Source organism: Solanum lycopersicum, chromosome 4 (assembly GCF_036512215.1).
Source record: "Solanum lycopersicum chromosome 4, SLM_r2.1".
Classification (NCBI taxonomy): domain Eukaryota; kingdom Viridiplantae; phylum Streptophyta; class Magnoliopsida; order Solanales; family Solanaceae; genus Solanum; species Solanum lycopersicum.
Window position 1 is genome coordinate 62524430 of NC_090803.1, and position 68882 is coordinate 62593311.

At 29.5% G+C, this 68882-nt stretch overlaps 5 protein-coding genes across 9 annotated transcripts; 2 read left to right on the top strand and 3 right to left on the bottom strand.

The window, feature by feature from the left end:
- Nucleotides 1-14930: 14930 nt before the first annotated feature.
- Nucleotides 14931-16381, top strand: LOC101244662 (E3 ubiquitin-protein ligase ATL15). The gene has a single exon (XM_004238486.5). It carries the CDS (start codon nucleotides 15095-15097, stop codon nucleotides 16265-16267), a length of 1173 nt encoding a protein of 390 aa, XP_004238534.3. The 5' UTR covers nucleotides 14931-15094; the 3' UTR covers nucleotides 16268-16381.
- Nucleotides 16382-18199: 1818 nt separating this feature from the next.
- On the top strand, nucleotides 18200-19596 carry LOC101268757 (putative clathrin assembly protein At4g40080). The gene has a single exon (XM_004237910.5). It carries the CDS (start codon nucleotides 18382-18384, stop codon nucleotides 19396-19398), a length of 1017 nt encoding a protein of 338 aa, XP_004237958.2. The 5' UTR covers nucleotides 18200-18381; the 3' UTR covers nucleotides 19399-19596.
- Nucleotides 19597-20241: 645 nt separating this feature from the next.
- Nucleotides 20242-23937, bottom strand: LOC101243781 (protein DETOXIFICATION 27-like). 2 transcript variants are annotated; one of them, XR_003246598.2, is made up of 8 exons: nucleotides 23546-23937; nucleotides 22091-22632; nucleotides 21655-21741; nucleotides 21402-21458; nucleotides 20972-21210; nucleotides 20758-20893; nucleotides 20548-20637; nucleotides 20242-20413 (listed from the first exon to the last, which is right to left on the bottom strand). XR_003246598.2 is itself a non-coding variant. In XM_004237911.5 (8 exons), exons 1-8 carry the CDS (start codon nucleotides 23858-23860, stop codon nucleotides 20351-20353), a joined length of 1512 nt encoding a protein of 503 aa, XP_004237959.2. In that variant the 5' UTR covers nucleotides 23861-23933; the 3' UTR covers nucleotides 20242-20350. The 2 variants fall into 2 exon arrangements, 1 of the variants encoding a protein (XP_004237959.2); XM_004237911.5 differs by having other exon boundaries at nucleotides 20758-20876; nucleotides 23546-23933.
- A 10703-nt stretch (nucleotides 23938-34640) lies between these two features.
- DDTFR18 (ripening regulated protein DDTFR18) lies at nucleotides 34641-46353 on the bottom strand. 2 transcript variants are annotated; one of them, XM_069296355.1, is made up of 9 exons: nucleotides 45596-46353; nucleotides 44810-45398; nucleotides 43847-44388; nucleotides 43620-43706; nucleotides 43381-43437; nucleotides 35488-35726; nucleotides 35269-35387; nucleotides 34971-35060; nucleotides 34641-34857 (listed from the first exon to the last, which is right to left on the bottom strand). In XM_069296355.1, exons 2-9 carry the CDS (start codon nucleotides 45071-45073, stop codon nucleotides 34795-34797), a joined length of 1461 nt encoding a protein of 486 aa, XP_069152456.1. In that variant the 5' UTR covers nucleotides 45074-45398; nucleotides 45596-46353; the 3' UTR covers nucleotides 34641-34794.
- An 8191-nt stretch (nucleotides 46354-54544) lies between these two features.
- Nucleotides 54545-58615, bottom strand: LOC101244073 (protein DETOXIFICATION 27). 3 transcript variants are annotated; one of them, XR_741247.4, is made up of 9 exons: nucleotides 57969-58396; nucleotides 57009-57550; nucleotides 56822-56908; nucleotides 56682-56738; nucleotides 56196-56434; nucleotides 55652-55770; nucleotides 55422-55512; nucleotides 54976-55087; nucleotides 54545-54888 (listed from the first exon to the last, which is right to left on the bottom strand). XR_741247.4 is itself a non-coding variant. In XM_010321891.4 (9 exons), the coding sequence occupies exons 1-7, from the start codon at nucleotides 58293-58295 to the stop codon at nucleotides 55426-55428; spliced, it is 1458 nt and encodes a 485-aa protein (XP_010320193.2). In that variant the 5' UTR covers nucleotides 58296-58387; the 3' UTR covers nucleotides 54545-54888; nucleotides 54976-55010; nucleotides 55422-55425. The 3 variants fall into 3 exon arrangements, 2 of the variants coding, with proteins under 2 accessions (XP_010320193.2, XP_004237960.2); XM_010321891.4 differs by having other exon boundaries at nucleotides 54976-55010; nucleotides 57969-58387; XM_004237912.4 differs by lacking the exon at nucleotides 54976-55087 and having other exon boundaries at nucleotides 57969-58615.
- Between the last annotated feature and the right edge of the window lie 10267 nt (nucleotides 58616-68882).

Here is a 68882-nt window from a genome sequence, read left to right on the forward strand (position 1 = left end):
AAACTAACACTATTGCATCCCAGGCGGAGCTAAAGTGACTTAGGTTGATACCGTGTTTTTGTGCTAAGAAAATTATATATAGAAAATAATTATTTTTAAATAATTATTAAGTCATTCAAATAAGACTTTTTAAAATAAAATAATAATTTGAAAAGTAAAATGGATTAGTAGGTATGACATATAAAGTGATTTGATTAAAGTTTTTTAAATTAAGAAAAATATATATATACTTGCACATAGAGCATATCTTGATGATAATAACTTATAGAAGCAAAACTTGAAAATCTAACCAAAGCCTTTTCATCTTACTTTGAGAAAAATAACAAGGTGGGATGTACAAGTAAGAATAAGCTTCTAGTACTGTTCAATTAATATGTCTATATATGGTCACTATTTATGTAAATATTTTCTTTTTTTCAAATTTATTAATTGGGGGTTTTTGTGAAAGGGGAAATGAAAGAAATTATAGAAAAGAGAATTACATCTTTAAAAATTGAAACTTAAATAATCAATCATTGAAGCAATTAGAAATATTATCAAATAAGGTTGAGTTCAGATATTCATTCTAACATTAACTCACCAACCAATAAACTATCAAGAATGATATGGCAAAGGAGTACCAAGATTGATCTTGACCTCATGAACATATTACCCAAAGATTGAATAATTGAATATGATTAGGAATAATGAGATTATATATGTACAAATAAGAGCATTAATTGAAGTGGATATTCAACTATGTACAACCAAACTGAAATTAATATTGGGACCAATGATATCGTCATTTAATATCCTAAATGTTATACCCAAGTGGATGCATTGTATGATATATGCAAAAAAAAAGTTTAGCCTAAATATTGCATAACTTTGGTTTTATTTGGTCATAGTTGGACCCTGTCCACATAACAAATGAAATAAATAAATAAATAAAAAATAAAGAATCTAATGCTGACGAAAAGTTGATGATAGCTCAGAGATTCTACCAAGATCTGGAAAAAAGTGTTCTCTGCATATAGCTTGCTTGTGTTTGAGTGTCTATACTCTTACTATGCAAGAGAGGAAAATAATAGCGATGAAGCGAAAATTTAAAATTTATAACTATAATAATTTACTATTGAAGTAATAAGTCATAATTTGTTTTAGTCATAAGTTTGCAATTAAAATATTTATCCATATTTCATAAAATTTTCAAATATAATCTATAGTTTAAACCAAAAATTATTGAATGACCCATATCTGCTTCTGCGTGTAATTAGTTTTTTTACATCATTAGTACAATTTGATTAGTTATAAGTTATAACAATATGTTGTTGTAGGTTAATTTTATCTATCTTATAAACATTATTATGCGGAATTTAAAGTCAGAATAGAGAATTAAAAAAAATTAATCCTTTCATCCCTAATAAAATGTTACAGTTTCATTTTTCGAAAGTCAATTTTCCTCCTCTTTAAAGTTTTATTTGACTATATTAACTCAATATTTTATATTATTCATAAATTATATGATAAAGACTACTAAATATTTTAGAAAATATTGCTTTTTTTTTATCAAAATATCTATAGACAATATTTTCTCTAGGAGAAGACGTCTCTTTAAAAATAAGAAAAATTACTTTCGTAATAAAAATAAAGAAAACACGTTACATATGTTACATTCTATGTTTTTTACTCCTCCGACCCATCTGATCCATCCACCGCTCCCCCTCTAATATCCACCCACCATCTCATTTCGTCTTCTCGACGATTTGCTAGATAACATATAAATGCTATTTAGATAATATTTTATCAATTAAAAGTCGTATAATTTAAGTTTTTGATAAATGAAACATGATAACTAATATGGAGCGGAAAAAAAATTCGATAAATAATAGTATGAGGTGTCTCAGGTTGGTTTTTGGAATATATATCAGTTGAAGCAGAGGAATCCATGTGACTAATCAACAGAAACAGAGTACTCTGTTTATCTTCTACGATGATGCCTCTCTTTCCTTCTTACTTTCCCAAGACTCCTGTCCTCTTTTTTTTTCTCTTCAATCTAATTAATTAATTAACCAAATTACATTAATTAATTAAAACATTCTTTAGCTTTATTTTACAACTAATTAAATTTAAAAAAATTCTCTCCTCTTAACAAGACATTCTCTCTAGGGTTTCATGTTTTCCTCGATTGCCCTTTTCAATGGAATATTAATTTGGCTCATTTCCTCTCTAATTAATTCTTGTTTCATTCCTTTCACATCTTTTTTATTATATTTTTTTAATTAAGGGACACAATTTGCCAAAAAATACCAACTGGCAAATACTTCGAATGTATCATTAAATACAATTTTTAGTTGTTTAGGGTTGAAGTGGTGATTAGCAAGTGGTGATTAGGGAATAATTAGTGCAACTTGATTTAAGAATTAAATTTACAAAAAAAATAAAATGTTAAATGTGTATGATTCGTTTTGTGATTTTCTATGACGAAAGTCATATGGATTCTTTTCTGGAAAATTACTCTTCCTCGTAGCAGGTTTTATGTCCTTTTCCTATTATTAATTATTAGAAAATTGTACTTTTGTAATTTGTGGTCTGGATCACTGTCCTTTTTGGCACAATTCTATATTTTTTTGTGAAATCAGTTTTGCCTCGTCACAGAAATCATTATAGTAATTCTATCTTTTTTAATGAAGGAAAAATTTGTCGTGAATAAATTACTGGCAAGGCTTAAAAATAGAAGAAAAATGGAAAGTGAAAAAAAAATAGACATGGAAATAGAAATGAAGGGGACTGAACATGAACTAGAGAGATTTACAACAATAACAATAATAATTTATTTAATGTAATTCGAGATTTGAGAAAAATAGTATGTCTTGTACATGTAAATTTTATTTTTATCTCAAGAGCCATATACATTTTTCTAATACATCTATTTGATTTAGAAAATTTTCGGAATATAATTTTCAAAGAAAACTATAGGAAAATTACTTTATGCATCGCACTTCAATTATCGATGAGTCTTTATGAATTATGATAGGTATCTAAAAGCCGAGTTATTTTGGATCAATGTCAATTTATGAAGAAAAGTGTGTTACTTTATGCGTCACACTTCAACATTCTCTTTTTTTTATTCTGATATTCTCATTTTATCATTAATGATACGTTTCTTATGATTTATTTAGCATTATAAAATTATAAAAGATATTTGTTATATTAAAAAGACGTTCAAGTCAAAATATTAAAATTTAAAATATATTATTAATAATCGTAAGTTTTGTGTTGAAACTTCAAACAAACTAAAGTACATAAATTGAAATGAGGGAGTATATGAGAAAAAGAAAACGACTCTTAAACGACTCGAAGAGCCCTAAGGCCCCAATGAATTAAGAGACTATATCCTTTTTATCCTTATTAAGCATCAAATTACTAGTTCAATTAAGATTTGTATTACAAAACAAAGACAATAAAATAAATAAACTAGCGACATGTATCACGTTGTCTCTAATTTTTATTATACATTAAAAAAATTGTTTGTTTGATATATGTTATGAGTTATTTACTTATGTTACTTATACATTACGTATTTTTACTACAATTTTGAAAAGATTGATACTAAGTTATCTAAAGTCTACTACTGATTTCAAGCTTATCTACAAAGTTGTAAAATGATCATTAACAACAATACGATAAATTTATAACAATTTGTCACTTTTTTATTGATAGAGTTACCATACTAAAAATACTAAATTAATATTTAGGTTCTATCGCCATTACAAACACTACTAAACGTAGCCTTCTTTTCATGTCTAATTAAGCTATATATATACCTATCTTTCATTTTAATTCACTAAAAATCTTAATTGTACCTAGCATGTCCTTGTTATGATTACAACTCATCATCTAATAAAGAACCAAAAGAGACCTTACTTTAAGATTAATCAATTAATAAACCCTAATAGCATGTGTTATTAGCGCAAAGCACGGTCAAGGCTTGAAACTAATTAAAACCTGCATGGTCATGTGGGCACGTACATATTAAATATATTTAATGCATGTGTTTAAGCTAATTAATAATATAGTTCCTATGGACTAGCTGAAGAAATTCTCAAGTTAGGAGCCTCAAATTCTGGGAAGCTGCTTGTTTGCTCTTTTGTTGGCATCTGAATGAAGCATATTCTTTGTTAATTACAAGATATAATTTATTAATTAGTTTTAATTACTTTAATTGTGTCATACAGATTAATATAGATGATCAGCTTTTCTTGATCTTTGAGTTCAACTAAGGCTTGTTGCGAAAAGGTGACCGTGCAAATAACATAATCAGAGCTAGATCTTGAATTTATTGGTTCTAAATTCTATTAAAAAAAAATACACATCTTACTTGATTCTAGATGATTTATTTTTATATATATCTTAATGTAAATATTATTTTTAACCAATGTAGTTAGAACTTAGAACTCTAGCCTCGCCACTTAGGGTAATTTTAATGTAATCAAATAAGAAAGAGAAAAAATAGCCTCTATAGTCAAATGGGAGTATTGTTTTATTTACCGTCTTTTATGTTAATATACTAATTATTAAGATAAGATTATATATGGGCTAATTAACGTACTTTTGGCATGGTGAAAGGTCCCTTTTAGATGATGATGGAATTGTTAACCGTCTAAAAGTTTTACTGAAAATGTCGGTGATATATAAATGCTATTTTACTACTATTTGAAAAAAAGGAAACATATTATGATATATTTTATTTTTATATATGGTTTTGTAACATGAATACCATCTTAATATTCATCAATAGTAATGTTAAACCGGAAACAATTATTTAGGTGAAGTAAGGAATATTTTGGTACATGATAGTGTCATTTTAAACCGTCCATCTATTAATTCAATCTATTTTTCAATTCATTTTAATTATATATTAAATTAATATACCGTCTGAATTGACTCAAAAATCATATTAAAATATTTTCTTTATTTGATAGTTATAATTTTATTAGATATTAATTTTTTTTTTAAAAATAATAATAAAGAATTTAAAATTTAGTAAGAGTTCAGATAAATAGATTATAACCTATTTTAGCACATTTCAGCGTAAATAATATTTGACGGGTTATATTCAGCTCAACCAACTCAATTAACATTTTTAGATTTAAAAATATATGAGTTATGCAAGTTGAATTATGAGATACGTACAAGTTGAGTTTGGTCCATATAACAATAATTATACGCTAGCATTTGAGTTTATTCGCTAATTGGATCATTAGATTAGCACGTTCTTGTTGTTGTTGGGCTAATTACAACAAATTAATTTTTTACATTCTTTTAGAGTATGATATCGTCTGTTGTTTCTAAAGCTAATTTCCTTATCCAACCAAGTTCCACAAAGCTTATTATGACGAATCACAATCCACAAATCAATTTCTAAGCTAAGATTCACATTTCTAGTGTGTGTTTGTTTCCAAGCTACCTTTCATGACATGATTAAGGAAGTAAATGGAGGTCCAACCATTTATTGTCTTTGTACTCCCTCTATCAAACAATTGTTCTTATACTAATTGCTGGGCTAAATTAGTTAATTATCTAATTATACAAATATAAATTATATTTTATATCTGTATTTCAAGTTAGATATATCTAAATACATGTTATTTTTCTAACAAATATACAAAAATAGGGAAATAGGCGAGTGAAAACAACAGGCAAGAGAGCGAGATTTGTTTATGTATCCATATACATGGGAAACACACTAGATATATGTAGTTTTACGTATCTGATGTATTTCGAATATATCCGAGATACCAAATACATAGGAGAGTGACGAGCGAGATGAGAGGGAGGCGAGTGAGATTTGTATATATCCCAGATACATGCAAATCCATTTGAATATGATTATGTAGAACAAATTACAGAATTTTTTCTTATGTATCTAAAGTTACATGTATCTAGATGCACTAAAATCTTATCAGATTCGTAATATTGCAAACTAGTGTGTATCTAAGTAATTAGTTCCTAAACTAGTAAGTTTTCAAGTTCCCTTATATATACTTGTAAAATAATGAAATATTTGTATGATTTTCCTGATTTCCTCAATCACCAACTTGGAATTTTGTTTCATACGTACACATAACCATTATAAAAGGAGACATATAACAATTGTAATAGTTATGCCTTTTGCCATAGAACTTGAGATTTATATAATAATAAAACTATTTGAAATCAATATACAAACTGCATCCATCATTAAAGTTGATTATTCATTGAAGGCAAATATTTTCTAGAGGGGGAAATTATAAGACAAAGAAGTGATGGATGTGATTTATAAAGATTAGACAAAGACACAAATATGCAAGAGCTCATTAAAAAATTAATTACTCAAATGGGATATATATCTAATAATAAACCTATAGATTAGATTAATAAATAATTGAGTTTGAGTGAGAGAAAGTCATAAAAAGGTCCAACAAATTCAAGCATCCATAGATTTTTAAATATGTCACTAAAGTTTGAAATAAGTTGTTGAACAAAAGGTTTAATTTTTTTTTTTGCCAACTATTCTTTATAAGAATATTAATTTCTAAATTCTCGGATTTTTGTCATTATGTAAATAGGATAAAAAGGCTATAAAATAATGTGTCTAAACTAAAATTATTATCCCCTTTCATTGAATCTGAAAATCTATTCCCTCATCATTGATCGTTTAATCAACTTTTTTCTTTTTCGAAAACAAATAAAAAAGGAAAGTTAGGAGAAACAGACAAAATTGTCATAATCTTGCACTTTAAAGTTGATGAAATAAATCATGTCCACTAAATTCTACATCAAAAGTGAATTAAATATTCTGTCGAATTTATTTTATTTTTGGTTGAAACTGATGATAAATGTTTTCTCAAGAATAATATTTGTTAATGATTAATAATAATGTTAATAAATATAATCCGATAGTTTTCAACATGTAATCTACTACTTATCTAGTACTTAAGTTAACATTGTTGTACAATTTTAGTTAGAGAAAAGTGATTATTATGACATTCTAGCGTTAAAAATAAATTATTATTATTTACATATGTCTCGAAAGAAAAGTAAACAAATCGTTATCAGAAATTAATGTTGATATGCAGTTGCATAGCAGTTCACCGATCGCAAACTCATTGCGACGTGTAATTTGAAAGTATCAAAGTATTTAAAAGTGAAAATAATGACTAAATATTGATTAAATTATCAGTTTTAAGTTGATATAATTTTCAAAACCAAAAATGTAGCAATTCATTTTTTTCGATAGAAAATGTTTACTTGGATTTGTGTATCTGGCAGTCAAGCCCCATAAAATGCGCCTGATTTAAATATTTTCGATGAATATTATCTATCATTATGATTAGTTAAAACGTTTTTCATAAATCAAACTTTAACGAAATCAAACTGTATGAAAGAGAATTTCATTTATAAAGGCAACCCAATCACAAGATTTTTTCCAAAAAAAAGGTTAGCTGTCATTGGAAAATAATTAGAGAGATGAAATAGTAATTTAAAAAGTTGATTAATGACTATTAATTAATTCAATGACAACATAAAGTGAATATATGTTGGAAAATGTGAATTTTAACTTATAACAACAAAAAGAATATCCTAATCACATCATTAATTAGAAAGTTGAATTTATTAAAATAAAATTGCAAGGTTATGCAGATCAGATTTTCCAAGTGTATTTTCAGTTTTGCAATATAGTAGAACTACCAACAAATTAAAGTATTTTCAAATGTTTTGGTTTAAATATTTCAGTAAAAAAACTAAAAGTACAAATTTTTTGAGCTTTGTAAATTTGTGAGGAAAATACATGTTTTTTCTTTTCAAAAAAATATCTCAAAATAAGCTTCATATTGACGAAATAATGCAAAATTTAATTAGACGAAATTTCTTCTTCCTTGTTTTTTTTTTCTAAATAAATTTTAGTTCTAGCAACCTACTCAACCCATCCGTATTTGGATGAATTTTTGAGTGCATGCTCATTTTTGTGTTAATTTGGGTGTAGTACAAGTTTGTACATGTCAGTTGGTTGTCTATATACTAAAAAATATATGAAAATAACTAAGTTTATAAATAATAAATCAATGTTCTTTTATTATATCGATGACAATCTTATTTTTATTCGATAAAGAAAATAATTTGTGAATTTTCCTCAAGAGTGGAGGATCATTTCGACATATTTCCACTCAAAAAAATTATTAATTGAGATTACCAAACCTAATCATCATCAATATAGCAGGTTCAACTCACCCAAATTTGGAGAGATTGTTGGGTGGATAATCATAGGCAGATTAATTTGAACATAGTACAAGTTAACACATGTAAACGATTGGATCAATTTGAAATAAATAACATTCAAATTGGCCATAGAATAATCAGAGCATAAACAAAATTATAAAGGGACAAACAGACAAATGGAAGAATGATTTTAAGTTGGTGATAAAATTATTAAAATGTATTATTTACTCATAATTGATATATCCATCTTGATTCAAGAAGAAAAACTTGCCATTTCCTTAAATTTGTTAGTAAATTTAATTTAGACAATCGTACGTTACTTAGCATATTTCAACTAAGAGGAAATAAATAACACAAAGCACAGGTCTTGTTCTGAAAGGTACGATCCTAGACCCTAGACAGTAGAAAGTAGAACAAGTTGGAGTCTACCTATGAAACAGATAGATCAAAGAAAGAAAATTGATGTGGTTCTTATGACACTTTTGATGATCTTGATTCGGACGAGAAAGATGGAAAATCATTAATATTATTATTGGTGCTAATTGCATGTCGAACAATAGTTTTCGTAATTGCATTTTCTGTAACATGTATTTTAAATGACACGCGAATTAAATAAAATGTGATTTGTTCTAGATACACAAAATTCAAGCACGATTCACATTTATCTGGGATATATTAACTCTATCGCTTGCGTCTCTCCTTTCAGGCTTAACACTCTTTATATATATATATATATATTATTTTTACTAATTCATGTGTGTGTATCAATATCATATATCTATATATTATTAATAAATAAAAATGATTTTCATCTAATAATGTACGTGTGGGAACAGAAAAGACAGAAATTCGTCTGATTCATTTGGATGGGCTTTAGGACATGAAGCCCGACAAGATGTGTCAGCTAGTGGGCCAATATTGTTCCTCCTTAGGCCCGCTAAAACAACGGCTGTGTGAAAACACCTGAAAAACCAGGGCTTCCTCTTTCTCTTTTGTATGTGCTCTTCTTTCGTAATCTAGTCCTCGTTTTAATTTGTTTGTCTTACTCTTTTTTACATTAATTTCTTAGTTCTAACATTTAACATCATATATGTTTATATATGCTTAAAATCATAAAGTTTAAAGGTTTATTTTATTGATTTGTGTGTATAGTTAAAAATCAGATAAATAAATTAAAACGAAAGAAGTACAAAAACAGATACTAGTACTTTTTTTTTTTTTTTCCTTTTTCTAATTATATAATACAAAGAAAGAAAGAGACAGCAAACAATTTTCTCACTGTATTGTTGTTATTTGTGGGGCTAGAAATGATATTAACCGGTGGTTCATCTGAATTTTATGCTGGCTGATTTGATCGGTACTCTCTATACGATCTTGATATTTTTAGGTAAAAAGATTTTCACCCATCTAGCTGTAATTGCTATCGATATATACTCAATATATTGTGTATAATATAGTGTATACACATCGATTATGAGTGTATCGTGTAAATTTATATCGAAACTTGGGGTTATTTTTCGTTGCGAGCTTTGTGGGGTAAAAATACATATTTTTAGTGATGAATAAATTGGTTTCATAGAAGAAAATAATTTTGGTTGAAGAGAAAATAGGAGTCAAGTTTTGGACAAGAAAAAATATTTTTGGGCCAACATTGATTGAAAATACGATATGGGGGAAATAAAGACAACGTTTGCCTTGTGGACAGTCGTGTCTTTAGTTTGGTTTGCAGTTTGTAAATTGAAATATATATATATATATATATATAAAAGTAAAGTTAATATATATCTCAAATGTTTGTTCAGCATGTTCAGTTTTCTTTTTATTATCTTAGATAGTTGAAAGTTATTGCTAAAAATATCAGTTCATAGATTAGTTTTTGATAAGTTAATGTTATCTATTTTGTCATTCTCTCTCTAATATATTGTGTTTTGCTAATGCTTATATTGGTAAAATACAATTTAATAGGATTGTGTGTCATGTATAGTGTTTGATTAAGTTCTGAAAGGTTTTTGTTTGGATTCTCAAATAGTATTATGTTTGGCGTATACAAATTAGAACTTTTATTATTATGAGTTATATCACTTCCCTAATTTCGTGAAATCATAAAATTATATCATCTGTCGGATACATTTCCTCATTATCGAATACATTCATATCACCTCTTGAACACATCCTTTCTATTAAGTAATGTATCATTTGGAATGTATCAAACAACCAAAGATGTATGAGAGTAATGAAAAATTTTATTTCTTTTGTACTTAGAAAAAATTTCGGAAAAAAATATAAGTAGCCCTATGAAATTTTTGTACTTTTTGATACTAGTCATTCTTTAGAAAGGCAAATTCAATTTATGTTCTTTGAATATTAAGATCTTTTTTCAAGAGATTTGTTGACTACCATAAAATTTCTATATATTAAATAAGGGTATTGAAATTAGTTAAGCACTTTTTGTACATGCGTAGAGAATTTAATTAAAATCTATGGAAGTCTTGGTATATTTAAGAGAAAATGGTCTAAAACTCTTTTAATTTATATTTGAAATTTCAACTACACACTTTAACTTTACGGGTGTTTTATTACTTCTGAATTTTATATTTCTCTATTTTCTACACACTTAAATGCTATCCACAACACATGAAACAAACAAATATTTTAGCGTGATTGTACGCGCAGGATCCCCCACTTTTCAACTCTCAATTCCAGTTTTTTCTCAATTTCCCTCCTAAAACGTAAAAGACCCATAAAAAAATATTATTTTTTTTCATCTCCTTCTCCATTTGTATATGCATTTCTGTTGATGATTGAAGAAATTTGTTGTGTATTTTCAACTTGATTTCATAGTTTATCGACTAATTTAGTAAAATGTTAGTTCTTTATCCTTTATATCAAGTTTTTATTGTATCCCTTGAGTTTTTATTGATTTGTGAAATTAAGAGTAACAGTGGATCTGATTCATCTATACAAAGCTTATTCAAGTTTTCATTTCCCATTTTTGATGAATGTAAAGAAAATTCAAAATTCAAATTAGAGACCTAAATAAGAAATTAGAGCAGATTACAAACCTCAAATTCAAGATATGAAGTAGAAATGAATATAAATAACTAAACCCTACTTATTTTTTTAGCGAAAATCGTAATTTTTTTTTAATAAAAGGACAAGTGTTAATGGTGGAAAAGAAGAAACAATGATTTATTTGATACTGGGGAAGATGATTGTTGGAGAAAGAGAAATTTTTTATCAAAATTTAAGGTGTTCTCAGCTTCTCACGCGCCTAGAGGAGGTGTTCTCACCACCTATGACAGGTCAGTATAAAAAATAGAAAAAATATGAACTTCGAAAGTAATAAGACACCTATAAAATTAAAATGTGTAGTTGGAATTTCGAATATAAACGGAGTCTTAGACCATTTTCTCTGTATTCTATTCAATCATCCAATGGATTTGTGAATAATAACAAGTTTTTTATTAATAAATGATTGACATATGTGTATGATATTCATGGATTCCTGTACTTGAGTTTCATTGGTTCCTTGATCAGAATTTGATGATGATTGTAATATATTCTTCATAATTTGTCCTTATGTCATTATAGCCAAATACAAGTTTATCAAAATGAAAAAAAAATCATGATCACTTTAATGAATATCACAGATACAATCTTCAAAATTTCTTCTTATGCCATACTAGTCAAACACAGATTTATCGAGACGAAAAAAAAAATTGATTTTAGTATAAGATTCACCAAAAAAAATTAATCAGATTAATTTGATTCAAATTCTTTAAAATATGAAGAATGAAATTTAATGACATTAGTGAAAAAATCATCCTCGAAAAGTTCATATATAAAACGATATCTAACAAAGGTAATTTCATATTCATAAAGATCAAAGCCGGAGCTTTTGTTTAAAGATAAAGGAGTATTTAGAAAAAAAAAATAAAAAATAAAAATTACAATGGCATGTATTAAGGCTTTATAGGACTAAGCAAATATGGGACTTGGGCTTTGAATAAAGTGGATTCTTTTCAGTTTATGAAATCCAACTACATGGCAAAAGCCCAAGTGATGTAGAATTGCACTATGAATCCATTTATGTACTTGGAGTTAATTTTCCCATTAAGGAGTTAAATCAAATTTCATTAACTATCATTTTGATTAATGTGCCCAATATATATTGATCTTACAATATACTAATCTACTGATCCAATAAAATTATGTCAAGCTCAACAATTAATGATGTGTTATATAGGAAAAAACATGATTTACCCTGCCTGTCATTACTCTCTTACTTTTTTGATTGAAAATGGGTATCCCATATTTTACTTAAAATATTGCTAACAAAATCACATTTTCTTGGTTTGCATAATTATAACACCATGCTGTTTGAAGTACAAATGCAATAACAAGTGATTAGTACTTAACAATCATTTGATTAATTTCCACTTATTCATCATAGAAACAGACACGGTTAACGCTAATTAACTTGCAGAAATCTAGCAAGTGAATCAATTCGATGATTATATGTCAATGGTTTTACTTAATAGAGAGATTAAAATGGCTATTCAGTTACTTAAAAATGACTAGATTAATTTAGACGTCGTTCTACATCATGATTAGAATTTTATTGTAAAATATATACATATGTTAACTTAAAGAAGAGAAAGGACTTGAAGTAATCTATGTCAACATCAATACATTACATGTCCGATGTGAAAGATTAAAGGATAAACTTACTCAATAAGCAAACTTATATTCAATGATTTTGGTGAAAATAATTTCTTAATATAGTAAAGGGTAGTTATTGACGTGATCAAAGGCTTTTACTAGATCACCGACGGATATAATAGGATGAATAAGATATCTCAATTTTTAATCAGAAGACCTGGTTCGAACTACGAATAGAAAAAATTCCTAGTAAGAAGTTCAGTTCCTCCATATTTATACCTAAACAGTATTAAATCTGAATTAGTTAGGATAAAAACGTATCAGCAAGTATTACCCATTTCTTTTGTCAATCACAGATGAAAACATTGCTAGCGTAGTTGCCAAGAACAGTTTTTTTTTAAAACATTGTTACTTTGACCAGTGAAAGTTTTCTTGATTCTACCAAATAAATAAAAATATAATTTCATTTGTTTTTTCCTTTTTTTTTGTTTGGCTACTATAGAATGAAGATATATTAGTCAGTAGTCAAGTTCTATATATAATTTTGTTTTAATCATCTAATTAGCAAATTAATAACCTAAAATAAATGGAGTAGCTAGGGTTTAATTTAATTGTGCTCCATAGCAAAGTGCAAACATTTGCAAAAAATTGCCAGACGCATCTCTCCCAAATATCTCGCTCGCCACTCTCCTCCAATTTCTCGCTTGCTTCCTCACTTTTTATACAAACACAACTGTATAAAAATTGTTTCTAATTGTATAAAGCAGAGAAAATTATATAAATACATATATTTTTGTTTCCCTCTCTCCCTCTTTCAGATCTCGCTCACCACTCTCCCACATCTCGCTCGACACCCTCGCCTTTCTTACTTATACAAACAGAATAGAAATGTATATATTGCGATTCTGTTTGTATAAACCGTGAAAAAATTGTATATACACATGCAAGTACAGATATTTTTGTCCTATACACTTATAATTATACAATAAAAATACTCCCCTGCCCAGTTTCTTTTGCCTTTATCTCTTTCTCGTTTTATACAATTTTCAAATTGTATTTAATTTCTCTCTTTCTCGTTTTATACAATTTGATTCAATTGTATATTACTTGTCAAGTCTCTTTTGTCTTTATCTCTTTCTCATTTTATACAAATTCAAATTGTATATAATCGTTCTATACACTTATAACAATACAATTCATTTTATACACTTCGTTTTTATACAGTTCTCTGTCCAAATGTATTTCTCTTTCTTGTTTTATACACTTCATTTTATACAATTTGCTTTAATTGTATATGTATAGCGAATTATACAGTTTCTATGTTTGCTATGAAGCGCAATTATGCAAACTTTACTATAACATACAAATATAAATTTTTTATTTGCTATATGTAAAAGTTCCCCATTAAATTATTATCTTATATAAATAGTATGAAAAAAAAATTCTTCTGAGATATCCTGACTTATCCTATCTCGCTCGCAAAACAAAACCCATATAGTAATTTCTTTCGAAAAATGATTTGAGTTGCTCCCAAATACTTGACTAAAATAAACAAATTGAAAAATCTTTTTAAATCTTTGAATCGTTTAATGATTAGGTCTACCTAATTAGTAGGAAACATGAACGCCACGAACCAATTATTCCCTTTCCTTTGTCAAGACCACAAATGATTTAACTCTTCTATTGTAGGATAAAAATCAGCTAAGAGTTTATTTTTTAACCAGTAGCAAAATCATATCTCATAACTTTCATTAAAAAAAATTTAACTATTCATATAAAAAAAAATATGAATAAGAGAAACATACTCAATATATATATATATATATATAAAGGCTTTTTAATTGAAATTTTCAACTATAAACAAGTATAGTAAAGTCACCTTCATTATTAATTTCCATTGCAACAAAGAAACTAATTTCATATTTATATATACAACGTAATTTTTTGACCCTTTAATCGCATTCGGGCCACCAACTCACTCAACTAGTCAAAAGAAATCATAATTGTTTCTATGTCCCTTAAAACAAACGAAACCTTTCAGCCCCACGTCCTTAACTAAAATGCCCCTCTACTTGTATATATATATTTGTTTATATATTTTCGATCCACGTCCGGCACTTAACTTATAACAAATCAAAATCAAATGACAATTACTTGTCCATCATTTATTTGATTGTGTTTTTTTTTTCTAATGAAGATGATAATCGAGCTAAGCCATGGTTTCTGCTCGATTTCCCTTTGTTTATTCCTGCTCGCGATGCATGTTATATCGCAATCAGAAATAACACCATCACCACCACCATTTTCATTTGATACGAAAATAAAAATCAACCCACCTACGGCTATCATTTTAGTTACACTTATCAGTGTTTTCTTCGCTATGGGAATCGTTTCAGTCTACGTCCGTCAATGCGCCGACCGCCGCTTCGCCGGCGACTTCGAATTAGCAGACGAAGATTCTGGACGACGCGGCGCTCGATCGCATGGACTAGACCCAGTCGTAATTACCTCTTTCCCTATGTTTTTTTACTCTGATGTTAAACATCACAAAATTGGGAAATCAGTGTTAGAATGTGCGATTTGTTTAAACGAATTCGAAGATGCTGAAGCTCTTCGACTTCTTCCTAAATGCTCTCATGTTTTTCATCCAAATTGCATCGACGCTTGGTTATTTTCTCATATTTCCTGCCCTGTTTGTCGTGCCAATTTACTCCCTGACCCCAGCGATTTCGATAAAATCGCCACTCCGGTTTATTACTCGAATTCCGGTTCACCTGACCTGGAATTCGGTAACTCGGTAACTATAGATATCAACAATATTGCTTCACCTGAAGTGATAAATGTAGCACAAACACCTGTACATAATCGTCCACCAAGGACGAATTCGAAAATTACTGGAAAATTTCCAAGGTCTCACTCGACGGGTCACTCACCGGTTCGACCCGATGAAGATCGCGAGCGGTTTACGTTAAGGTTACCGGAGGAGGTTCGAGAGAAATTGATTAATTCAGGTTCGAGTCGAGCACAAACCAACTCGATATTTCCAAGCGAAAGAAGTATGCCAAAAGGTTACAGAAGTAGTAGCGTGGGAACCGGTTCAACACGTATTAATCATGAAAATTATGAGCGGTTTAATGAGGAAGGCCGGGTAGACCGGTGGGGGTTTATACCGGTTCCACCATTCTTTTCAAGAGGCGGTTCAACCCGCTCGTCTAAGGATGGCAACGGAGCCGGAGATGATATAACGGCGGTTTCTAAGAATTTGTTTAAGACTGTTAAGTCGCCGTTCGATCGCATTTTTGAGAAAAATAGTAGTGGTGAAGGATCGTTTGATAAACTTAGGTCAGGTAGTACAAGTAGTTAGTTGACATACTTACATGATATTCTTTTTTTAACGTATATACTCTATCATGATATTATTATTTCAATTTTAATGACCGAGGAAAAGATGCAGAAATTTAAATTGTTCAGGATCAAATTTCCTGCTTGAGCTAGCATAAGGGCCAATGAATTATTACTACTACGAAACACCTTCTAATCATATTAATCAATTTGGTTGTTTTTCTTTTTCTTGACCTTAGTCATAAAAGTGATTATAATGATACTTTAGCAACAAGCAAAATGTCCATTACATCAAGTCTGCAAAACTTTGAATATTTTGATTTGAGATTTCCTTTGTTAGAACTTAGAAATAGACGGATGATGCATAATTTACCATTTTGATGAATGAAATTGAATTTAAATAAAACTAGACATGCAATCCTTTTATAAAGTTGGAGTTAACGAATGAGTTTGAGATCATTTTTAGCATCACAGTTTGAGTTGAGATTTTACTTCCTTTGTTCTTAATTATTTGTTCACTTTAAGTTAGAGCTTTTACTTAGATCTTACATTAACAAATCCTTTAATTTTCTTGAGGTTTCTGCTTGACAGAGAAGTTAACTATGATAACCTTTTTCAATGAGTCTCCCGCTATTTTATTTGGATACTATAATTTAATCATATTTATTTTTTAATTTTTCTTTTTCATCATATCCATTTAGAAACAACTTCATAAATGTGGTGTTTGAAGTATTTGAACCTTTTCTTTCACGAGTCTTTCCAGGATTTTATTTGGATACTATTATACACTAATTAATTAATATTCAATTTTCTTTTATTTTTTTTTCTATCCATTTTGAAACAACTTCACATGTATGGTGAATTTTTTTTTTTATTATATATATATAAGTTCAAGCAAAAGTGCTTAAACTCCAACCATATAAACTTTGAATTCGCATATTTAAAATTGTTTTGAAGTGAAAAAATTCATAAATTTTATGTGATACTAAATTATATAGTAGAGTTCTTACAATATACTTTTTTGACGAAATTTCGTTTTGCATTTAATTACAATAAGAAAGATAAATTTAACTTATTAAAAAAATATTTCTTTTGCAACTTCCATCAAAGTTTCTTATAAATTTAATCAAAGTCGTAGCATCTAAATGCAATATGAAACATGATTATATAGGAATATGATTTCTACTTTTTCCACGCAAAACAGTGGACGTTGTCACTTGTCATATGGATGGGGTCATTTTGTATGACAAAGTATTTCAACAATTAGTAAGGTCAAGGTGGCTCCTTATTATTTAAAAATAAATAAGAGGTACACACCCACATAATTCCTATTACCAGACACAAAGTCATTGCCTATGTATTTCTGACCTTTTCCTCGTCTACCTTCTTCTACTCCACTTGCTCATTATTATTTGAATACAATCACATTTATTTATTTTTTAAAAAATATGGGCTAATAATTAAGTGACACTTGATAAAAACTTATTACGACTGGTTTTAATTAATTTTTTCTTATCTTCTCTCATGTATGAATGTTCAAATGATATTTTATCTTTAAAAAATAGGTTTACACGTATACAATAGGCCAACATCGCTTAGAAATAATATTCCTACATTTGATCAACTCAATTATCTTAATTTGACTAGGAAACTTAAAAATAAATTGAGACTTTTTGAAATTTATAGTCTTAATTAAAGTTATAATTAAATATGTTGAAATCGAGCCAACATATTAAATATAAAAATAATATATTTTCTTTTTTTTTTTGATAAACTAAAAACAAAAATATAAGAAAGTGTAGGTTTAAAATATTCTAATAATTTATACGTTTTGTTGATTTGATGTTTTTATTTAACTATTTGTCCTTTTCATAATTAATTAATTAAATAAAAAAAGTCATATGTCACTTTCTCACTATAATATTAATTCAAATTTCAAACACGGATATGTCTCGACAATTTTGAAACTTCAAATTAAAGCAATTCACAACGTTTCAAGAAGCTGTTATATATACACGTCTTATACACACTTTTTTCCCATCTTCTTAATTCCCTTCCCTATTTCTTCCACAAAAAATTTCTTTTTTTCTATCTCTACAAACCCCCTAAAAAAGGGGGCCAAAAACCTCCAAAACTATGACCAGAAAAAGAATTCTCAGGGACATTATCGGTATTTTCAAAGACAAAGCTTCCATTCTCAAAGCCAACTTATCAACGAAACGCGGCGTTTCATCAATCCAAGTCACCGTTATACGCGCCACCACGCACTCCTCCACATCTCCGCCGCGGAACCACCGCGTCGCCGCCATCATCTCCGCCGGTGACCACTCCCTCCCCGCAATTTACACATGTATCGACGCCATCATGGACCGCCTTCATAGTACCCAAAATCCGTACGTTGCCTTAAAATGTCTATTCATTTTTCATAACATTATGTCTAAAGGTTCGCTATTATACAAAGATCATGCATCCTTTTTCCCATCCTCCGGTGGCCATAATTCGTTAAATCTTTCGGGGTTTTACGATAAATTCGACGTTGAAACTCGACAACTATCGTCGTGGGTACGATGGTACGCTAATGTCCTTGAACGTAACATGATTACGTCAAGGACATTGGGTTCATATATTTCTCCTTCGTCAAAATTATCGATAAATTTCGATAAAATTGAGAATCACAAGGGAAATAATGTTAGTTTTGCTGATTCCGTTACGGAAATGGAATCATTGGTGTGTATGGTGGAAGTAATTTGTGAAGCACCCGAGTCACAATATTGTCAAAAGATTGACTTAGTTCATGAAATTATGATATTAATTTCGGAGGATTATCGATCGAGTCAGTATCATATAATGATACGACTCGTTGAGTTATCGGGCCGAGTTTCGAGATTGAGTTACCTTGATTTATCGGAGTTGATATTGTGTTTGTCAAGGCTAGAGGGATGTAGGAAAAAGATGAATGAATTGTTTATACGAAGGAAAAATGATTTATTTTGGGAAATGGTAAGTCAAAAGAAAATGGATTTGGAGAAGGTGAAATATGAAAGGGAAAAACAAAGTTTATTACTATGGAATGTTGATGAGAATTGTGATGAGTTAAATTGGTCATCACAAAGATTTGGAGGAAAAATTCAACAATTTTTGGTTACTGCTTGATAAAAGTCAATTGGTGACATTTGATTTTTGGGCTTTAGCTTTTTGTCTAGAGGCCTGGGCTGGACTGTAGTCATTTTGATATGTGAAAAGGGCTCATTTTTTGGTGTATAGAAATTGCAGTCCTGTTGTTGAAACTGATGATATTGTATAGTTAAATGTAAATACTAATAAGTAATTGTATTATTTCTTGTTCCAAAATATTTTTGCTAGCTTTTTGGTTTAATTTTAAGAAATGAATATGAAATTGACAACATGATAGATTTGATTAATTGGATATATTTTATTAAAAGGCGGCTATCCACTTCTTTTGTTTTTTTGCTACACAATTTTGTATTGGGGTGAGAATGAATGAATCTAGGGTTAAAAGTTTTAAATTTTAGATATCGTACAACATCAAGTGTCGATAATTAAATTTTAAATTTAATAGTTGTGATATAAAACTAATGAGTTTGGATGAATATTCTAATCCATGCTCTGCCCAACCCTTTTCATACTTGTTGATAAAATAAAGAGTAATGTGTCATAAAAATCTAAACTTTATGACACAAATTACGCTCAATCTGGGCCTCAATGATAACAACAATTTGGGGAGTGAGTAGTACAAAATTCCAGTTAATTCCAAACTCACACCTACTCCAACATGACTATCATTAATCTTTATCCTTATGTCTGTGACTAATCTGTTTGTCTTTACGGATTAATCTATCACTAAAGTGCGACTTAATACAAAAAAATTCATCTTCACATGTTTTTACAATTTTTATGTTCAGATATTTTTATAGTATTAAAATTGTGACCAAGTAATTGTACCTATTTTCAGTTTTCTTAGAATTATTGTTAAAGTAAAATCGTAAATTTTTTCACTCTTATATGTAGAAAATGGTTTCATGTAAAAAAAAAATACATTATATATTACTTTACTGCTCTTGATCAAAAAAACGAAAATCATCATCTACGATTGACTCACTGAAGGTGGCTCCGACCACTTCTCAACATGCATTCTAGCTTTTCTAGCCTGCCAAAAAAATGAACAACTATATTTATTATTTTTATTAAGATATGTACGATTTCATAAACAAATTTTAAAAATTTGCTTTGTTCATAGAAAAAAAAATAAATATAAATTACTACAGTAATATACTTTAGTACCTCTCCCTCCCAATCAGAACGATACGTTATAAAAGCCAATATTATCGTCTGCAAAGCTGTTCCTCCGAAAATCATTCCGGCCCACAAACCCTATAATTTCCATTTTTCTCATATAACCACAAATAATAATAATAATAATAATAATACACTATAATAGAAATTGTCACACAATTATTTTTTTAAGATTTCTAAATATAATAACCAACATACCTCAAGCCCATTATGGAGAACCATACCCATAAAAATTCCAAGAGGAACTCCAACAATGTAATAACAACCTAGATTAATATAAGCCACTTTTAATTGCCATCCTGATCCAACTGCAACTCCTGTAACAAACAAAAATCTTTTTTTATTAATATTATTACTCCGAAAAGAAAATTACAGGTCGTCGATATATATAAGTTAAATTCAATGTAATTACCGGATAAAACAGGTTGAATGCTGTTTAGAAGAATGGTAAGAGCAAGAAGGTAAGAGATCTTGTTGACAAATTTTAGGACATCAAAGTTTGATGAGAAGAATAGAGCAAATTTCTGTTGAAATATCATTACTAGTATACAAAATACTAGCCCTATTATGGTGGAGTAAATCACTGATATCACTGCTGCGAATTTTGCCGCATTTCCTCTTCCAGCACCTAGCTCATTTGCAACTCGTACTCTGTAAAATTAATTTAGACACTTTAGTTTCGTACAATGCCACCCATGAATACTTATCATTTCATCACGATTTTTCAATTAATTTTTATACTCGTATATACAAATTTAGAATTTATCAATTCTATTAAATAAAAATATCTTATTACTAATCTGCTTAGAGATAATACAACAGTTAAAAATCAGAGATATTACCCGGTGGCAGCAAAGAAAGCAAGTGGTATCATCATCTCCCAACTATTAATATTCATGCTGCAATAAATTCTCCCAAAAATACAATAAGAAATCAAAAAGGAAATAAACAAAATCATAAAAATAAAATAAGAATGTTAAGTTTAAGTTTAGTTACTTTTGTACGCTAGTATTCTTTTTTGTGACATGTTTGATTTGATAATTAATTTTTTTTTTTAAAAAATAATAATTAATGATCTATTTGAATATTTATTACCAGATGGATAACGCATCAACAGTCAATGTCGCATTCTGTAAATACCCGGCCATCAATATCAGTATCCTATAGTACCAATTCTCCAAGCTACAAGGACAAAAAAATCAATCACATAAAATTTATTCTTAATTACGGATGCATATCATAACTAAAAGGGATAATGCACAAGTATCCCTCAATCTATGCTCAAAATCTCAGAGACATATTTATACTATACTAAGGTCCTATTATTCCTGAACTTATTTTATTAATAATTTTCAATCCTATTTTGATTTACGTGGCACTATCTTATGGGCCAAGGGATAAAAAATTACATATAAAATAAGTTCAGGGGTAATAGAACCTTAGTATAATATAAATGTGTTTCTGAGATTTTGGGCATAGATTGACGGGTTTCTTAACTAAAAATGAAATATTTTCATATAATCCAATTTACCAAAGCATGACACCAGCAGAAGCGGAGAGTCGAAAAAATTCCCAAAGTCCCGAAAATGCTTGTATAGAAAAACCACTCCACGTTTCTGGGCACCCACCGCATGCGGCGTATATAAACAGTCCAACAACCAGCAACCACCACGATATGTCCAGTGCCACGGCGGCTCCCACTATCCCCAATTTCAATTTGTACACAAACAACCAACTGATAGCCGTGTGAATCGCCAGCACCGCTAGTGAAATCCAGGCGATTACCGCCGTCTTCAGCTGGCTCTGTAGAAACCTCTGTATCGTAAATTGAAAAGCAAAGCTGAATTGCAGTGGTATAAACCACAACGCAACCACCCCTGAAAGCTCTGCGACGTCGTTTGGTTGACCTAGTGCTTTTAAAATAGGGGTAGCGAATATGTACATGGGAAGGAGAAGGATACAACAGATTGTGATAACGATCCATGATCTCTGCATGTATATTCCTAACATATGATGCTTTTTGGCTCCGTAAGCTTGTCCGCATAAAGTTTCTAATGCACTCGCCATTCCTAACTACATTATTTAAAAAAAAGATATATTTATTAAAGGTGAGATTTTGACATGCATTAAATATGTATGGTAGATTAGATGATAAAAATTTATATATTATTGAAATAATTAGTTAGTTTATGAAATTCATAGATATAAAGAGAGATTTACGATATGCCTTTTTTGAGATGCTTGTGAGTTTTTATTTTGTCAAATCTTGCAAATAATCACATGAAATAAGTTAAGCTTTGTTCTAAAGAAAAAAAAAATCATGGAATTAAATTTATGAGTAATTTAATTTATTAATTAGTAGGTGTAATATTAACACGAAAATTACACAAGTATTTAATGAAAAATTTAAAATATAAATAGAAGAGTGCAATAATAATTAATCATATAATCTCTTTTCTCTACTATGTGAATATTTAACTAAAAATTCAGAATCTTAATTTCTAAAAGAAGAGGAGAGGAGAAGACGTGTTTTTAGTTCTAGATTTGGATTATTAAATTAGTAGATCTCTTAATCTGGAAAATTAATAAGTATTCTATATCCAGCCATGCGTTGAGAGAGTTCGTCTGTGAATTTGGAATGACTATCGAAGACTCAAGTACTGATGTCAAACTTGCTCAAGATATATGCTCACATTTCAAGAGATAGTTTTTTAATGTAATTTCAATAAATTTATTTGTTCTAGCATAATCGTATGTATTTTAACATAAACTTATTTGTTATCTCTATGTTTCTGGATTGCTTCCTTTGTGGCTTGTGCATTATTTTCCAACGAAAACAACTTTTGAATCAATTTTTTCTCATAATTTTCTTCTACAATTTTGTCCTAAATTCTTAAAGGCGCATACTATTTTTTTTTTTTTGATGAATGTGCAAGATAAGGAATTTGAAAGAAGTTTAGGGAATACAAGTTTAGGGAATACATACAATGAGACCAAAGCTGAGGCCAACAATGACAGTATTAGAAATAGAGATAGCAGCAAGTTCAACTTCACCAAGGTGACCAGCAAAACCTTGAGTAATAATGTTCATGCTGTAAGTCCCTATACGGCTGAAGATGGCGGGACCTACTATGTGCCATAATTTTTTAGTTTCCATCCATACTCTTGTCTTCAGATTTTCATCATCTTCATCATCCTCATCCTCGCTTCTTTTAATTTTATTTTCTGGCAACCAGTTGGCGGAGATCACCTCCGCCAACAATAATGGTTGCCGGTTTTCATCGATAACAACGCTTCCCATTTGTAACACTAGAACTAAAATTAGGCACTAGAAAGAAGTGAGTACGTACCAAATAGAGAGTTGCATGGGAGGATTTTTATAGAAGAATGAAAAGGGGAATATGATGACAGCTCAAGTTAATTGTGTTTGGCCAAAATTCGTAAATTATACTCTTTTTAACTTTATCTCCCTGAATTCATTAATGTAAAAAATTATTCATACCACCAAAATTTACCTAAAGAATATTTACACGCAATTCTTCTTTAACACTAAAATATGTAATTTTTAATTATTTAAATAAATTATTATTTTATCAGACCACAATTTTAAATTTTGCGAGGACATTAACAATCCTCAAAGAATAACAAGATCACACGTATCAACTAAGTGTGGTACAGGTACATATAAACTATAACAATCGTATTGATACAGACGATAATCTCTAAAATTATATGTAATGTCTATAAATTTTTTCTTCAAATTTTCTTTTCATGTCCCTTAGATTTTTTCCTTAATATTATCAAATTACATGAAAAAAACTATTAAACTTGACCAAAAAACTGACATTTTTATTCACATATAACTCGTAAAAAAAAAACACAATAACATAAAACCAAAATAATTGAATAAATAATAAAGAAGAGAAATTAATATGTTTTAGATGTTTTTCTGATATTATAATTGTAAGATGCTGTTAAAGAATAACAAAAGTCCTACATTGGTGGTTAATGAGATGAGTGGACTCCTTATAAGGCATGACAATCCTCCTTCCTTTGAGCTAGCTTTTAGGGTGTGAGTCAGAGCAGGGCACGTCTCACCCGATGTTGGTGCCCCCAAAATTAAAATTGCCCATGCACCAAATGCTAAGCACAGGGCGTGAGGTGGGGTGTTAAAAAATGACAAAAGTCTCACATCGGTGTTTAATGAGATGGTGGACTCCTTATAAGACTTGGAAGATTCTCCTCTCTTTGAATTAGCTTTTGGGGTGTGAGTTAGATCTTAGCGCGTATATATTATACAACCAACAATTTATTGACATTCATCATTCAATCCAAATATTATTTATTTAATCCTCAATTTTCATTGCCTTTTCAAAAAAAATTATTCATTCTTTTTTACCTTTTAGGCTCAAGATTCTAAAATTACCCTAGTTTGTTTCTCATTTACCCACAATCACCTATACTCTCACGAATACATTTCTTTGGCTGGCTGACCACTCCAAAAGGAAAAATTTCATATATAACAAACATAATTTATTAAATAACATTATATGACTGTAGTTTACATAATTACATTATATGGATAGTTTAATTTATTATGCATCTTTTAATTTTTATAAAATATCTTTTTATTTTTAAATGATTTAATATTTTTCTTTTTTATTAAATAGTAACAATATCGCTAAATAAGGTAACAAACATTTTCATTATCCCATTATTTAAGCTAACCATTCAAAATCAAATACTTTCTCAATTTTGTTTAAGAATAAGTGGTATGAAACACTTAGACGTTAATGATTTTATTTGTATATATATACATTGATTATATTGTATATATTTGAGAAATTGTAAATAATTTTTTATACAGTTTCGTGTGTAATTTATTATGTATTATTAAATGTATATGTGATCATCATAATTTGAAAATTGTATATGTGACAATCATTTTTTTTTTAAAAAAAAAAGTGTGTTGTACTTGTTCTTAATTATTTTCTGTATTTTATTTGTATACAATATTTTATTATGTTCATTTTTTTTATAGTATGCATCTACGGATTTGTATAATATACAATAATTTGGTATATGTATTATATTTGTATATGTGCATATTAATTTCATGTTTTTTTATAAAATTAATGGTTAAAATGATTGTATAATATTCATTTGTCAATTGTATATATGGTAAGCTTGAAATATGTTTGTGTATCTAGTGTGTAATATTTATATATAATATATACAATATTTTATCATGTTCATAATTTTTTGTATATATCGACGAATTTGTATAATATACTATAATTTTATATATGTATTGTACAATGATTAACAAATTTCTTTTATACAAAACTAAATATTTGTATACAAATAACAATTGTCTCATAATACTTTGTATATATTACCTTAATACACAATCCAATAGATACATAACTTTAGTAATTTGTATATAAATTACACAACCTGATGTTCTTCAGATTTGTCTAGTTCTGTCCAGTTTTGATGAGATAGATCCAATCTTGTCTTAATTTATGTTTTTGACTTTTCTCTTACTTCAACCTTCAACTATCTTAATGCCGCTAGATTTTGCGTTGTTGATGGCTTTCTGAATTGTCATTGGGTCATTTTTTTCTTGAATTCCTATTCAAGATATTGTTCAACTTGAACTTGTTTATGTTTTGTCATGTACCCTACATTGACCCCAAAATTCTGAAATAACCCAATTGAAAACGAAGGTGGATAATCAACAATATTGACATGCAATGACATACCTCTGGTAATCTTCATATATGGAGATGAATCATTTATTCTCATTTTTGAAGAACTTTAAAGTGATAAGAAAGAAAGAGTTTTTTAAAAAAAATTATGAAAAAACTAAAAAACATAATACATATATAATTATGTTGATGAAGGAAAAAAATTAAAAAAGAATTGGATTAATGAAAGTAAAACAATAGGGATATCGTGAAATTTTCCAAAATTCAAAATTCAAAATTGGAGTGTAGGAGAGATAAAATTAATTTGATAAAATTATATATAAAAAGATAAAAAAAATTTATGGTTGGGTATACAAAGATGTGGCGGGTCCATTAATCATGGCAAAAAAAATGAAACTATAGTTATTGAGAGTAAATAAATTAAACTATATCCTTATTGACTAATTACTTAAGGATGTTTGCCATTCTACGTAATTGAAGTAATAGCGAAATTTGAGATTTTTTATTAGAGGTATCTAAGATATAATATATATAAATATTAAAAATGATTTTTGATCTATATATTCCTATAACTATATACATAATATAAATTTTTAATAAAAAATATTCGACTGATCACACTAAACACGATAGATCACTAAAAGACATCAATAGAACATACATTCATATATAGACCACAAACATTGAGGGACACACCATGCATCTGGACACAATATTTTTAGAGATTAACTTTGTTGCTCATTATTTCAAATCATAATAACATGATTGCACTCACGTTTTAGGAAAGAAAAAAAACAACACACACGGCACAAGAGCAGGAAAAAAGAGTGAGAAAAAAAAAACGCAGACAGAGACAAATGAAGAATTAAGTTGGAGAATGACGTTTAATTTGCGGTTTCGAGTTTGCAATTTCTTATTATAGTCGTTTTCTCTTTGTGAATTAATCTTCACAAAAAGTAAAATCGCAATTTTCATGTATGATTTAATTTCATGATTAAATTATAAATGAAATATACCTTTGAACTATCGTAAATGGTATATAAATATTCTTCGTCATATTTTTGGGATATTGGTGCTTCTTTCGTCCAAAAACTAGAGCATATATATCCTTCACTCTAATGCAAGACTTAATAAGGATACGTAGACACAATCTTATCCATCTATCCGATACTTAATAATGTCTGATCGGTGGATAAAAATATGACACGTGAATGTATGTTAAAGTGAAGGATATTTATGCTCTAGTTTTTAGATGTCAGGAGCATCAATGTCTCAAAAGTATAACATAAAGTATCTGCATGTTATTTACAATTGTTGGGGATATATTTATCCTTTTTCCTTATATAAAACTTGATTTCAATATTGTAAAGTTTGCTCAAGTTATATATATACTTAACTCTAACATTATAATGTTGAAATATGTTTGAACCTTATATATCATTAAATTTGCAGTAAAATTGATATAACATATGGTTATATCTTATTTATTTGAAAGTCATTTCTATTTTAAATCTTTTACTCCTGATTTTATATGAGTTGTATAAATTACATATTAAAATAGTGAACTCTTGAATTTGAATTTGGCTCATTATTAAATTTGCATTTCTAATTTGATGCAATTTAGTTCACCGAAAAATTTGGTGCCAAGTTAAAAGTAAAATGTTTAATTGTTCTTCGGTAATTGTACTTGATTAGCTCTATATGCTTTAAATAAGTATTAATCTTGTGGTATTAGAATTATTACTGGGATCTTTTGAAGTGTAGAAACGAGAAAGAATTATGGCTCAATTTTGTTATTATCATGTTGTGGAGAACTACAAGAGTTTTGCGTATGGTCATTAACAATTCAATAGGCAAATGTCAAGATATATAGAGCTTTCATTATTAGATAAGTTTAAATTCGATTATATCTCGTTTCGATAAGAATATGGTTATGCAATTTTTTACTGATATCTTTAAAAATTTAAGAATATACGAGGTGACGTATCTTGATCAAAATTGCTTTAGCAATTAACTTTTGATAATTTGAATCTTGATGTGTAAATAAAGATTATTAGGAGCGATATACTTAAACAAGAAGATAATTATATCTCTAAATCAGTGTATGTTGGAATCAAGAATGTGATAATGCATTTAGATTGAGACGAATAAAAATTCAAACAATAAAAATATAAGTAATTAGATATGAAATGTAACACATTTTATCCAAAATTAAAATAAGACAATGTAAGCGATAAAGCGATTGTGTTAAAACTATTCGACTCGATGGGTGTCTTATACCTTCCATTAATCAATAAAATTTCTTACTTGACCTTATGTTTTTAAATTGCGAACCAAAATAAAAAGTCATTTTCTTTTAATTGAAAATTCACAAAAGACGATTTCAAAATCGATACCCACTTTCACATAATGAATCTAAATACATAAAATAATTTCTTTTCAATACTATTACTTTAATTGAAAAAACTCAAAAATCTTTATTTTCTCTCTTCTTATCTTAATTAAAAAAAATTCTCCGTCTATCCAGGAGGTTTTGGGAAGAAGGGGTGTGATAGTGGTCACATCATTGCAATTTATCACCTTATTTTCTATCAATAAAATTTTGTCAAAATTCAGCAATAGAATTTGGTTTATAAATCAAAATTTTTAATTTTTAGTTATGATTTTTGATTTATTTTTACCTTTTTTACTAAAAATAAAAGAAATTATTTTTTTATTTTATTTATACAGAACTATAAAAATACTTCAAAATTAAACACTTAAAATAAATTAATTCAAACTGATTTTTAATTTAATGGACTCCCAGCAAAAGGACATTACATTGTGGGGTTTGTAGATAAGATATACAAACTTAGTCTACTCGTTGCGTCTCAATTTTTGTTTGACAAGTACTTGACTAGGCATCAAATATTTTTTCTTTTTTGTACTTTTATAATAATTCAAAATTACTATACTAAAAAGGCATAATTGTTCAAATAATAAATATTCCTCATTTTCAATTTTAAGATTTTCAATTTTAAAATTTTGAGTTTAAGTAAAAAAAAAAAAAGAAGTAAAAAGATAGGAGCTCTAGAAAAGGAATTAAAAATATTTTTTTAAGCAAGAAAATACTATATTTATTAGTCTTAACATATCATTGTAATTATTTTGAGGAAATATTGCTAAAAAATATTATTTTTTTCTTAAAGAAAATCAAATATAATAATGTAAAATGTAAAAGGCAAAAGTGTGGAGTAAAACTTATCCGCATCGCTATATCGGATATTTATATCAAATTAATATATGCATATTATGTACTTAAATTTATAATTCATTTTATTTTATTAAATCATGTAGTAGCAAGAATGAACGGACAAGTAGCAAGATCGATAACGGCAACTACTCAAGCAATTGGATGCCAACTTTATTTTTTTGATTAATAACCCATGAATTGATAACGAGAAATATGGCAAACGGTATTTTCAATTAGGAGCAGGGTGGATGTTTGGTATTCGATTCATGATTGTCAAATTTTGAATATAATAATTTGATAATTGATGGTTAAAAGTAGATATCAAATATTGTTAAATTTTGATACGGTAATAATTGGTAAATTAAATTTTGACTTAGTATGGTATTTGATAATATAATATTAAAGTTGTAGCTAATTCTATTACAAAGTTACTACCATTGCTCCAATCATTTTTATTTTTTATGTGGAGGTATGATATAATATAAGATCAACAAGTGAAAAGACATCAAGAAATGTAAATTAATATATAAAATTATACGATGACATGTATTTGAATTGTTTATGTTTAGTAATGAATTTCCTTTATTGACTGGTACTAATGAATAATGGACTTGTTGATGAATTTTATGAAGTAAATAATTCAATATTCACAATATACCAAATATCAAGTGATACTAATGTCTTATTCTAAATTCATACTTGAATACCGTAGTTCTAAAGTTTTATTCCTGAACATTATATCAAATTATTGAATATTGAATAAAAAATAAATAAAATAAAATTGATTCGATTCGACAATTCAGTTTTTGATATTTTATATACAACCCTAATAAGGGGTTCATTATTTGTTCAGTACATCAAAAATAATCTTTATCGATAATTAATCACTGTAATGACTTAATTGTCACTAAATAAGTATTTTTAGCGGCAATTAGCACTCTTTGTATATGTTTATAAAAACTTTATTGATATTGGATCCAATGATAGTTAACTAATATCATTAAAAGTTTTAACCCTCTTTTTAATGTGTATATTTATTGCTGCTAAAATGTATTTTTATTGTAGTAATTCTGACTTGATACTAAAAAATATTTTTGTTATAGTAATTTCGATCCATACTCTTATTTTCAGATACTTATGATCATCATCATCCCTTCTTTCAATTTTATCCTCCGGCAACCAGTTCGCGGAGGCCACCTCCGCCAACAACAACGGTTGCCGGTTTTCGTCGATAACGGTTCCCATTTGTAATACTAGAACTAAAATTAGTCACGAGAAAAGAAGTGGGTACGTACCAAATAGAGAGTTGCATGGAGGATTTTATAAAAGAATGAAAAAGTTTTTAATTTGTTCTTTTATATTTTTATGAGTTGACAATAGTTGGCTAGTATCATTATATAAGTTTTCAACTTAATTAAAAAAAAAAAATCACCCCACTAAATGTAATTCCTCTCACGAGAACTACTAATTAAAATACAATCGATAGTTAATTTATAGGTAACGTTTATTTTTATTGTTATTTAAATTTTAGTGTACTTTATCGTTTAAATTCATTATTACATAACAATAAAAGGACTGATTTTATGTAATGATTGATTTGATATGATTGTAATATTACCTTAATATTTCTCTTCTCGTTGTATCCTAGTTTTTCGTAGTAGCTCTATTTTGTACCCTACTTTTCTTGTAACTTTATCATTCAAATTATGAATTGTGACATTATGTAACCATAAAGATTGATACAATTTATCCAAATTCATTACACTAATTCGATACTACAAAGCAATATATTATCAAATAACACATAACAACCATTCAAACAAAGTAGTACAAAAGATACCTATAGCAGCAGCACACAGGGTATATACATACACAACAAACGTAGGTGGACACACCATGCATTTGGACACAATTTTGTAAAACGTTCTTGCTCACTATATCAAATCATATTCACATCATTATACTCACATTTTAGGGAAGAGAAAAAACAATACAAACTCACAAGAACAGAAAAATAAGAGAGGGAAAAAAAAAGGCAGAGAAACACATTACAAGAATTAGGTTGGAAATAGACGTTAACTTGTACAGTTTTGAAGAGTCCGAAACTCAAAGGGTAGAAAATATTAACAAAAATTCTAAAACGGTATATAAAATTTTATATAAACCAAAACGGTAAAATCGCTGCCGACGCAGCGATTTACTTCAACTGAAAAAAAAAAGAGCAGCGATTTCAAAATTTTTTTTCTTACAAATCGCTGCCAGGGGCAGCGATTTGATATTATTTTTTAATTTTCTTTTTTTTAAAAAAAAAACGTATATCGCTGCACTGGCAGCGATTTATAAAGAATTTTTTTTTTTTTTTTATAAATCGCTGCACTGGCAGCGATTTTTTTTTTTTAAAAAAAAATTTCTTTATAAATCGCTGCCAGTGCAGCGATATACGTTATTTTTTTTAAAAAAAAGAAAATTAAAAAATAATATCAAATCGCTGCCCTGGCAGCGATTTGTAAGAACAAAAATTTTGAAATCGCTGCTTGAGCAGCGATTTTTTTTTAGCAAAATCGCTGCCTCAGCAGCGATTTTACTTTTTCAGTTGAAGTAAATCGCTGCGTCGGCAGTGATTTTACCGTTTTGATTTATATAAAATTTTATATACCGTTTTGAAATTTTTGTTAATATTTTCTACCCTTTGAGTTTCGGACTCCAGTTTTTAATATGTAGTTTCTCATTGTAATCTGTTTTTATCGGTAAATTCTTCTTCACAAAAAGTAACACCATGATTTATTTTCATGATTATATAAGACATGATTTCAGTGCTAGTACATAGTTTGCTCAAAATTTAATTATGTATGCTTCATTTTAATATTGTAATTAATATTTAAATATGCTTCAATTTTTTATATCGTCAAATTTATAACAAAATTAATATAACATGTGATTATTTCTTACACGTTTAAACATTAATTTTTATGTTAAGATAATGTAAGTTAATAAAGCAGTTATGCTAAAATCATTAGACTCGAAAGGTGATTTATACCTTCCCTTCGTCAATAAAATTTTTTGCCTGATTTTTTTTATATTTAATCGACCAAAATAAAAACATTATTTTCTTTAGATTAAATATTAAAAAAATGATTTGAAATATCAAAACTTAATTTCAAATAACAATTCTAAATAAATAAAATAATTTCTTTCCTATAACGTCAATTTAGTTGAATTCAGATTTCTTCTTTTTTTTTTTTTTAAGATATTATTTTATTTTCTTAAAAAAAAGTTCTACTTCATTTCACGTAAAAAAAAAAATAATAAATAAAATATTCTACCTCACCAAGAAAGCAAAAAGGTAAGAGTACTAATGAGTGACAAAAGAATAATCAAAAAGCAAGAAATTACTGTATTTAATAGTGTTAATTAATATGTCATTGCCATTATTATTAAAAAATATCGTTAAGAAAATAAAAAAAATTAAAAAATTCACGTATAAACAGTTTGAAAGGCAAAACGCAAAAGCGTAGTATATGCATAAAGATAGAACGGGGAAGTAGCAAAATCAAAAATGGCAACTACTCACACAATTGGATGGAAACTTTGTTTTGATTTGTAAACATGACTTGATAACAAGATATACGACAAAGCTAATTACTGATGTAATTAGGGGTTGATGACTTTGTTTGGATTGATTTTTATCTATCTAATAATAATAAAATTAATTAACACCTAAACGCGTGTGTAAAATTATCTTTTGTAAATATTATTTGATTAATTGGTTTTCTCTAACTATTTTCAATTATATCTTGTCTAAAATTAAAATTTATGGAAAGTATTTCATCATAAACACTGGTAAAAATATTAGTAGTTTAAAGTATGTTAAAAGGTATTATCTTCTTTAAAAATATCTCATCTAATATAAATGTATTTATTAAATTCAATAAATTTTTCGATATAAAATTAGGAGTCAGAAAGTAATAAAAATTTAAAATAATAAAACTCAATATAATAGGATAAAGAACAATATAAAAAGAGAATTTGCTCTCTTTCTCTCATCTCAGAAATGAAGAAGACTAATAAATATAAGAAAAATTGTAATTTTGGTACTCAAGTTACTGGATGCTTGTGATTCTAGTTATGACCTTTATTTAATTAAAATGTGTTATTTTAAAAATTATTCTCTTTTACATATAATTGAGTGTTTATTAGGCTTTTAATATTAGCTTGTTTGGATTAACTATTTAAAAGTTGATAAAATTTATTTTTAAGTTATTATTTTTAGTTTTTGAAAGTGTATGACAAAGTTAAAATAGCTTAAATTAGTTTAAAATGATTTAAAAAGGCTAAAAGTTAAAAGTAGATATTCACCTACTTTTATTTTTTAACTTAAAAATTACTTAATTTTAATTTTTTAAAAACTACTTTTTAAAGTTAAGTCAAGCAAACTCTTACACAGAGATCATGTAACTTCGATATTGTTATCAGATGCTACGAAATTGAAATGTTGTTGGAGGGGATATTTTTTGTAAACTGATATACCACATGAATCAGAGTGTGGGTTTAGTTTTAAAAGCAAAAGTTATTTTCATTATGTATATTATATTTTATAGAACATAAATGTTAGTATATGCTAAAATTGATGAGGTATAAAATAGAAGAATATAGCTGTGTTGTTCTTTTATTTACTCAGAATGCTCCTTGGGCAATCATCACTTAATTTTTTTCCTCAAATATGATAAGAATTTTCAAAGAAATATTTTTTTGACATTTGATTGAAATAAAATCGCATAACAAAGTAATAACATATTAATTAAGGAAAGATTAACAAAAAAGAAAAGTTTAATATGAAGAAAATGAGATACTAAAACATAAAAGAAAAATGAGAGATAACTGATAACAACAAGCTAATTCGTTTGCTTTGTATTTAACCATGTAAATTAACCATTGATAGCAACAATAAGCTAATTCATGCTGTATATGGATATAAAGGCAAACTTTAATGAATCTCTATATATTATTTGCTTATGCTCATTACATGGAATGAAAAGGTATGTAATCGGAATTAAAAACTATTTGAGAATAATCGGATATATCTAAGTATTTATTTATTAATATATAGGGAAAATAACAACGTCATCTAAAAATTTAAATTGCTAAAAAGAAAATATTTTTATTATTTAATTATTTTATTAACGAATTAATTACGACGGTAGCGCAAATCCAAAAAGTTTTTAGAGGTCACAATGTTGCATACCTCATATAGGCATTAAATAAAATCCACTTGCAAAAAATAACATTTATCATCTACGATTGACTAATTGGAGGTGGCTCAGACCACTTTTCAACATGCATTCTAGCTTTTTTAGCCTGTCGAAAAAAAAAATGCACAATTGTATCATTTTTTATATTAATATATTTATATTTCATAAAATAAAATAAAAAATAAAAAATTTTATATTTGATATTATTACTATTAGTACCTCTTTCTCCCAATCACAACGATACGTTATAAAAGCCAATATTATAGTCTGCAAAGCTGTTCCTCCAAAAATCATTCCTGCCCACATGCCCTACAGTTCCATTTTTCACTTATAACCCCAATTATTTTTCTTAACATTTTTATAAATATATATAAATGAATTTTTATTTAATGCATTGACAATTACCAGAGTGTGTCCAATCACAAACTATTCTATTCAACATTATGTAATTCAAATAATTGTTTATAATAAACATTAATTTATAACTATATGATAAAAAATAATATGACCAGCATACCTCAAGACCAGTGTGGAGAATCATACCCATAAGAATTCCAAGAGGGACTCCAACAAGGTAATAACAACCTAGATTAATATAAGCCACTTTTGATTGCCATCCTGAACCAACAGCAACCCCTGTAACAAACAAAAATCTTTCGATTAATTTTGTTTTACCAGATCCTCAACGTATATAAGTTAAACTCTTGTGTAATAAAATTAAAAACGTAATAATTACCGGATAAAACAGGTTGAACACTGTTTAGAAGAATGGTAAATGCAAGAAGGTAAGAGATCTTCTTAAAAGCTTTTAGGACATCAAAGCTTGATGAGAAAATTAGAGCAAATTTATCTTCATATATCATTATTAGTACACAAAATATTAGCCCTATAATGGTTGATTGTATCACTGATACCGCTGTTGCGAATTTTGCTGCCTTTCCTCTTCCAGCACCTAGCTCGTTCGCTACTCGCACTCTGAAAAAAATAATTTAGCGACTTTAGTTTAATAAAATTAAATTTCAATAATCATACGTAAAATAAATCTTATAAGTATCAAAAAAAATAAAAATGAAAGAAAGTAAAAAAGAATCTGAGATGTGGTTCAATCTGTTTTTACAACAAGTTTTTATAGAAATTATTCGTCTGACATGGCAAAAAAAATAAAAGTTGGTTTCTCTATTTTTAAAAGGTGATTAACAATGGATTAATAGAAATCATGCATATAGTGGTAGGCGGTAGAATAAAGTAATTAATGTGATGTACTTGATAATTTGTGCCATAACATGTACGGATTAATCGAGGGGTGATCTAATTAGTAGGATATATTAATCTAATCAGTCCAATATTATATTTTTAGTAGATATCTAATTTCTTTTCATATCAACAAATATTAATCAAAACATTAATCAAATAGATTAAGTGATTTTGTAGGTGATAAAATGTGAGTTCATGAACTCTTCATTGCAATAATGAATCTAGACAGAATTAAGAGAAAGAGGAAGAAGAATTGTATTGAACTTTTGAAGTGAAAAATGATTTATTTTTACAATGAAGCATCATGCTAACTTATATAACATTCTAACTCAATGTATGACACATTTCTCGAGGTAACTAAGTACACATTAATCGAGACAACTAACTAGCTAAGTAACAATTAACTACACTAAGCTAATTAACTGAAAAATGAAAAGTTACTGTAGCAGCTAACTAAATTACTGTAGTAGCTAACTAACTTGACATTAACTAGCTTTAGGATATTAAAGCTAAAAGAATTGCATAGTTTTCAACATTCCCCCTCAAGCTGAAGGGTGCAAAATGTTGAGCACACCAAGCTTGCTCAAAAGGTATGAATGTTGAGCTTGACTCAACCCCTTTGTTAGCAAATATGCCAGTTGTTGTTGAGTATTAACATGGACTTTGTCAATAACTCTTGCTTTGATCTTATCTCTGATGAAATGACAGTTAATTTCAATGTGTTTTGTCCTCTCGTGAAAAACTGGATTTGCTGCTAGTTGTATAGCAGATTTGCTATCACCGAACACAAGAATTGACATCTGGATTTCCACACATAGCTCAGTAAACAACCCCAACAACCAAGTGATTTCAGACACAACTGATGCCATGCTTCTATATTCAGCTTCAGCTGAGCTTCTGAAAATAGTCTGCTGTTTTTTTGATTTCCATGACAGAAGTGATTCTCCAAACTTAACCACATAACCTATAATAGACCTCCTGGTATCAGGACGAGCAGCCCAATCAGAATCACACCAACATGATAACACATTAGCATGTTTAGATTGTAACCAGATTCCTTGACCAACTGTTCCTTTAAGATACTTAATCACTCTTATTGATGCATCCCAATGTGACCTCTTGGGAGATTGCATAAACTGACTCAAGACTTGTATTGCATAGCGGATATCTGGCCTGGTAATAGTAGCGTATAAGAGCTTTCCAACCACCCTTTGGTAAGCTGTAATGTCTTGTAGTACAACATCTCCAGTATGACCATTAACCAAATCATACTCTACTGATGTCAACCTAAGATTTGACTCAATGGGGGGTAGAAGAAGGTTTAGCACCTGTTAAACCTGCTTCAGAAATAAGTTCTAACACATATTTTCTTTGATTCAAACTCGTTCTGCTGATCTCAACACTTCAATGCCAAGAAAAAACCTGAGCTCACCAAGGTCTTTTAACTTGAACTGCTTATGAAAATTTTCCTTTGCTTAATTGATCATTTTAGTATTACTTCTAGTAATCAGCAAATCATCAACACAAACTAGAATAACTATGTTGTCTGCATCTTTCTTCAAGGTGAATAAGGAATAATCATGACCAGTTTGAGTAAAACCAGCTGCCACTACGGCATTAGTCAACTTCAAATTTCACTGTTTAGATGCCTGTTTAAGCCCATATAGAGATTTAAGTAACTTGCACACCTTATTTTCTCCTGGTTTTTTAAAATCCTTCAGGCATCTGCGTGTAGACTTCCTCCTCAAGATCACCTTGAAGGAAGATATTATAAACATTCATTTGGTATATAGTCACACATCTAACTGTTACCATTTTAGCAACTGGTGAGAATTTATCATGATAGTCTAATCCTTCGTACTGACTGTACCCTTTAGATACCAACCTAACTTTGAATCTTTCAACTTCACCATCTGCTTTGTATTTTATCTTGTAAATCCACTTAGAACCCACAATGTGCATTCCTTTAGGTAAATCAACTACTGACCATGTATTGTTTTCTTCTAAAGCCTTGATCTCTTGTTGCATAGCTTGGATCAATCTATCATCCTTGACAGCCTGGTGAAAATGTTTAGGTTCAATGCATTCAGAGAATTTGCTTACAAATGTCTTGTAACAAGATGTAACTCTGTCATAGCTGAGAGAATTAGCTATTGGATGCCTGGTGCTACTTTGTTTTCTGTCTGCATAATCTTACATCTAACTGGTTCCTCGACAATCCTTGAAGTCCTTCTAACACTTGTAGTAGGTACTCCAAGAATCTCAGTGGCAATAGGAATATTAGTTGTACTGTCATCATGGTCTGTGTTTGCAACTCTTATCATGAAGAACTTCTATGTCTACATCATCATTAGTACTCACATCATTATCATCATTAGTATGATGAACTTCTGTGTCTGTAGTAACATCAAGATCACAATCCATCATGGAATTGTCAGCAACATCTAATAGAGAACCACATACATCTATTAATGTATCTGTATATACTTTCTTTGTAGAAAAAGAAAAGATAGTGTCATGAAAAACTACATCTCTGATCACAAGAAACTTCTTGGACTTTATATCCAACAATACATAACCTTTCTGTAACTCTAAGTATCCTAGAAATATGGTAGGAATAGCTCATTCTGCAAATTTATCACTCTTAGGCACCACTGTAGCATAGCACAAACAACCTATAACATTTAGATGATCAAGTGTTGGAATTTTAGAATAAAGAAGTTCATAGGGACTTTTGTTTGAGATACTTGAAGAAGGTAATTTGTTCATCAAATATACAACAGCCTTGATACAATATCCCCAATATCTGATAGGTAATTGTGATTAAAACCTGGTAGCTCTAGCTATGTTAAGAATTTGCCTATGTTTCCTTTTCACCACACCATTTTGTTGTGGTGTATGTGGACAACTGCTTTGATGAAGTACTCCTAGTTCATGAAACAATTTAATACATTAAGAGTTGAAGAACTCAGTACCATTATCTGATCTCACAACTTTAACATGTGCACCAAATTAAGTCTTGATCATAGAGAAGAACAATTTTATGGCTGCAACAGTTTCAGACTTCAATTGCAACAAGTAAACCCAAACAAATCTACTGTAGTCATCAACAATAGTTAAAAAATAGTGCTTTTTGTCTAGAGTAGGAGTGTTATATGGTCCCCATAAATCTATATGAACCAAGTCAAAACTAGTAGAATCTCTAGAATTGCTACTAGGAAATACTTGCCTTGTTTGCTTAGCTAATGGACAAACAGGACAACTAACAAGTATATCATTCTTATTGCTAGAAAGTAGATTTAAATGTTTCATGATGAAGTGAGAAGGATGCCCAAGTTTTTGATGCCAAAGCCGAGTATCTTGTCTTGCTATTCCTGCATCCATCACTTGTTGCTTACATTTGTCTATTTTATTCAATGTTGAGCCACTCTTGAACATGTATAGACCTCCCTGCTCCTAACCAATCCCCTTCACCTTGCCACTAAAGAGGTCCTGGTAAACACAGAAGTCAGGATAAAATGATACAAAGCAAGATAGTTCCCTTGTTATCTTGGATACTTACAGCAAATTGAACTTGAAGTCTGGTTCATGCAGTACATTTCTCACAATATCATCATCAAATATAGCTGATTCACCAGTGTGATTCACATTTACTCTATCCCCTGTGGGTAAATGTACCTGGTTCTTCTATGACTTACTCAATTCATGACCCTTAAACAATGACTGCTTATGTGTTGTGATATGATGAGTTGCACCATAATCTACAATCCAGTCTTGTGAGAAAATTTTTTTTTTTGACATTAAACAAGTTGCAATACCTGCCATGTTAACTCTCTTTGGCTCCTCTTTGTTCAACATCTCCAAAATTTGTTTATATTCCTTCTCTGTGAATACTTGTGCCTTTGCCAAACCTGTGTCATCTCCTGCACTTTGACTGGTTGAAGCTAGTTGAGACTGATCATATGAACTGTTGGAATCACCAGTCACATTGTTGGCTATATGCTGACCTCCATAACCAGCACCAAAGCCACCACTAGTGTTCTTATTACCATAACCTGTTTTCTTCCTGAACTTCCAATCACCTGGATAACCAATTAGTTTATAGCAATTATCCTTAGTGTGACCAGTAAAGTGACAGTACTCACACTTCTTGCCCTTATAAAATTACTTCCTTTGATTTTTATTCACATTCATCACCATTGAGTTTGGCTTATCAACTACATTGACTGTGCATGTTGAATATTGAATTTCATCCTCTATGATCATGGTATATGCTTGGTTTAAAGAAAATGTAACTCCTTTAAGCAATATCTGTCTACGAGGTTAATCATATGATTCATTTAAGCCACTTAAAAACTGAATTAGCCTCAATTCTTGAAGGTGATCTACATACTCCTTAGACTGTGGACATGTGCAACTAGGATGTGGTTTCACAACATCATATTCACTCCATAAAGTCTTGAGCTTAGTGAAATAGTAAGACACAGAATCAGTATCTTGTGTGAGTGTAGTGATCTCCTTGTGCAACTGGTAAATTCTCATGCGATTGATCTTATCAAACCTTTCCTTGAGATCTGCCCAAACTAAGAATGCAGTTGTGGCATAAACTATACCACTGAGAAGCTCCTCACTCACAGTGTTCATCAACCACGACAAGACTATGGCATTACATGTTTCCCACTGTCGTGTAGCTCATCTTTGTACAACGCTTTGGTGTAGGCACCAGTTACAAAACCATATTTTCTTTTCCGTAAAAGTGCAATTCTTATGGATTTGCTCCAAACACCATAGTTCTCAGAGCTAGTCAGCTTGATAGGTATAAACATAGCTCCTAATGAGTCAGATATGTCCAATATACAGAGGATCACTTTTATCGATTCTTAAAACAACCATTATCGAGCTTATCAATCAAATCAACACAAAATGAACTAGCTAGTTGAGATCTGAACTCTCCTAGAAGAAGAAAAACAGCCTCACAACCAATCAATCAACACAAAAACCAATTAGCTAGATGAGATCGAAACTATTTCAGCAGAAAAATAAATCACAAACTTTAACAGCTTGAGGAGATCTAAACTCCACTAGATTCCTGCTCTAGATTCCTGCACTAAAAATTCAGCATCTCCTGCTCTGATACCATGATAAAATGTGAGTTCATAATGTGAGTTCATGAACTCATCATTGCAATAATGAATCTTGACAGAATTAAGAGAAAGAGGAAGAAGAATTGTATTGAACTTGTGAAGTGAATAATGATCTATTTTTACAATGAAGCCTCATGCTAACTTATATAGCATTCTAACTCAATGTATGACACATTTCTCGAGGTAACTAAGTACACATTAATCGAGGCAACTAACTAGCTAAGTAACAATTAACTACACTAAGCTAATTAACTGAAAAATGGAAAGTTACTATAGCAGCTAACTAAATTACTGTAGCAGCTAACTAACTTGACATTAACTAACTTTAGGATATTAAAGCTAACAAAAATGCATAATTTTCAACAGTAGGTAATTAAAGTTTTCATATTTGAGTAATTTTTTGATTAAAAACAAAGTTAACGAACTATTTTTGGAGAAAAAAATCCGTATATAAATGACTGTTGAGTAACGTTATGAGAGGACGATTCATATATGTAATTGACTTTCTAACAACAAATTCATAGTCAAATGATCATATGAAATATTATCTTTAATTATAAATATTCATATTATATGACGTTTGTGATTACTATATTAAGTTTGTAACAATACTACAATCTCAACTTCAGTACGTAGTAGATATATAATATATGCTTATAAGTGTGAAATGAACGGATAGGTATAAGGTTTAATTTTAATTTATCCTATGCAATTCAATAAAGACAAGAAAGAAACCTATTACACTTAATAATAATGTTGGCTGTTTGTATCTTTTATGTTCAATTAATAGATATGAACATCGAAACATTAAAATACAAGAACGTGAATCACTGAGTTCATCAGTTCAAATTAATTTTAATTTGAATATATTAGTATTACATTAAGATCCAAAAGAAACACAAATGCTGAGACTGACAATTAATTTGACAGTTTGCCACTATGCCTTTGTATTTTTTATTTATGACCACAAATCAAATGGTACAAAGAGACAACAACATCATTTTCTTAATTTATCGTTTTTGTGTCAATTGTTACGCATCACAAGTTCACAACACGTAACAACTTCAATAAAAAAGTTATCCCCTCTCTACTCGTATATGCTTATTAACCATGTTTTTAGATATAATATTTTAAATTCTTTTAAGATTAAACATTCAATTGAAAGATTGTTAGAGTATAGTCCATTATAATAATTGCAATGGTTAAATGTTTAAGTGAGAAATTATTGAGATATATATTACTAAATATATGATAAAACATAGTATATATTATAATGGATCATATATTTATTTATGCTATCTATTAACTTATATAGTAGATGGTTTAGTGTATACAAATTTAGTTTGTACTAAGAGGATTAAATTATCGTTCTTTTAAGTATAAAGTTTTTTTCTTCACAATCTAAGATAGAAATTGGACATGTCATCGATATAAGATTATATATAATTTATTTTGATTATGAAAATGATAGAGTTTCAACTTCTTATGCTAGTGCATTTTGTATGTATTGAACGAGACTAGTAGAGATAATTGTTTTAGAGTTTAGACTGACTGACAAAAACATATTCTTTAAATAGTTAAATGTACTATATTCTCAATCCTAATGTAACTATTATGACATGTATATATTAATTGTCGTATTGATTTATTATAAGGAAAGATTCTAATATGAGTTGATATGTCTGGTAGAATCAATGATAATAATATATATTGGTAAAATAATAAGTTGATTGATTCATGCCTTGATGTAGAGATCGATGATATGTCCTTTTGAAAAACTAATAAGTTTTCACTGTGTTAAATCTTGCAAGTAGATTTATAAGTTCGACACATAAAATTAATTAAGGAGTGTTAACCCGCCCCACATTGCCGTATTTCCATCCTATACTTATTTTGATGAAATTATATATTATGACTATCACGTGTTTGGGTATTTGCTTTTAAGGCTACCTAATTTTAGTTTGAAGCGTGTAAGGCTCTTTAATAGAGAGAGTTATTTTTATATCTTTAAATACGAGATCTCTAAAATTGAACTTTTTTTTATACATATTAGATTTCCTTTTTATACTCATTTTCAATACATTTTTTAGACATGTTGATTGTATTAAACTCAAATATCTTATTACCAATCTGGCCAGAGATTATAGAAGACTTAAAATGAGAATAAGAAAATATATCATTTTATTTATATTTTATATTTATATATAAAAGAAAAGAGGTGTATTAATTACCCGGTGGCAGCGAAAAACGCAAGTGGTATCATCATCTCCCAACCATTAATATTCATGCTGCAATAAAGGGAAACAAAAATAAAGAAGTATTACTCAATAATTGGATTGTTAAGTTTAGCTCAATAATTATTCTTTCTCTAACGTCATTTAATTCGACGCTAAGAAAAATTTAAAAAAAAAATTATAATCTAAAATAAATTTAAATATTTTTAGGAAATGTGACACGACTAATGACATACCAGATGGACAACGCATCAAGGGCCAACGTCGCGTTCTCCAAATATCCTGTCATCAACATCAATATCCGATAGTACCAGTTCTCCAAGCTACAAAAATTTCCAAATTAAATAATAATATCAATTTTTTTTTTACTTTTAATTTTCCATTTCATCATTTAAAATTCCGTTAGTTATGAATTACTTTGAGAGTGATTTCTGATAAATCCATTTTTTTATTTTATGTTTACCAAAGCATAACACCAGCAGCAGCGGAAAGTCGAAAAAATTCGCAAAGTCCCGAAAATGCTTGTGTTGAGAAGCCAGTCCACGTTTCTGGGCACCCACCGCATGCGGCATACATAAACATTCCAATAACCAGCAACCACCACGATATGTCTAGTGCTGCGGCGGCTCCCACTAACCCCAAATTCAGTTTGTACACAAACAACCAACTGATCACCGTGTGAATCGCCAGCACCGCAAGTGAAATCCAGGCGATAACCACCGTCTTCAGCTGGCTCTGGAGGAACCTCTGTATCGGAAACTGAAAAGCAAAGCTGAAGTGTAGCGGAATAAACCACAACGCCACTATCCCTGATAGCTCTGCGACGTCGTCTGGTTGACCTAGCGATTTTAAAATTGGGGTAGCGTATATGTACATCGGAAGGAGAAGGAAACAACAGAGGGTTAATACAATCCATGATCTCTGCATGTATATTCCTAACATATGGTGCTTTTTGGCTCCATAAGCTTGCCCGCATAACGTTTCTAATGCACTCGCCATCCCTAACTTCATTTACATGTCAAAATTGAAACAGAGGAAGTCAGTAATTTTGATGATGAAGATCCAATCAAATCAATTTGAAAGAAATTTTTTAGGGATTTGTTAAATTAGCTCTAACACACGTCCCAAAAGCGAAAAGAGATTAACCAAACCTCATAAGACATCCACCCTTCTCATTAATCAGCGATATGAGATTTTTAATCATTCTTTAACCGGATTAATTGCAACTCATGTATACAAAAATGTCAAACATGAAAATTGTTGAACTCGTAACTTGAATACAACTTTTTAATCGGGTGTTAAGATGATTAGAATTTAACAATTTTGATGAAGAAGATTCAATAAATCGTCCCCTGTTTTTCAAATGTGCAGATGAGTACAAATAATAGTGTATGATTTGAAAGAAGTTGAGGGGATATGTACATACAAGGAGACCAAAGTTGAGTCCAACAATGACGGTATTAGAAATGGAGATAGCAGCAAGTTGAACTTCACCAAGGTGACCAGCAAAACTTTGAGTGATAATATTCATGGTGTAAGAAGCTATACGGCTGAAGATGGCTGGACCGACGATATGCCATAGTTTTTTGGTTTCAATCCATACTCTTGTTTTCAGATCCTCATCTTCATCCTCAATTTTATTCTCCGACAACAATAATGGTTGCTGGTTCTCGTCGATAACGCTGCCCATTCGTAACACTAGAACTAAAATCAGCCACGATATAAGAATTGGGTACTAAAAATAGAGTTGTATAGAGGGATTTTATAGAAAATAATAGAGTAACAATTATGATGCAAGTTTTTACAATTGGCCAATTCATTAAATTAAATCCGCGTATATATATTTGGTAAGTAAACAAAAAAGTATTACTCTTTAAAAAAGTATGTAATCTGATTTAGCTTAATATTATGAGAAGGGGAATCTAAGTTGCATTATTCAACTGCAATTTCATCAGCAAATTTCGTTTCAATAAAATTAATCAAAATTAAACTGATCTTAGAATGTGTATGAATAACTGGTAAAAATACTTATACATAATCTTACGGTGATTTTTTCTACTTGTTTTTTTATTATTTAATAAGCAATTAAAAATATTCTTAAAAAATATTTATATGATAAGGCAAACAATAATAAGAGTGGAGGTTTGGGTAGCGTTAGTGGTGGATGGGAGGGATGATGGGTGTTTTGGAGGGTTAAAGATTAGAAGAAAACAATTAACTTTTGAACGTTATTTATAAAATCAATTTTCTCCAAGTTATTTAGGAAAGATATTACTTGGTTAATCGTAATGGACAAAATTTTATATTAAAAGAGATTTCAAAATTGTTATGTTACGTTTCACAAAATAAAATGACAAATTTATGATAAGAATATGCACGATAAAAGAGGGAACTGATAAAGAAACATACACAAACAACAAAAAGTCATTTTTCTAAACTTTAAAATCAGTTTTTTTTTTGTAATTAAAAAAAGCATCTTCCATACAATATAAAACGGTTAATTAACCTTTTAAATGAAAATGATCTAGGATTGAAAATATAAATATTTTCCTCCATATTAAAACACACCCTTAGGCTGATCTATTTATAAAAATTTCGCAGAACTATATCCACGAATTAAAAATAATCACTATTATAGTTGTACTACATAATATGTTTTGTGCATAATTTTCTCAATTCTGAATACAATTTGGGTTTTATAAGAAAAGACATACAGACGCAGTAATCAGTAATTCAGTTCACTGTTTCATGTCAATTTTGGCAAGTATTTCACATGCTAACATGTCTTCTTTTTTTTTTTTCCGTCTCCTACGATATTTTAAATGTACTATAGTTTTTAATGTTGACCAGTGATTGTCATTATTATATAACAAAACATGGTTAAAAATAAAATAAAAATGTTAAAATCTAAAAAGCATAGTATAGACTAATAGAACGGACAACTATGTAGCAAAATCGAAAATGGCTACTTCTCAATCAATTTGATGCCAACTTGTTTTGATATATAATCTAGACTTTGATAACGATATATCCAACAAAGACGACTTAAATAAGAATGTAATTATGCGTTTATGATTTGATTTAGATATCTTAATAAGTTATTTATGTTGTGCAAATTTTGTTAATTTTTGGCTCAAAAGAACAAAAGGTAGCATATTATAATTTTTTCAAATATTTATATATGTGTGTCTAAAATTATAAAAAATTTAAATAGTATTTGTATAGTTAGTTTAATTAAATTAAATAAAACTTTATATCAGATGTCAATATGAATAATCAAATAAAAAATTATTGAGTTTTTTGCAGCTTGATTTAATTTTCATTTTGATATATAGATCACGTAATTTATCAATTTTCAGTGAATACCCTAGATATAAATTTTATTAGTATTTTACTGAGTAGAATAGGGTACAAGCAGAGGCCTCTTCGTCAACATGTCTTTTTCACTTGCTTTTGTTAAGTAGGCATCTCTGCCACAACGTTTATAAGTGTATTACTTCTTTGCTTAATTAATAGTTAGGTTCTAGATTAGGCCACCATGTTTCATTATATTTTCTTCTTTAATTTTTTATGTTTTTTTTTTTTATTCGGTCCGATATTCATATTAGAATTCGATTATGTTCGAATTCGCATCGAAAAATCTACATTGAAAATATAAATAAAAATTTATGTGAAACATATTATAAATTATAACAATTAATAACTTACAAATTTAAAACATATAAAAAGTTGTCAACCATCAAAATTTCATCTACACCATATAAAATGGGATTAAGGAAAAATATATATTATGTCCATGTGGAGTGTGATGTGATAATTTTTTAAAATAAAAAAGAGAGTGTATTACACACACTGATGAGCGTGGTATAAAAGAGAGAGATGTGTTTTTCTCAAATTAAAAAGTGATACTTTAGGTATGAAACTCACTCAATAGTTTAGGTATGAAACTCAAAATTAGAATATAGTTTAGGTGTGTTTGGACATTTATCCCAAAACTTATAAAAAAAGTTGATTAACTTTTGAAAATTCATATGTATCACATAAATTGAAACAAAAAGAGGTACTTATATTGCCCATTGTTAGAATCCAAGATGAACTGCTCGTTGGTGTCAGCTGCAGCTTGAAGTTTGTTAGCTGCAGCACAAGGTTGTTAGGTAGTTGCAGCACAAGTTTGTTAGGTGCAAGTGGTATGAGTTTGTTAGAGTTTGTTAGTTAGTTACAACATGTACAACATTCCCATTCCATTTGTTAGTTAGAGTGCTATTTCATTTGTTAGTTAAAGTAGTTAAATGGTAGTTAGTTGAAGTTGTTGATATATCATCTCTATATATAGGGAGATCAATTGTAATAGTTAGCAAGGTTTTCACAATTTACAAGTTGAATACAATTCTCTTCTTCTCCTTCTCTTCTTTCTTCATCCTTGAATCTGTCCAGATTCAACACCATCAATGGTGAGTCCATAGTCTCACTTTTCTTCATGGTATCAGAGCAGGTTGATGCTGGATCGAGTGGAGTTTAGATCTCCTTTGATTTCCAAACTTGCAAGTTAAGATTCTGCTGGAAGAAGAGTTTAGATCTCTTCCTTCAGCTAGAAGAAGAGTTTAGATCTCTTCCTTCAGAAAGTTGTTTTCTTTTGAATCGATTGGCTGTGAAGCTATTGTAAAGTTGTCAGCTAGGTAATGGCTGTGATGAGGATTGATCAAAGTGATCCTTTGTACATTGGACAATCAGATTCATCAGGAGCTGTACTAGTTCCTATCAAATTAACTGGTTTTGAGAACTATGGAATCTGGAGCAGATCCATGAGGATTGCTCTCTTAGGAAAAAGGAAGTATGGTTTTGTGACTGGTGCTTGCACTAAAGCATTGTACAAAGATGAACTTCATGAACAATGGAAAACGTGTAATGCCATAGTATTATCATGGCTGATGAACACTGTGAGTGAGGAACTTCTTAGTGGGATAGTTTATGCCACAACTGCATTCTCTGTTTGGAAAGATCTTAAGGAGAGGTTTGATAAGGTGAATCGAATGAGAGTTTATCAGTTGCACAAGGAGATAACCACACTTACACAAGGTACAGATTCTGTGTCTTGTTATTTCTCAAAACTTAAGACATTATGGAGTGAATATGATGCTGTGACACCACATCCTAGTTGCTCATGCCCACAGTCTAAGGAGTATGTAGATCATCTGCATGAACTGAGGTTAATTCAGTTTTTAAGTGGATTAAATGAATCTTATGATCAACCTCGCAGACAGATTTTGCTTAAAGGGATTACACCTTCCCTAAACCAAGCATATGCAATGATCATAGAAGATGAAATACAACACTCAACATACACAGCCAGTGCTAGTGATAAGCCAAGCTCAATTGTGATGAATGTAAGCAGGACTCAAGGGAAGGAAGTGTTTAAGGGCAAGAAATGTGATTACTGTCATTTTTCTGGACATACTAGAGACAATTGCTACAAACTAATTGGTTATCCAAGTGATTGGAAATTTAAGAAAAAGCTGGGATATAGCAGTAAAGGTGGTGGTTCTAATGCTGGTTACAAAGGTCCACATATAGCCAATAATGTAGCAGGTGACTTCAACACTGCTTATGATCAATCTCAGTTGGCTTCAACCAGTCAAGGTACAGGAAGTAGTGCAGAGAATGATACATGTTTAACAAGAGCACAAGTATTCACAGAAAAGGAGTATAAACAAATCATGGAGATGCTGAATAAAGAAGAGCCAAAGAGAGTCAACATGACAGGTATTACAGCTTGTCTAATGTCAAATTCTTTCTCACAAGATTGGATCATAGATTCTGGTGCTACTCATCATGTTACTACACATAAACAGTCATTGCTCAAGAGTTATGAGTTGAATAAGTCTCAGAAGAATCAGGTACATTTACCCACAGGAGATAGGGTAGATGTGGATCATATTGGTGAAGTCACTATATTTGGAGATGAGATTGTGAAAAATGTACTACATGTACCAGATTTCAAATTCAATCTATTGTCAGTATCCAAAATGACAAAGGAACTATCCTGTTTTGTGTCATTTTATCCTGATTTCTGTGTTTTCCAGGACCTCTTCAATGGCAAGGTGAAGGGGATTGGTAAAGAGCAGGGAGGTTTATACATGTTCAAGAGTGGTTTGACATTGAATAAAGATAAGCAGCAAGTAATGGTGGCAGCAGGTACATCAAATCAAGACAATCAACTTTGGCATCAAAGGCTTGGACATCCTTCTCATATAGTCATGAGACATTTAAAGTTGATCTTTAACAATAAAGATAATATGGTCAGTAATTGTCCTGTTTGTCCATTAGCTAAACAAACAAGACAAGTATTTCCTAGTAGTAATTCTAGAGCTTCTACCAATTTTGATTTGGTTCATATGGATTTATGGGGACCATATAATGTACCTACTTTGGACAAGAAGCATTATTTCTTAACTGTAGTTGATGATTACAGTAGATATGTTTGGATTTACTTGTTGCAATTGAAGTCTGAAACTGTTGTAGCAATAAAGTTGTTTCTCTCTATGATCAAGACTCAATTTGGTGCACATGTCAAGGTTGTGAGATCAGATAATGGTACTGAGTTCTTTAACTCTCAATGTATTAAACTATTCCAAGAACTAGGAATACTTCATCAAAGTAGTTGTTCATACACACCCCAACAAAATGGTGTAGTAGAAAGGAAGCATAGACAGATTCTCAACATAGCTAGAGCCATCAGATTTCAATCAAAGTTACCTATTAGATATTGGGGATATTGTGTAAAGGCTGCTGTGTATTTGATGAACAGACTACCCTCCTCAAGTATTTCAAACAATAGTCCTTATGAACTTCTTTATTCCAAAACTCCAAAACTGGATCATTTAAGGGTAATAAGATGTTTGTGTTATGCCACAGTGATGCCTAAGGGTGATAAATTTGCAGAAAGAGCTGTTCCTACTATACTGCTTGGATATTCAGAGCTACAAAAAGGTTATATACTGTTAGATATAAAGTCAAAAAGGTTTATGGTGAGCAGAGATGTAGTGTTCCATGAGAATATATTTCCTTTCTCAACAAATGAATCATATACAGATGGATCAACAGATACATGTGGATCTCCATTGGATATCAGTGGATCTCCATTGGATATCAGTGATAATTCTTTGGATGATTGTGATACTGAAGCTCATGATGACAATGCTGGAATAGCTGTTGATACTGCAGACTCAGAAGCTCATTATGATAATATTACAATTAATGATCCCATTGATGCTGAAGTAGCTGAAGTGCCCACTACAAGTATTAGAAGAACTTCAAGGAAGATAACAGAACCAGTTTGGATGAAGGATTACATAAAGGGAAAACAAAGTAGCACTAGACATCCAATAGCTAACTCTCTTAACTATGACAGAATCACATCTGGTTACAAAGCATTTGTAACTAGATCCTCTGAGGACATTGAACCAAAATTCTTCCATCAAGCTGTTAAAGATGAAAGATGGATACAAGCTATGCAACAGGAGATAAAAGCTCTAGAAGAAAATAACACATGGTCGATAGTTGACTTACCTAAGGAACACATACTGTGGGATCCAAGTGGATTTATAAGATCAAATACAGAGCAGATGGTCAAATTGAAAGATTCAAGGCTAGATTGGTGGCAAAAGGATATAGCCAATAGGAAGGACTAGACTATCATGATACTTTTTCACCAGTTGCAAAAATGGTGACTGTTAGATGTGTTATTGCCTTGGCTGTTTCAAAAGGATGGTCAATGTATCAAATGGATGTTTACAATGCTTTCCTTCAAGGTGATCTTGAGGAAGAAGTCTACATGGAAATGCCTGAAGGGTTCAGAAAACCAGGAGATAATAAAGTATGCAAGCTGCTTAAATCTCTATATGGTCTTAAACAGGCATCTAGACAGTGGAACTTGAAGTTGTCTAATGCCTTAATAGCTGCTGGTTTTTCTCAGAGTGGATATGACTATTCATTATTCACCTTAAAGAAAGATGAAGACATTGTAGTTGTTCTTGTTTATGTTGATGACTTACTGATCACTGGAAGCAATATTCAAATGATCAATGAAGCAAAAGGGAATTTACACAAACAATTCAAGATGAAAGATCTTGGTGAACTCAGATTTTTTCTTGGCATTGAAGTGTTAAGATCAGCAGAGGGAGTGATCTTAAATCAAAGGAAGTATGTGCTAGAACTTATCTCTGAAGCAGGCTTAACAGGTGCAAAACCTTCCATTACTCCCATTGAATCAAACCTCAGATTAACATCAGTAGAATATGATCAAGCAAATGGATATACTGAAGATGTGAAATTGCAAGATGTCACTGCATATCAAAGGGTGATAGGAAAACTTCTATATGTTACTATTACCAGGCCAGATGTTAGTTATACAGTTCAAGTTTTAAGTCAGTTCATGCAAGCTCCCAAGAGATCACATTGGGATGCAGCAATGAGGGTAATTAAGTACCTAAAAGGAACAGTAGGCCAAGGCATATGGCTACAGTCTAAACCTGCAAATGAGTTGACATGTTGGTGTGATTCAGATTGGGCTGCATGTCCTAATACTAGGAGATCTATCACAGGATATGTAGTTAAGTTTGGAGAGTCACTTGTATCCTGGAAATCAAAGAAGCAGCAGACTGTTCCAGGAGTTCAGCTGAGGCTGAATATAGAAGCATGGCCTCAGCTGTATCTGAAGTTACTTGGTTGTTGGGGTTATACACTGATCTAGGTGTGAAAATTCAAATGCCAATTCAAGTATTCAGTGATAGTAAGTCTGCAATACAACTTGCAGCAAATCCAGTCTTCCATGAGAGGACAAAACACATAGAAATCGATTGTCACTTTATTAGAGATAAGATCAAAGCCAAAGTTATTAATACAGTTCATGTTCATACTCAACAACAACTAGCAGACTTGCTGACAAAGGGGTTGAGTCGAAGTCAACATTTGTATCTTCTAGGCAAGCTTGGTGTGCTTAACATTTTGCATCCTTCAGCTTGAGGGGGAATGTTAGAATCCAAGATGAACTGCTCGTTGGTGTCAGCTGCAGCTTGAAGTTTGTTAGCTGCAGCACAAGGTTGTTAGGTAGTTGCAGCACAAGTTTGTTAGGTGCAAGTGGTATGAGTTTGTTAGTTAGTTACAACATGTACAGCATTCCCATTCCATTTGTTAGTTAGAGTGCTATTTCATTTGTTAGTTAAAGTAGTTAAATGGTAGTTAGTTGAAGTTGTTGATATATCATCTCTATATATAGGGAGATCAATTGTAATAGTTAGCAACGTTTTCACAATTTACAAGTTGAATACAATTCTCTTCTTCTCCTTCTCTTCTTTCTTCATCCTTGAATCTGTCCAGATTCAACACCATCAATGGTGAGTCCATAGTCTCACTTTTCTTCACCCATGCTGACACGGGATCGTGTATCTGTATAATAAACTCCCGAGCAGTGGTTGTTCGAGATTACTAACCATTAAACCCCAAAAATGAGATTTATACATTTTAAAAACCGGTTTTGTAAAACGACACTTACAATTAATTACAAAAACAGGAATCAAAGTTGTCCTGAAATTAAAATATATTTTGACGGTGTGATAAGTACCCCTTACCACTAACCCCTTACCACTAATGTGAAATTTTCAAGCACGAATTTAAATTAGAATTTGCATCAATGGGACGTAGTATAACAATGGTGCGATCACTCCAAAAATGGTTTGAACACCCCCAAAAAAACATATATAGTTTGTTTTAAGCCATGTAGCATACATAATAAATGTAGGGCCTCTAATTATTTAATTTTTGACCAAATTAAGTTATTATTTAAAGTAATTTATCAAAATACTATATTTTTTTAAAAATCTTACAAAATTAGTATAAACGTATTTTACAGTAACGTTTTAGCGTATATTTTATTTTTTTAAAATTCAGATGTGTGCTGACGGTGTTAAGTTGAGAAACGTTACTGTGAGTAAAGTTTTATAATACGTTACTTTGAGTCACATTTTATTCATACAACGTTACTCATAATAACGTTTCTTAAGTATCCAATCATGGCCATCGAATCATGCAATAAGGCCATTTGATTGAGTGATAAGGTGCCAAGGAGATAATACAAAGTAGAAAATTGCAGAATTGCAAGTCTCCATGAGACATTACGAACAATCATCTCAAAGATGTTTTTGCATCAGAGAGTTTGTCGAATGGGTACAATAGTGGATTGATTGTTAAGGTATTTGTCAATGATCAAGCTACGTTCTTCAGGGAATTTGTTGCTTCAATGATCAAGCTTGAAATGTTGGTGTCCTTGAAAACGGAGGAGTTAAGCTCTACCGCAGAGCTGTGAACTGAGGGTGTACCCACTACGTAGACTTTATCCCTACCTAATTGGAGATATAGAGTTGATTATTTTCAAAAGACTCTCGGCTCAAGTAAAAAACATTTTAAAATAATTTGATCGAGAAATAAAATGTGTTCTATGATTAAGAGTGCCAAATACATAAGAAGCAACCAACTCAACTCCATCCGATCAAAAAAATATATATATATAGGCAAGAAATATCAGCGACCACTTTGTAGCTCTCAAATTTCCTCAAAATTTAGTTAATACTTAATAGTATCTCTCTACTGTGGAACCCCATGTGACATTGGACACAGTTGGTCGATTGGGTATATAATATACACTCCCCTCTGTTCCTTGCAGTAATATTCCTTTTAACACTAGAATCTTTGTCATAACGATGTTGTCTATGGATCAAACTTTCTCGAGTTTATAATAATTTAGTTGATTAGTTCAATTAACTCTTTCTGCATATCTGACTTAACTTTTAGTAAACCCAAAATTTTGCTTAAATTTCCAGAAAATTATGAGTATTGATTTTGCTAAACGTTTCAGGTAATATTTAAACCTATTATACAAGGCAACTTTAGAAGCTAACCGAGATTTTTTTTTAAAAAAATACTTCAATGAATTCAATATCTATACCACTCAGACACACTTCTGCGCGCTTTCTCTACAACAACAATAACATACCCAGTTCAATCCCACAAATTGAGTTTGAAAAAAATGGAGGGAACGTAACCTTATCCCTACTTTATAGGGGTAGGGAGGATGTTTTTGATAGACCCTTATATCAAGTAAAGCTTATCAGGAAAAGAAAATACAGTAAAGAATATTAGTATTAACAATGATCCATATCCTCGGTAAGCTTGCCATTTTTTTGTCTAAGCACCTCTCCCCTGCTCTCCTAATGCCAAAAGATCAAAAATGGAGGGGTAAAAAGAAGCACTCCATCTAATGAGACCTCATCACTGTCTGTCTCTGCAAGCTCCCATCGCCGAGCACATAAGCAATTGGAGGGAATGCTCAAGTGAGTTTCGGATACAGATGATTTAATGGGGAGAAAAATCCAAACTGGAACGAAGTTATTATACAACAACAAATAGCATAGATATCTTCCAACATAAGCAGACAACAAATTTTCACCATGCCTGCAAGAATGGAACCTTGTGTCAATGAGCCTTAATGAATCAATAGCGATAACATTGACCTACCTCTTGAATTTCAAATTCTCATACCTAAGTTGTTTTTGTTTTTCCTTTCCAGTTGCAAGCTGTCAAGATTTTGTGTACGTAAGGTTTTAGAGTAAGAGCTCTCGTTGTGGCGTAATGCGGGACAAGATTCATGATCCTTTATATATGTGAAAAAGGGTCAGTCGAAAAGAAGAGGGATCATGACTAGGGTCAAGTTATCTCAGTACATAGTGTAACTGAGGAGTTAATTGGTCTACTTCAATACTTAACCAATTCTGTCGTTCAAAGACCACGATTTCTGTTTGGGATTACTAACTGAGCTCCATTATTGTGAACTTATGCGACTACAGTGCTCTATTATTTTGGGTCTAACCTCAAAGATAAGGAACCATTTCGAGCTTTTCCACTCCAATAGAAGTTAAGATGAGGAAGAAGGCCTTTAGCTATACATAGAGATACTGAAAAAAGAACTATCTAGTTTGATATTTTACCTCTTTATATGGTCCATTGACATCTGATGGTCATAATCGCTAAAATCAAGGTTTGAACTACTGTCCCCATGATCATTCCATACCATAAGCCCTGCAAATTTTATTTGATTAATCACATCTCGATTCCCCAGTATACATTTAAGTATAGTAGATTATAGTCATTTTCACCACAGTTAATATTATAAAGGGAGATAAACTCAAACATATCACGTTGTACTATTATCACATACCGTTAACCCAAAGTTTAGTGACCATCCAAAAAAGATACCAAGGGGCACTCCTACTAAATAGTAGCTGCCTAAGTTAACATATGCCACAAGTGCCTGCCAACCGGATCCAACTGCTACGCCTGAAAACATTGTAACCGATGAGCATTTAACTACTGTGATACATGACTTTTCATATGAATGCCAGTATTTAGTGGTTTAAGATGGATTTAACTTATATACTTTAGACACTGACCATGTCAACTAAAGTTACGTTATAAGAGTATATAACCTAGTTTAGCAGATAACTTACTTTGTAGGTTACTAATTCCTCTCTTTATCTTTTAGTATGCGATCAGAGGCGGATCAAAAATTTAAATTTAATGGGTTCAAAACTTCATGTGCACCTACTAGTTGTTGCTATTTTAATCAATTTATACACATAAATATATACTTTCTGTCAAAAGTACTTGGTTCAAATGAACCCAGTGCTATAAAGCTAAATACGCCTCTATACCTGATAGTTGAGAACAATATACCAAAATTGAACTCCTGAAAAAAATCTCACCTGAAAGAACTGGTTGAACACAATTACAGAGGATTGTGGTTGCCAACAAGAAAGCAAATCCACCCACCATTTTAATGACAGGAATGCTTGAGGTGAAGATCATAGAAAGCTTATCAGGAAAGACCATAATAATTGACCAAAAGAAAATTCCCAATGCTAAAGTGTTCAACAATGCAACTTTCGTAGCAAACTTTGCACGGTTTCCGTTTCCAGCTCCAAGCTCATTAGCAACGCGTACCCTGTGTTTATAGAAATGGTTATTGGATGTAACGTTCCTATAGCACTATAGTCATTAAAATTTCAATGGTTATACGTATTCATGTACCAGAAGAGAAAAGATAAATACAAATAAGCTAAATGTTTCCGCGTCATTTTTTTTTTTTTGATAAAGGTAAAGTTATGTTTCCGCATCTTATTATTGGCAAGCCAAAAGGAAACACCCACAAGACAATAAAAAATGGACTCAAAATTATTTGATGAACTTACCCTGTGGCTGCCAAAAATCCTAGTGGAATCATGGACTCCCACCCGATGATAGTAATACTGGGAAGAAACAACATCAATTACTAGCAAAATCAAGCGGAAAAACATTTCCAAAAGCTGAGTATGCGATTAAAATATCGAACCAGATAGAGAGCGCATCGACTGCAACCTCAGTATTGTTCATGTACCCAGACACAATAACTAGCACTCTGAAATAAATATTCTCCAACCTGAAACATCAACTTCTATGCCTTAAAAGAATATTAATCCATATATCGACGTGACTATGTTCTTAAAAACAGAGACAGATGAGGACAAAAGGAACCATACAGTAGCATCACCCCAGAAGCCACAGCGAGCTTGAGAAAATCCCAAAGGCCAACAAACGCTTGGATAGAGAAACCAGTCCAAGAATGAGGGCACCCACCGAAAACAACATAAGCAACGAGTCCCAACACAGAAATCCACCAACAGATATCAAGAATAAGGGCAGTCCCAACAATTCCAAATCCCAATTTATAAAGAAAAATCCAACACAAAACCACATGAAGAGCAAGTGTCCCACCGGAAACCCAAGCAATTACCACTGTTTTTAGCTGGCACTGCAAGAACCTTAACAATGTAAATTGAAAAGGAAAGCTCAAGTGCATTGGGATCAGCCAAATTGCAACCTTTCCAGTCAATTTGGCCACTTCTTCTGGCTGCCCCAGAAGCTCCAATATAGGCTCAGCAAACACAAAAAGAGGCAATAGTACTAAAGAGCTGAGGAACAATACGATCAAAGAACGCTGCAAGTATACACCTAACAAGGCGTATTGCTTTGCCCCATAAGCCTGTCCACAGAGTGTCTCCAATGCACTTGCCATTCCCAGCTGACCAATTAGCAACACTAGTTACACTACCACAACATCAACAAAATTTCAACCAAAAAAATCACATTGCATAGATGATAGTTTCCTCTACAATAGACTTATGGATCTTAATCAAACTTCTTACCTCATTACTTATTTCTTATTGCAAGATCCAATAATTTGCTGACTTTCTATTCTTGAGTTTAAGTTATATACACTATCAATCAAGGTAGAAAATGTACAATATTAATATTAAAAAGTATACACTATGAGCACAAATGGGTTCGGCATAACTAAGTAGCTATAGCAAAAATCAAGTATTTATGTTTAAAATCCACATTTATCAATAACATGGTAGAAAACATAAACTCAAAATGCTAGCTTCATCTCTGACTATGAGTGCATATAACTTATAAATCTTTCAAAAAGTAAGACATACCAAGAATCCGAAGGTAATGGAGATGAAGAAGGTGGTGGCAATGGAAAGTGCGGCGAGGTCACGGTTACCCAAGTGTCCGGCGAAGGATTGACTGATGACAGTGAGAGAAAACATGGTCAATCGATTGAAAATAGAGGGTCCAGCAATTTCCCATATCATCTTTGATTCTTGGCAAGTTCTTTTCACCAAATTTGATGCTTTTGATTCTTCCTTTTCCTCCAACATGGTGTCTTGTGTGTGTAAAAGGGGCTCATTTGGTGTGGTTGAATTCGTTCTTCTATTGAGTGACAACATCACTGCCAATTTCGATATTGTCGGACTGAACATACTCTACATCGGCCGGCCGGCCGTTCACAAAGACAAAAACTGACCGGGAAATATTGATTACTAGCTGGATTGGGAAAATAATTAACTTATTTTTTAAAAAAATAATAAAATTAGTTTTGTAAAAAATCAAATTTATTTTGACACAATACATAAACAGACTATTTAACTTTGTTTTATTTTATATTTATGCTCTTCAATTTAACGTATGCACAAATAAACACTTAAACTTATATAAACTTGAACAAATAAACGCATTAATCTATCAATTTATCGACTTCTCATTACAATTTTAACTTTGACATTCATGCTTAATGTATTTTTAACTATAACAATATGCTTTTTTTGACATTCTTATCGTCAAAATATTTGTCGACACAAGATTGAAATTTCTTCAAGAAAAAACTCTACATTTCGAATCTTATTGTCAAAGTTTATGTATCAAAACCCAAAATGAATTCTTTGTTTTATTTAATTCTAGCGTTTCTATAAATTGTTCTAACAAGAGGAACCCACTCGATCAGCGTGAATAACGCAAACACATAAAGAGAGGCGTCGGTGCTTCTACATTTATTAATAAATAAATAAATAAAACTTTAGTGTTTAATTTACCCTATTAGTGGAAACATATAGAGTACAATTTTCAAAGATACGAACTTGTTGTCCAAATATTTTTGACATAATGGTCCATATTCTCCAATCGTTCTTTGTATCAATAATTATTTAAAACAAAAACTTTTCAATTCATGTAGAATATTTCTCGTTATGGTGTAATGATTGTCACCTATTATTTTAAGAAGAAATGTGTAGCTAAGAAATTAATATTACTTCCTCCATTTTATTTAATTAATACTGTATTTAAAATTTATAGAGATATGTGTTAACTGAGCTTAACTCAACTCAAAAATTACCTCACAAGAAAAGCTTTATCCAAATACATATAATGAGACAAAATTCTCATCGCTTTATATAGTGAAAGTTCTCTGACACTTATTGATGAATATATATATCAATCATATTTAATATTGAATACTTGAGGTTGATATTATATATACTCGATAAAACTAATAGCGAATACACAAGATGAAACTAATATTAAATAGATCAGTGTATTTATTGATATTGTACACACAAATACATAAAGTAATAAAATACGTATACATTATAAAACACATACAAAAATTCAATCAGATTTATAAGAAAATTTCAAAAAGTTTATGTTTTTATTTTACTAGTGGCATCATTCAATTGTTGTAACAAGAACAAAACAAATTTTATACGTATCCTCGTGAATAACGTTGAAACATAAAGAGAGGTATTAATTGGTGTTTCTTTGGTTTTGTCTTCACATAATTAGTGGAATTTTATCTTCCTATTGACTTAAAATTTAAGTGGAAAACATATCTATTGATTCAAAATACTTGGATTTGCAAAGAAAAGAAATGTCTTTGAGATCATTATTAGTAGACAATTATGGTCTATCTCCTTGAATTTTCCGTGTTTAAATTACTATTTAAAAAGTGTAGAAGGAAAAGTTCTTTTATTATAATTCTAATTTTAATTTTAATTTTATAATATTAAACATGTCATGTAGATAGTTAAAATGATAAAATTGTCATAACAGAAAAAACATGCTTTTTAAAATCGATTTAAAAAAAATTATCAAACAAATTAAAACGAAGAGAGTAATATATAATATTATATTAATAACTTGAACATATTTTTTTTTAAGTATAGATATCTTCCTATCGATTCAAAAAGATATCTCAAAATTTTTTGTAAGAGAGAGCTCTTACTAATAAGATTCGTCATTGTCATTTTACATATAAGAGAACAAGCTATGTATGGAATGTTTCTTTGGTTCTTTCACTTCTAGTATAAATTAAATTAAATCACACAATTTTGTATATATAAGCGATGAGAAACAATATCTCATGACTAATAAATTTATAAATCATAATTTTCAAATGACATCAATATTCAACAGTTGATATTTTAAATCAATTTATTCAATATAAATGGTTAGTATATGTAGACATTTTAAAAAGTACTTCTATCGAAAAGATATTTCTCTAAAGAAATAAATTTTAACGAATGTAAAAAAATTACATGCAAATATAATGTGAAATAAATACAACTAATTTGATTTGAACATAATATTAATGTAACAAAGGTTATGACTACTCAATATTCAGATCAATTGATAAGGAACTCTATAATGTTCTTTTCCATTGACGAGCTTTTTGAGGAGCGAATCGCACCTTTCTAAGGAGCGAATCTCACTCTTATTGAGTGAAAAATTAAATAATTTATCGATTCGATAGATAAAAAAATATAATAATAAAAGCATGATCTATATTAAAATAATATTTTAGATAGAATAAATAGAAAGAGCGTTTGCATTATCGCTTCCTTCTCTAATATCAATGGATCATGCCAAATTATAAATAAAAAAAAATAAAATATAAATAATTATTCTGACTCATATACTTGAAATAAATAATTAAATAGCTGATTTGCAATGTTATTTATTCTAACTCAATAAATGCTCTTTCACAACTTAAGATTAGATGCTAGGAGGTATCAAAACCTTTTTTTTTTTTTTAGATAAGTGACAACTCTCTGGTGTTACTATGCAAGGATAAGATATCACTGTTAAAAAAAAGCATAACGTTAAAGGGCCCGTTTGGGTGGGCTTAATAAAAGTAGCTTTAAAAAAGTACTTTTAAAAGTACTGAAACTTATTTTTAAAATAAGCAGTTATGTGTTTGGATAAAAGTGTTGAAGTTAAAAAGAAAAGTTGTTGATGTATTTGGTAAATAAGTACTAATAAACAGTTTTTCAAATCAAAATTTCTGAAATACCCTTAAAAGTTGTTAACATAATAAAAGTTAATTAATTTATATTTTACAGCCATAAATAATTATATTTTGCTATCATTCTCATATTTCTTTCTCATCATAAATTATTTATAAGAGGAATATAAACTTATTATAGATTTTAAAGATATATAATTTGAATAGATCAAAGAACAATTTAAGATTTTAGTTTAGTTTCATCATAGGTAATAATTATTGTCTATCATTTACATATTTCTTTATTATCACAAATTATTTATAAGAGGAATATAAATTTTTGTTTAAGTTATATGTGCAACTTATTTTACATTTTAATAATATATAATTTGAATAGATCACTTGAAAGATTTAAGATTTATTTTATTTTCATTCATTAGTAATAGTAATTGTCTATCATCCACACGTGAATTGGGAAAAATGGAAGAAAGAGATGTTAGGGTTATGTGGGTAATTTGGAGATTGTATAAAAATATAAAGGACAAAAAGGAAAAAATGTGGTCAACTTAAAACAGCTTATAAGCTAAAAAAAAAAAAAGCACTCCTGCCTCAGCTTTTAACTTTTGGCTTAAAATAAGTTTTTTTAACTTAAAATAAGTTTTTTTTAACTTAAAATAAGTTATTTTGAGTATTGCCAAACAGCTAAATAAGTCAAAAACCAGCTTTTAAGTCAGTTTGACCTGCTTTTAAGCTGAGCCAAACAAGCTCTAAAAATTGACGGTTAAAATCAATAATAAAAACTTGGATTTTTATGGTTAAACATGTATTACTATGCAAGGATAAGATATCACTACTAAAAAAAGCATAACGTTAAAAATTGACGGTTAAAATCAATAAAAAACTTGAATTTTTATGGTTAATTTTTCGTGTTATTCTATCCCACAGAAATTCATTTATATATTAAACTCAATAAATATTGTTTTTATAAATGAATTTCAAGAAGGGATATATTTAATAAGTTTATTAACAATCGGAATAAAAATAACTTATTTTTAACTAAAAGGGTTAAATCAACCAATAAATTAAAATTGACGAATAATTTTGATCCTTCTCCCTTAAACAAATCTACCACTAGACCTAATAAACATGTTTTGACTAGGAAGTTCAAGAAACTGCAGAAGAAAAGAAAGAACAAACAAGGGAAAACTTTAAATGTCCTTTATACCACATTCGATCATTCTTTCACTTAATTTGGTAGTTGATGACCGATAGAGATCATCAAATTCATTTTAGGACTTTGTCAATTTCACGAGTGGAAGTTCCTCACTTTAGCATTTTGTTATCCTGTACAAGGGGTCAAGTCAAGTCAAGCAGAGTCGAGGAGTTCATCCAAAAGTAAAAAAAATTAACGATTTAGGCTGATTCCATTTCACTAGCCATTACCATAGACTGAAATTGCTTTCTTTTTTTTTTCTCTAGCTACAAAGATGTTTTAGTTTGCTAGAATATCTTTACGATTTTGCCTTGCCATAAATTCAACAACGGTTTCAAAGTTGTCCTATTTGGGAATCTTTGAATTGTAAAGGGTTAATAATAAAGTCAAATAATTAGTTTAATTTTCTACCTGCATAAGGAACTCTAAAAACTCTGAATATTTGTTTAAATAACAAATTATATTTACGTACCATTAGTATCAATATTGAAATATACGTTAATAAGTCCTATAAAAGAAAGACATATACATTAATAAGTCCATTAACTTGGTTTTATTTTACATTTGTGCCCTCAAACTTTAGATGTGTACAAAATAGACACTTTAATTTATATAAAGTTGGACACATAGGCGCATAAGTTCTGCATAGCACAATACACGTAGGAGAAAATTACACGTAGAATGTTATATAGGACATGTGTATCTATTTATTTAACTTTATACAAGTTTAATTGTCTATATGTACACATCTAAAGTTACAGAATATAAATGTAATTTAAAGCTAAGTTAAAAGAAACATTTATATTTTATGCCTAAAAAAAACTACGCCACCTATTATTTCATACATACTAAATATTAAATCCATTTTATCTTTATCATATTTTAAACCTCTTAATAAGAACTTTTGACTCACCCACTTATAACTCTTTATTCTACGAGTGTACCAGTAGACAGTAGCTATATAAAAAAAAAGTATCAAGATACAACCTTATATGCTTATCAAGTACTATTAATTATATTATATACCAATAATTAAAGGCTAGTTGTTAGTTTTCCCTTGCGTTGAGTTTATTTTATTTGGCCTTTTTCTACTGACATGCCATAATTGGAGATAATTAATATAGTATTTCGAAATGTATCTGAAAAATATTTCTATAAGAGAGCTCTTCCTAATTTATTAATTTCTTTGTCCAAATATTAACATTATGGTCCATTTTCTTGAATTGTTCTTTGTTTTAATAATTATTCAAAAATAAAATTTTCAATTCATAGCTTCCTATTGACTTAATTTAAGTGGAAAACATATATTGTTGGATATATTTGGATTTCCAAAGAAAAGAAATGTCTTTGAGATCATTATTAGAGGAGAATTATGGTCTACATCATCGAATCTTCCGTGTTTAAATTGCTATCTGAAAAAGTGTTGTAGGAAAAGATTTTTTTTTTTAATTTTAATTTAATTATCTGATTTAAATTTTACAAAAAATTTAAGAAAATAAACTTTTAAATCTTACGAGCTTCAATGAAAGAAATGTAAATATATTAAAATAAATTTTAATTTTATAAGATTAAACATGTCATGTAGACCGTTAAAATAATAAAATTGTTATAACATAAAAGAAACATTCTTTTTGAAACCGACTAAAAAAAGAGTAATCAAATAAATTAAAACGAAGAGAGTAATATATGATATTATATTGATAACTACTTTTGAACATATTCTTTTAAGTATATATTTCGATATCTTCCTATCGATTCAAAAATATCTGAAAATATTTTTGTAAGAGAGAGCTCTTCCTAATAAGATTTGTGATTGTCATTTTACATAAGCTAAATTAAATTTCACAATTTGTATATGTAAGCGTTGAGAAACTATACCTCCTAGCTAATTAATTTCTAAATCATAATTTTATATCAATAATCGACATTTTAAATTAATTACCCAAATATAAATTATTAGTATATGTAGGCGTGTCTAAAAGTACTTCTGATAAAAAGACACTTCTCTAAGTAAATAGATTTTTAGGTATGTAAACAAAATAGATGCAACTATAATGTGAAATAATTAAGGATACAACTAATTTGATTTGAACATAATATAACCCAAAGGCCATGACTGCTCAATATTCGGGTTAATTGATAAGGGACTTTATAATGTTCTTTCCCATCGACGAGCTTTCTAAAGAGGACTGAATCCACTCTTATGGAGTGAAAGATAAAATAATACGTCGATTTGATTTTATATAGATAAAAAAATGTAGTTTAGAATCTGATCTATATTAAAATAACTTTTTAGATAGAATAAATAGAAAGAACGTATGTATCGTGACTTTATTCTCTATTACCATGATTGAATCGATCATGCCAGATTGTAAATGAATTAAAAAAAATGTAAATAATTATTTTGATTCATATAATACTTGGAATAAATAATTAAGTAACTGATTTTCTTGTAAAGTTAATCATTATTCTAAATGAATAAATGCTCTTTCGTAGCTTAAGATTAGATGCTAGAAGGTATCAAAAACCTTTTTTTTTCTTTTTTTATACGCATAATACATATATCGGACCCTAAATTTGAATTTAAATTTTAACTTTGACCTCCAACTTTTATAATGCACAATCAGACACTTTAACTATCCAACTTTTAAATAAATAAATACATGAGTCCTACATGGCACAATACACGTTAAGACACTACGTAGGACAAAAAATGACATGTAAGACATGTGTGTCGATTTGTTCAACTTTATACAAGTTTAAGTGCCTACTTGTGCACATCCAAAATTAAAAGCCGTAAATATAATTTGAAGCTAAGTTAAAAAGCACATTTATGTATTATGCCTTTTAGATAAGTGACAACTCCATAGTTTTACTATGCAAGGATAAGATATCACTACTAAAAAAAGATAGCGTTAAAAATTGAAGGACATAATTAATGGAAAGCTTCAATTTTTAATTTTACTTTTTGCCTAAAAAACGATGACTAGACAATGTCCCTCAATTTTAACTGAGGGATGTCCATCGATTTCCTTAAATAAAAAGATGAATATAATTTTTCTGAAAAAGTTGACGGGTTATGTAGATTATAATTGTCACTTTTTTAAATAAATATATTTTAAAAAAAGTATGAACTCCAATATTTTCAATGACATTAAACAAATCTACTCTAGACGTTATTTACATGTTTTGATTAGTTGATGAATGATTGAGATCATCAAATTAAATTCATTTTAAGACTGTCAATTTCACGGATTGAAGATCCTCACTTTAGCATTTTGCAGTTTTCTTGTATACTGATAAATTCAGGCAGAGTCAAGAAGTTCATGCAAAAACGAAAAAAGTAACGATTTAGGTTGATAGTTGATTCCATTTCACTAGCCTTTATCACAGATCAGAATTGCTTCCTTTTTTTGTTAGCTACTAAGATGTTTTCATTTGCTAAAATATCTTTACGATTTTGCGTTGCCAGGAATTCAACATCAACTCCAAAGATTTTCGAGAATCTTTGAATCATTAAGAATTATAAATAAAGCCCCATAATTAGTTTAATTTTCTACAAGCCTTACCAGAAATTCTAAAAACTCTAAATTTTTTTTTAAGAACAAATTATATTTACGTATTATTAGTATCAATATTGACAATTTGGAAAAATAAAAGAAAGGATTATACAGAAATAAGTCCTTTAACTTGACCTCATTTCACATACTAGGTATGCACAAATAAACACCTGCACTTATATAAAGTTGAACAATTAAGCACATGAGTCATACATAGAATAATAAGCATAGAACAAAAAATGGCATGTAGGACATGTGCGTCTATTTATTCAATTTTACACAAGTTTAAATGTCTACTTGTGCCCATAGTTGAAGAACATAAATATGATTTACAATCAAGTTAAAAAATATTTATCAATTATGCCGAAAAAAATTACACAACTTATGATTTTATACATATTAAATATTTAATTCCTCTTAATTTTTTTATATTTTGAACCTCTTAACAAAAATTTCGATCTCGCTATTTGCTATATTGACTCTTCATTCTACGAGCCATACAAGTAGGCACTAGCTATAAAGAGAAGTATCAAGATACAACCTTATATGCTTATCAAGTACTATCAGAAGCGAATCTAGGAACTGAAAAAGACGGGTGTACCACCAACGACTAATGCACTTAGTAAAAATATGTACTATTTATATGAAATACAAAATTACAATATTCATGTATAAATAATTAAAAATGATAATATATGTAATTATTTAAAAGCATAATAAATATATGTGTTCTTTAACTTTACCTCATTTTATATTTATGCCCTTTAACTTTGTTTCTACAAAAGTAGACACTTAAACTTGTATAAAATTGAATAAGTAGACACATGTGTTTTACGTGACATAAAACATGTAGGACAACACTTAAGATGCAAATTGTCACATGTAGGATGCCATGTAGAATGTGTGTATCTATTTGTACAATTTTATACAAGTTTAAGTATTTGCTTATGCACACCAAAATTAAAGGACATAAATATGAAATGAGGCCAAATTAAAGAGCATGTATGTGTCTTGTTTAAAAGCAAAGATAATATTAGTATATTTGGTAGAAATATATTTTTAGTTAGGCACTTTTTTCAAAAATAAACCAATTACCTTCATCAACTAGTTAGTAGGTCAAAAGAGTTAATTATAAAGTCCCCTACCATCACTATAAATTATTATTATAATCAAAAGAAAGCAGAATAAAACACAAATGCCCGCTTTTAATCGTGTTTAAAATATTCAACACACAAAAATAATTGTAATTTAAGTACATGCCATATATGCACCAAAAATGTTTTTTTGACCAATTTTGAAAAGGTACATGAAAAGCAAAGTAGATGGGGGAATACAATTCAAATCCATAAATGAATTGTTGGAAAAAATAAATTTTAAATACTATAGCTACACACACAACAAAAAAGAAGAAGTAAATTAAACATGAAATTATTTTGGGAATATAAAAAATTAATTCTTTGACTGATGTTTTGGGAATGCATGATTCACATGTGAGAATTTTATAAAATAAACACAATGTTTATGAGAAGACGATGTAGGCATAGAAGTTTTATGAAATTTTATAAAATAAACACAATTTTTATTAGAGTTTAATTTGAAGATTATTAGTATATCTTAAATATTCCTAGCTCATGTTTGTATAACAAAACATATAAGTATTCACTTGAAGAGAAATATCAAAATTGCATAAATTTATGGATATTTATAAAGAGATTATAGCGATTAAATACATTGCAAGAATGTCTAAATCATTTTATAATAAAAAATATATTACTGACAATCCTAAAATTTCGAAAATAAACTAAGAGAAGTACAAAACATGTATTTCATCATATTTTATTTATAATTACAATTTATTTTTTTATCAGTTTAACGAACGTTTCAACCTGTAAATTCTTATATGGTTTTCTTCTTCTTCTTTTTTTTCCAACTTACTTTCTAAATAAGTTATTTGAATCAAGAATTTACCCCAACCCCAAAACAGAAAGGAAAAAGAATTACAAATGGCAAAGCACTTTAGAAGCTTTTGTTGTGGCTTACTCAGGGGCTGATCCACTTTTGGTGATGGTTACATCATTTATAAAATATATACAAATATTGACATTTTTTAACAAAAGTTGAAGATTTAGTTTATTAATTAAGATATTGTAAAAGTTCTTTAAGATCATGCGATTTAGTTAAAATGAATAACAAAATCACAATTTATTTCCTAATGCTAACACAAACTAGTACATACACCCATTTCGTATTGTAGAGTCCGAAGTCAAAAGGGTATAAAATTTTAATAAAAATTTCAAAATGGTATATAAATTTTATTTTAACCAAAACAGCAAAATCGCTTGTAGAGCAGCAATTTTTGCTCGCCGGAAAATGCAAAATCGCTGCAATAGCAACGATTTGCTAATTTTAAATATTTTTTAAAAAAAAAATTCAAGAAATCGCTGCAATGGAAGTGATTCCAATATAATTTTCTTTTTTGTAAATTAAAAATAATTTTTAATTTTTTTTAATAAATCGTTGCTACTGCATCGACTTTTAGTAAATCACTACTATTGCAGCGATTTTATATTTTGTAATTTTTTTAAAAAAATATTTTCTAGTAAATCGCTGCTACTGTAGCGATTTTACATTGTTAATTTTTTTTTTAAAAAAAATATTTTTTGGTAAATCGCTGCTACAGGAAGAGATTTAATTAAATTTTTTTAAAAAAATTACAAAAGGTAAAATCGTTGCAGTAGCAACGATTTACCAAAAAAAATTTAAAAAAAATTAACAATGTAAAATCACTAAAAAAAAAATTAAAAAAAATCTACAAAATGTAAAATCGCTGCAGTTGCAGCGATTACTAAAAATTATTTAATTTTTTTCTAAATATAACGTCGCTGCAGAAGCAGCGATTACTAAAAAATTTTATAAAAATTTGATAGGCAGCGATTTGCTTTAAATATATTTTTTAAATTTCTTAAGGTAGCGGTTTATTTAAAAAAATTATATTAGAAATCGCTGCAATAAAAAATTATTT

Coding starts and splice junctions, on each gene's coding strand:
- LOC101244662 (XM_004238486.5), top strand. CDS start 15,095: ATGAAGATGATAATCGAGCTAAGCCATGGTTTCTGCTCGATTTCCCTT.
- LOC101268757 (XM_004237910.5), top strand. CDS start 18,382: ATGACCAGAAAAAGAATTCTCAGGGACATTATCGGTATTTTCAAAGAC.
- LOC101244073 (XM_004237912.4), bottom strand. CDS start 58,295: ATGTTCAGTCCGACAATATCGAAATTGGCAGTGATGTTGTCACTCAAT. Junction 56,435..56,681: donor GGATTTTTGGCAGCCACAGG/GTAAGTTCATCA, acceptor CTATAAACACAG/GGTACGCGTTGCTAATGAGC. Junction 55,513..55,651: donor CACTAAACTTTGGGTTAACG/GTATGTGATAAT, acceptor TAAAATTTGCAG/GGCTTATGGTATGGAATGAT.
- LOC101243781 (XM_004237911.5), bottom strand. CDS start 23,860: ATGGGAAGCGTTGTTATCGATGAAAACCGGCAACCATTATTGTTGGCG. Junction 21,742..22,090: donor TCTGCTGGTGTCATGCTTTG/GTAAATTGGATT, acceptor TTGTCCTTGTAG/CTTGGAGAATTGGTACTATA. Junction 20,414..20,547: donor GTTCTGATTGGGAGGGAGAG/GTACTAAAGTAT, acceptor TTTTTTTGGCAG/GCTAGAAAAGCTAGAATGCA.
- DDTFR18 (XM_069296355.1), bottom strand. CDS start 45,073: ATGGGCAGCGTTATCGACGAGAACCAGCAACCATTATTGTTGTCGGAG. Junction 44,389..44,809: donor GACTCAACTTTGGTCTCCTT/GTATGTACATAT, acceptor ATGTAAATGAAG/TTAGGGATGGCGAGTGCATT. Junction 35,727..43,380: donor GCGTTTTTCGCTGCCACCGG/GTAATTAATACA, acceptor TATTTTTTTCAG/AGTGCGAGTAGCGAACGAGC.